The 72,089-nt window shown below is 36.0% G+C and overlaps 5 protein-coding genes across 8 annotated transcripts; 1 reads left to right on the top strand and 4 right to left on the bottom strand.

Annotated features, from left to right (window-relative positions):
• Positions 1-13,997: 13,997 nt before the first annotated feature.
• LOC131154837 (ubiquitin-ribosomal protein eS31 fusion protein) lies at positions 13,998-14,787 on the top strand. Its single transcript, XM_058107615.1, has one exon. It carries the CDS (start codon positions 14,144-14,146, stop codon positions 14,612-14,614), a length of 471 nt encoding a protein of 156 aa, XP_057963598.1. The 5' UTR covers positions 13,998-14,143; the 3' UTR covers positions 14,615-14,787.
• A 3,943-nt stretch (positions 14,788-18,730) lies between these two features.
• On the bottom strand, positions 18,731-19,899 carry LOC131156129 (uncharacterized). Its single transcript, XM_058109576.1, has 2 exons — positions 19,535-19,899; positions 18,731-19,013 (listed from the first exon to the last, which is right to left on the bottom strand). Exons 1-2 carry the CDS (start codon positions 19,897-19,899, stop codon positions 18,731-18,733), a joined length of 648 nt encoding a protein of 215 aa, XP_057965559.1.
• A 17,170-nt stretch (positions 19,900-37,069) lies between these two features.
• LOC131154835 (uncharacterized) lies at positions 37,070-38,702 on the bottom strand. Of its 4 annotated transcripts, none has more exons than XM_058107612.1 (3): positions 38,140-38,700; positions 37,781-38,002; positions 37,070-37,503 (listed from the first exon to the last, which is right to left on the bottom strand). In XM_058107612.1, the coding sequence occupies exons 1-3, from the start codon at positions 38,466-38,468 to the stop codon at positions 37,404-37,406; spliced, it is 651 nt and encodes a 216-aa protein (XP_057963595.1). In that variant the 5' UTR covers positions 38,469-38,700; the 3' UTR covers positions 37,070-37,403. The 4 variants fall into 4 exon arrangements, with proteins under 4 accessions (XP_057963595.1, XP_057963597.1, XP_057963594.1 ...); XM_058107614.1 differs by having other exon boundaries at positions 38,200-38,700; XM_058107611.1 differs by lacking the exon at positions 37,070-37,503 and having other exon boundaries at positions 37,557-38,002; positions 38,140-38,702.
• A 453-nt stretch (positions 38,703-39,155) lies between these two features.
• LOC131154834 (uncharacterized) lies at positions 39,156-52,752 on the bottom strand. The gene is made up of 8 exons (XM_058107610.1): positions 52,321-52,752; positions 48,528-48,561; positions 48,016-48,252; positions 47,690-47,779; positions 40,883-40,948; positions 39,794-39,885; positions 39,650-39,697; positions 39,156-39,419 (listed from the first exon to the last, which is right to left on the bottom strand). The coding sequence occupies exons 1-8, from the start codon at positions 52,611-52,613 to the stop codon at positions 39,305-39,307; spliced, it is 975 nt and encodes a 324-aa protein (XP_057963593.1). The 5' UTR covers positions 52,614-52,752; the 3' UTR covers positions 39,156-39,304.
• Positions 52,753-55,199: 2,447 nt separating this feature from the next.
• Positions 55,200-59,459, bottom strand: LOC131154833 (uncharacterized). Its single transcript, XM_058107609.1, has 8 exons — positions 58,909-59,459; positions 56,949-56,982; positions 56,545-56,769; positions 56,367-56,456; positions 56,059-56,124; positions 55,798-55,889; positions 55,600-55,647; positions 55,200-55,510 (listed from the first exon to the last, which is right to left on the bottom strand). Exons 1-8 carry the CDS (start codon positions 59,274-59,276, stop codon positions 55,396-55,398), a joined length of 1,038 nt encoding a protein of 345 aa, XP_057963592.1. The 5' UTR covers positions 59,277-59,459; the 3' UTR covers positions 55,200-55,395.
• Between the last annotated feature and the right edge of the window lie 12,630 nt (positions 59,460-72,089).

Raw genomic sequence — 72,089 nt, 5'->3', positions numbered from 1 at the left:
TTCATCATGATTCCAAAATAACTAAAACACGGTAAACTGTTCTAAAAATACTATAATATCTGAACTGTAATAGTTGTAATAACTGATCTATAATATCTGAACTGTATAAACTGTAATATCATAGTGTTATGGCTTTAAAATTTTGGGAATCATGGTAATCTGTAAATGCTATAAAATATCTGTTTGTATATACACTGTAATTCATAATTCTATAAAATCTGATAAAACACACTTCTGTATAAATACTGTAAATTATAGTAATCTAAAAACTGTAGAATTTATGTACTGATCTGATAATGTCTTATGTCACACAACTAAATAAATAAATATTCCATATTCTTAAAACTGTATCTTCTAATATACAAATAATTTACATACTGAATAATAATCTGGGAAAACATATAATTTACTGATAAACATTCCAAAATTCCTAGTATAACATATTTCTCTTACCTATCTGACTGAGAGGCTTGCCTTCAATTCAACCCTCACTCCTTCGGCGTACCAACCTTAAAATCCTGTAATTACATATACACAAATTCCCTAGTAAAATACTGAATTTCCCAGAAAATCATCATACTCACATTCCCTGAATCTTCCTATTCGTAATTTCCTAAACTATAATTTACCTAAGTTCCTAGAAAAATAACCGCTAAGGTCCTCAACTTATGCATGTAGGGTCCCAAAAACACCTTAATCGTGAAATCATAACACCTTAATTTTACTCCACAATACTAGTATATTATCATACAACACAAAATCTGGGCTCAGATAAACTTGGTAATACTGGAAATATCAAAATAATCTACTTACCCTAAAATTGGGATGGTGTCCAAACTTCTCAAATCAACATTCTGCTCTTGTTAGGTTGTAGAGAATTTCCCTAAGATCACTGTGGTAGCTTCTAATTGTTGAACCAGGGAGAAACGAAGTCGAAAATCTAGAGAGAAGTCAGAGCAGCCGTTTATAGAGAAAGAAAAAGAAGAAAAAACTGATTCTCTCGTTGAAATCCCGATTTTTGCGTATTTATAGGTGTCTTGACACATGGCTTCATCGACGAAGTGAAGAAGGTGGTTCGTTGATGAAGGAAAAGAATTCGTCGACAAATCTATGGGTCTGAAGAACCCCCTCTCGGTATCTTTCCATCAACGAACCCTGAACTTTGTCCATGAATCTTAGAGGGAGTTCGTCGATGAAGCCAAAACATTCGTCAATGAGCCCTGCTTTACCTCCTTTAAATTTATCATTCTTCTCTATTTTTTAATTATTAAAATTTTCAGGTCTTTACAATTACACCAAGAATTGAAAAATCTATTTCAAATTTGAAAGCACACTTGATCTTTCAAAGCTCTCTCTTGCTCATTCATTGCAAAATCTGATTTGTTAAGAATACTGAATTGTTGATCCATCCTACTCTGATTTCTACTACTAATTATCATCAAGAGAAGGATATTGGTGAAATCTTACTAGAGCTTCAATCTTATTTCAATTTGATATTTAAATATTGAAGTATCTAGTGTTTGAAATTGTACTAATCTGCTCTATGTGAGAGTGCTATTGTACGCAGAGATTGTCTCTTGTTTTCTTGTAGTGATTGACGATTCCAAGTTGTTGGATCATTGGACCAAGCATGGGGTATTGCTTGGAGAGGCGTTGCTCTAACCTATTAAAGGAGTGACCGAGCGTAAGCTATCGCTTGGAGAGGCGTTGCTCTAACCTATTAAAGGCGTGACTGAGCGTGGGGTATCGCTTGTAACGGTTTGTTCCACCCGAAAAAAGAATGGTATAGTGGAATCCTTAGGTAGTATAGGCCTAAGGCGAGGACGTAAGCTGGGAATAAGCCGAACCTCATAAAAAACATGGTGTCACTCTCTTTTCTTACTCTCTTTACTTTAGCATATTTTAACTTTGTGGTTGAATTTGATTTTTGATCATATACTCTATGTGGATTGGATATTAAATAAACTAAAGATTAATTTGATTTTGCGATTTGCGGAAATCGAAAGGAAGTACGTTGGTTGATCAATACAAATTACGAAAATCGTAAGGGAGTACGTTGATTGGTTAACACCTAGGACTCATTAACTAAAAGTTTATTTAAAGTTCAAGTTCTTAGAAGGAGTGTTGGATTTCATATTGTGCATCATATTGAGAAATCAAATCAAATCCATCAATACAGGGCTTACATATATTTATAGGGCTTGAAACTAATTCATATATTCACAGGGCTATAAAAGTTGAAACTTGTCAAGAAGCTGCATACCACATCTTAATTAGGTATTTTATGGTTGATTACTTTAATTGAAAATTGGTTGGATGAATGTTTAAGCTGTGTTTACTTGCGGTGTGTTAAGTATTGGTTTGTGGTTTGACTAAGTGATTAAAAAGCTTTTCTATGTGTTTGTTAAAGTAACAAGTGGTTAAGAATTCATAAAAGATTTAACAGAAAATTTTACATAACCCAATTCACCCCCCTCTTGAGACTACACCTCAACTTTCAATTGGTATCAGAGCGGGGTTGTAGAAAAGCCTAACTAGTAGCTACATAAAGATCTATATGGCACACCTAGGAGTGGCTCCCTTTGGAGAGGGTTAATCCTTAACTAGGCATCCCATCTCTTTTGGTATAAATGATATATTTTGGAAACAAAGAATGAAGATATATATTCAAACCATGGATTGGAAAGCATGGAAGGTCGTCACACATGGTGACTACATTCCTACTAAAATTATAGATGGCAAAGAAGTTGCTAAAGAAGAAAAAGAATTCACCGACAATGATTACAAAATGATGCAAGTAAACTCTAGTACCATGAATGCACTATATTATGCCTTAGATGTTAATGAGTGTAATAGGGTCATGGCATGTAAGTCAGCCAAAGAAATTTGGGACAAACTAGAAGAACCAATGAAAGAACTATAGATGTTAGAGATAGTAGAATCGACATGCACACAAGCGAGTATGAGGCTTTCAAGATGAATTTGGATGAAACCATAACAAATATGTATACTAGGCTTACACATATTATAAACTCCCTCAATGCCTTAGGGAAAAATTACTCAACTTATGAAACGATTCGAAAAATCCTTAGAAGACTTTCTTCAATATAGGAACCAAAAGCCATAACTCTAACAGAAGGAATAAATCTTAAAAACACCTCACTAGATGAATTTATAGGATCTCTTCTCACATAAGAGATGGCTATGAATGAAAGAAGTGGAAAAACTAAAGCTCAAGAATCCATTGCTTTTAAAGCATCAAACGAAAACTTTAGTGACGAAGATGAAGAAGAGATGGATGAAAATAAAATAGCCTTTGTTGGCCTTACAAGGCTTAATATCCTATTTTGATGCTAACAGACAAGTAGACCTTAACATGTTTTTTTTAAGTGATATATTTTAGGACTCAAGGATAAAGCGTTGAAGAATTGATGAAAACTTGTACTTCAAAGAATGAATTCAATATGAAGCTTAAAGCATGGATTCAAAAATGGATTTAAAGTTTAAAGCCTGAAGATCATGAAAGCATTGATATTAAAGAAAAATATTCAAGAACAAAAGCCAAAGTGATCAACATGGAAAGCTCAAAGAAAGATGAAGCAAGTATAAAGACCTCAAGGAATTCAAGGATTGAAAATTTGAAAGAGTCTAGGAAATTTTATGTAAGTACTTCAAATAATTTCAATATGGATACATGAAACTCTTAGGTTAATGTCTTGGACCTAGATACCTTTGAACATACTTGGAAAATATTTTTATAAGGTCAAAAAACTGTTTCAAAAAGGTTAGAATCATTTTTGGAATGAAAAGCACCAAAAAGAGGATTTTCAAAATGCTGTTAATTTTTCTACATCTGCTTTTAAGTGTATTTTTCTCTATCAAAAACTCTTTATTTTAAAAAGTGTTAAACATAAAAGTTGTATTATTTTCTCTTAGCTTTCATTTCACACCAAGATCATCAAATTCGAAGTTATACATAAAAAGTTATTATCGAAAAATATAAGGGTGCTCGAAATTGACGGCAACATGTGTGCATGTCAGGCGACTGCCTTAGTTCTGGAAGGTGACTGTCAGGCTACTGCACCTGCTATTCCTTTAAAAATAACATGGCAGGCGACTGCCACCCGACTGTTTTGATTTTTCTCATAACGGTCAAATTTTTAAATGGGGTTGTTTGTGGCTCAAAATTTATGGAAACTTGGGGGATATTTCAACACACTTGGGGACCAAGTTACTTACCTTTTAAAGTCTATAAATAAGCCTCAAAGATTATTGAATCATATACCAAGAATTCAAATTCAACAAAAATTCAAAATCTTTCTCAAATTGCTCTCAAATTCTCAAGGCTCTCTATTGCTCTCAACTTGCACGAAGCTTATTGATTTCTTTGTTGATTTTACTCACCAAGTTTGTGCTACAATTCTGAAATCTTTCATTCATTGAAAGAATTAAATTGGTGATATACTTCCTTGAGCTTCAATTTGAATATTCATATTGTTATTTACTTTGAAGTATATAGTTCTGAATTGTTGTACTAATCAGCTCTTTTAGGAGCAAATTCTTTGTACACAAATATTTGATTTGTAGATTGACGATTCCAAGGGTTGTTTGGATCGTTGGCTAAGCAAGGGGATATTTCTTAGAGAGGCGGGCTCTAACCTATGTCAGGAGTGACCGAACCAAGGGATATCGTTTGGAGAAGGCAAGCTCTAGCCTTAACCAAGGAGTGTTGTAAAGGTTTGTTCCACCCGTCAACGGAACAAGTTTAGTAAATCCTTTTGTGGTTTGCCAAAGGCGAGGACATAGGCTGAGTATAAGCCGAACCTCATAAAAATTCTCGTCTCACTCTCTCTTTCGTTACTATTTATTTTCAGCACATTGAAATTGCGTGGATGGTTTATTTGATAATCATATATATTACGTAATATAGAAATCAAGTCAACTTAAAGTTTAATTTTGATTTGGGTTACGGAAACCGAAATGGAGTACGTTGGTTATACCATATCTTGCGGAAATCATATGGGAGTACGTTACTTGGTTAACAACCCAAGGATAAATTAACTGAGAGTTTAGTTGAGTTCTGAATATTGAGAAGAGTGTGAATGTGTTGTTGAAAAGCATATTGAAGAAGCAAATCTATATCAGCAAATTATAAATTATAATTCAACTACAGGGCTTACAAATTCATATCCAGGGCTAACAACAAAAGATATATTGTGATTGAATGGTATAGAGCTTGAGATTGATTGGATAGTATTTGTATTCCAAAAGTGCTAAATCTTGAATTTTGCATCAATCTTATTGTGCTGAAGTGAATTTATATTTGGCAATCAAATTGGGTGTATTGGTTTGGAAATTGTGATTAATTGTTTGATTGTTTCTACTTTCAAAGTGTGGTTGAAGATTGAATGTTTGATTGTGTTTAATTGATTGGTTGTTTAATTGTTTTATTGATTGGATAAAAAAAATAAGTTCTTAATTGATTAAAGAATTAAACAAGTTAAGAATTGGTTAAAAGAAATAAAAGAAGTTTAAGGTAACTTAAAAGGAATTAAAAGAAATTTTTAGAATCCAAGGAACTTGCAAAATTTCATATCCAAGAAACTTGCAAAATTTCTAAGAAGGAAGAATAAATTTACAAGAAAATTTTGGAACTCAAAATCAGATGAAGAAGAAGAAAAGGAAATCAGTAAAAAGAAAACAAAAGCTGAACCCCCTACTTGTTACAAGTGTAAGAAAGTTGGACATATAAAATCAGATTGTCCACAACTTATGAAAGATTACAAAAAGAAAAGGAAAAAGGCAATGAAAGCAGCTACTTGAGATAATATGAGTACAAATAGTTTAGATAATGAATCAAGTGACCAAGAGGTTGCTTGCTATATGGCATGAGACGATGAGGAAAGCTCCTCATTCAAATCAATTAGTGATTCTTGCAATGATTCATTTGACGAATCTGATGATGAAAATATACCATCTTATGAAGAACTTCAAAATGAACTATTCAAGGTGCATAAGATTTTAGTTAATGTGATTAAAATATATACATCATTGAAAAATAAGAATGAAGGTGTAATGAAAGAGTTGGAATCTCTAAGACTTATTGAAAGAGAAAAAGATTTAAAAATCAATAAACTAGAAAACAAGAATGAGAAGGTAATAAAAGATCTAGAAGATCTAAAGTCCAAAACTTCTGTGAAAAATGAAAAAGATTTTTGAACTAGAAAATAGAATCAGCAAAATGTCTCGGTTGAACCTATAGGTCACGCCCGGTTTTGATTATGACAAATACTCATTGTATCTAATGAGTGTTTGAGGTTTTGTGCGGAAACTTAAATTGACAAATCATAACACACATAGAGAGAGTGAAGCCTAAAGATCAAATTCCTATAGAAGACCCACTTTCTTATATTGTAATATATTTCATACATGTAAAGGGTCTATAATAGTAAATTATGGTCTTTGGTTTGTAATAAGCACACACATCACATGCATGGTCTATTACGTAAGCTCAAACCAAGAACAACTAAAAATGACCTTAGAAAGACCTTAGGGTTTACCCTTCAGTCGACCGACATCGAATTTTTTTGGTATCGCCAAAAGGACCCCGAAATGACCCTAGGACACTCACACACTCACTTTTATATGTCATTCTTTTTTTTGGAGTGTTTGTTGCATGATAAAAGACCGAATTGCACAAATATGCAACTTCAATCAACCGACTTGTGCAGTTCATTCTACCCCCGGTCAATCGAACCTAGTCCGGGTCAACAAGTTGGCCACCGCTCAGTCGACCAAACTCTTGTAGTTCAAAATGGCTCGGTCGACCGAACCCTCCTGAAGTCAACAGTTTGACTTCCTGGTCAACCGAGACGAATTTGTATTACACCAACTTGGTCGACCGAGGGTCCTCAGGAGAAATCACAACAGTCTGGTTGACCGAGAGGCTCAGTTCATTTTCCTCTAGTTGACTGAACCACGCGAATTGAAAATTTTGCCTTCCCTTGGTCGATCGACTGAACAGTTCAAAAATGGCATGGTCGATCGAATCATATGAACTTCGGTCGACCAAAAAGGTTTCTAGTCGACCGGACCTCTCGGGTTGCCCTGATTTTTTACTGTTGTTAAAATATTTTAAATAGGGTTAAATTAGTTAAAACGCTGTTAAACTTTTCTAATAATACCAACTTTATCCCCAATGGTCATAATTCATGAGGTGTCTATATATACGCCTTCATTTGGGATTATTAGTGGGACATTAGCAGATTTGATTAGGGTAAATTCTCTAAAAATCCAAAAACCTATAATACTCATTTTCATACTAAAAACACTCATACTTACCTTCTCCTACTACTCATATTCTTTGTAAGTTGATTGAGTGATTATTCCCAAATGTTTGCTCTCCTTGTTTATTTAATTGAAACGATTTTCTTAAGAGCTAAACCTAAGTATTCTTAGGGGGCTTCATTCATAAGCCTATCATAAGAAGACTTGCTTAAGCTTCTGAGTGTTGCATTTGTGTTGCAATATCTTAGGAAGCTTGTACTTGTCTTTGGGTTGCAAAATCATTTTCAAAACATACTCAAATATTTTGTGTGATTTATATTTGATATACTTATGAGGAGATATTTGTATTTGTGATATTAATCTTTGTGCAATTCACTCATATATTACTTGCTGAATACAAAGATTACACATCTTTTGCAAACCAAGCATATACATTATCTAATATTCACATGATTGAGATATCCTGCTGATTGATATTCCTGAGACTTGCTTGACATCTTTGTGTGAACACGATTGATTGAATATCTTGTGAAACAAAGATTGCTTGTTGACACTCTCACACACTTATTACACTGATAGAAAATATTTTGAGAGTTGAAATATTAGACCACACTGAGCTTACATATTAAATCATTTTGTGGTGTATGTGACTGAGCGCATTCGGTTATATATCTGCTTTGCACGAAAGTACAATCACTGTACCGATATTATTTTATTGCAAATACTGTTGTATTTCCAGGCACGGGCTTGAAGAGAAAGACTAGCCCTTTGAAATAGTCCCGGATTGGCTTAAACCCAATTAGGAAAGTTAGGTGCGCCATCCTGGTAAGGCATATAGGTTGAGGTCAGTCCCGCTAATTGACCTAGTTAAGGTTGAGGTCAGCCCTGTGGTAATTGACCTGGTTGTAATCGGTGCCGCTCCATCCTTAAGTGAGCTATTAGTGGATTCCTTAGGCTTGTGAGCTAGAGGCGGGGACGTAGGCACAGTTGGCCAAACCTCGATGACATATCGTGTGTTTGTTTATATTTCCGCACTTTATATTTATCGCACGTGTATGTTATTATATAAATGATGCGTTTGATTTAAATTTCTGTATATTATGTTTATCGGCATATTTGGAACTGCATAGAAAGACCCTAGTTGTAATATTCTGCTAACATCTAGTTCAACCTAGGAGAAAAGTTTAAAATTCCAATTCACCCCCCCTCTTGGGAATACACCAATTCCAACAGTCTCAAAATCAAGAAAAAGATAAAAATATACAAAATTCAGAAATCTATGATCTTAAGAGAAAAATTGAGAATCAAAACAAAATCATCTACAACTTCACTAAAGGAAAAGAAAATCTTGATAAAATGATTGGTGCACAAAGAATGTCTTTGAGTCAAGAAGGCATAGGGTTCAGTGGAGTTGAAAATACAAGAAAAAAGAACCTCTATATGGGGTACTTTACAAAAGCCTCCAAAAACTATGCTAGCACCTCCTCTAATGTTTATACTCACACTACATGCTTCCTATGTAAGAAGAAGGGACATATAAAGTTTGAATATCCATTAAAGATGAAAGATGTAAAAATTAGACAAGTTTGGAAAGTATAAACATCTCTTGTTAAACCATCCGGACCCAAGAAAGTATGGGTACCAAGATAAAAGAATAGTTTATAAACCAATGACTCCGTAGATTTTAGGTATTCTCATTTAGAAATCAAGAAAGTCAATTAATTCAATTCAATACAAGGATAATGAACTTGTTGAAATAAAAGCTTATGAGATAATTGACAAATCACAAAATGTCATTAGTAGCTTCAAATCAAGAGAACCTACATGGCTTATCTTCAAAGAACAAGGAAGTTATATGTCTCAAAAGGCAATGTTAAAAAGATGCTTGAAGCCTATTAATTTAATAAAGCATAGTAGGGAAGTAATTTAGGAAGGTTTCAGGATAAGAATAGAAAGGTTTTTGAAAATTTACAGGCTTCATACTACAGAGCTTGTAAGCTTAGATGACTGAACACTATAGCACTGAAGGCGTAGATGACTGAGGAGCTACTGCATGTTCAGTTTTCTGATTTTGAAAATCTTCAGAAGACTGAACTAAATCTACAGTCTTCTGAGGTTGTGGGAACTATATATTTAAAACTTTAAAACCCTATCTTCGGAAATGGAAAATCTCAAAGAAGAGTTTAAGAACTTATTGACGACTATAACATTGAGACAAATAAAAACAAAAATGGCATTGTTGGAAAAAATTATAGGACAATTTGTACAGGGCTTAACTTAGAAAATATTAATGTAATAACCCCAAAAAGGGCTATACAAGATTAGTGAAGTGATTCCAAAAAAAAAAAATTGAAGTAATTAATTAGTTAATTAAATTTATAAAAAAAAGAAAAAAATAATAATTAAAATTTATTTTTAGTTTTATTAATAAAATATATTATTATTATTATTATTATTATTATTATTATTATTATTATTATTATTATATATAAACTTAACATCCTGAAGCTTCAGAATGCAACTAGAGAGCCCCCCCCCTTCTTCAATTTCTCCTCTATTCTGCGCAAGAGACCTGCGCACTCTCTCTCTCTCCTCTCATTCTCTCTCCTTCTCTCCTCAATTTCATGGCGGATTCTCACCCAATCAAGAATCAGAAGATACTGTTGAGCTCCATTCTCCGCTGCTGTCATTTTTACCGAAGCGGATCAGTGGTAGGAGCGGCGTAGATGTATCTCCTAGGTAAGCCAATTTCTCATTTTTCTTTAATTTCTTACAAATTATAAGTCTGATTGACGAATGGACACCACCACGAAAATCTAGGGATGATTCTCTACAAGTCTAGCAGGACGAAATTCTCGTGGGGTCGTCGTGGGCAAAACTCCAAATTCGGGATACGGAGGTTATTAAGGGGCTTATTTTTAATTAATTAGGATTAATTTAGAAATTTTAAAATGTTGAGCATCTGGAGTTGAAGTAGAATTTTTGGAATTTAGGACTCGGGTGAGCGCGGGTGTAATTTTGAGACCCGCAGGCAAAATTCAAAAAATTAAGTGGGGGTGTTAAATATTAGTTTAAATGTTAATTTGAGGTATATGGAGCCTAGGGAAGGTTAGATGGGTATTATTTTGAGGAAATAAGTTAATTAATCTAGGAAAAATGCAAATTGCAGGATTTGACTTTCGGCCGCCAAGGGCATAAGATTTAGGTCCTAACGAGACTCTCAGTAAGGCAGGTAAGTAGAATAAATTATAGCAGTATTTTTAGAATTACCATTTGAATTAATATATGAAAATGAGCATATTGTATTTTGCCTAAAAATTATTATGATATAAATATCAGATAAATTGTGTGGCATTTGAGTAATATTAATTTGTGATGCTTTGGAGTCTGAAATTAATATATTATGAATATTAGGTGAAAACTGTGTGGCACATGAGATGTGTTGAAAAATGTGAAATATAACGATGGGTATTTTCTCGAAACTACCCAAAAACATGAGTATTTATTATTCTAATAAATAATTGATGTGATAAGGGTTTACGTCATCGAAAACATGAGTATTATTTCATTCTCACATGATAAGGTTTAGGAGAGGCGTTGCTCTAGCCTATCGAAGGAGTGACCGAGCATGGGGTATCACTTGAAGAGGCATTGCTTTAGCCAATTAAAGGAGTGACTAAGCATGGGGTATCGTTTGTAATGGTTTGTTCCGCCCAGAAAGGAATGATATAGTGGAATCCTTAGGTGGTATTGGCCTAAAGTGAGGATGTAGGTTGGGGATAAACTGAACCTCGTAAAAAAACGCGGTGTCACTCTATTTTTGTACTCTCCTTACTTTTCAGCATATATTAACTGTGTGGTTGAATTTAATTTTGATCATATACATTGCGTGGATTGGATATTAAATAAACTAAAGATTAATTTGATTTTGAGATTTGCGGAAATCGCAAGGAAGTATGTTGGTTGATCAATACAAATTGCGGAAACCATAAGGGGAAACCATAAGGGAGTACATTGATTGGTTAACACCCAAGACTCATTAATTGAAAGTTTATTTAAAGTCCAAGTTCTTGGAAAGAGTATTTGATTTCATATTGTGCATCATATTGAGAAATCAAATCCATCAATACAGGGCTTACATATATTTACAGGGCTTGAAACTAACTCGTATATTCACAGGGTTATAAAAGTTGAAACTTGTCAAGAAGCTGCATACCATATCTTAATTGGGTATTTTATGGTTGATTACTTTAATTGAAAATTGGTTGGATGAATGTTTAGGTTGTTTTTACTTGTGTGTTAACTATTGGTTTGTGGTTTGATTAAGTGATTAAAAAGCTTTTCTGTGTGTTTGTTAAAGTAACAAGTGGTTTAAAAATCATAAAAGATTTAAAAGAAAATTTTAAATAACCCAATTCACCCCCCTCTTGGGATTACACCTCAACTTTCACTGGTTATATCAAGAAAGGTATATTGAGAAGGTGCTAGAAAGATTTAACATGAGTAAAACAAAACTAGTTAGTTGTCCACTTGCAGGACACTTCAAGCTTACTACGAAGCAATATCCTACAAGTGAAAACGATAAAGAAGAAATGAAGAAAGTGCCTTACTCTTTAGCTGTGGGTAGCTTAATGTACACCATGGTATGCACAAGACCCGATATTGCTCATGTAGTTGGAGTAGTCAGTCAATTCCTTTCTAATCCTGGCGAAGAATATTGGGAAGTTGTCAAGTGGATTCTCAGGTATCTAAGAGGTACTTCTCATTTATGTTTATGTTTTGGTCATGACAAACCTGTGTTGAAAGGTTATACAAATGCAGACATGATCAGTGACGTTATTTCTAGAAAGTCTACTTCGGGATACCTGATGACATTTTTTGGGGGAGCAGTGTCATGGCAATTAAAGTTACAAAAATGTGTTGCATTGTCCACTGCTGAGGCAAAGTACATCGCCATCACTGAAGCAAGCAAAGAGCTTCCATGGATGAAAAAGTTTTTGGAAGAACTTGGCCTCAAGCAAGAGAAGTATATTCTCTACTGTGATAGTCAAACTGCTATTCATCTTAGCAAGAATCTAAGTTTTCATTCAAAGTCAAAACATATTGATGTTCGATATCATTGGATTCATGAGGCGTTGGAGTCAAAGCAGCTAAGCATAGAGAAAATCTATACTGATGACAATGCATCAGACATGATGACTAAGATAACGTCCAAGTCAAAGCTCAAAACTTGTAGAACCACAACAGGTTTGGTAGAACTCTCCACATGAATCGGGCGGGGGAGATTTGTTGTGGCCCGCCTCATTTAATAAAAGGAGGAAGCCAGTTTCAAAATTGGTTGCAGGTGGTTAGCTGCAGCTGGGCATGCCTCGCATGGAAGAGGAGCCAATGTCAAAATTGACTGCAATTTTTGGTGGTTAGGATTCCACCCATCTTTTTGAAAAAGAAGGGAAATTGTTTTTTGGAGGAAATTGGGCTGCGGGGATCTCCTCCTATAAAAGGAGCATTTCCCCTCCGTTGTGTATATACAGAGAGAGTGAGAGTGGAGATATAATAATTGTGAGTGTACTGTGAGTGTACATTAAGGCGAGTAAGTTGAGTGTGTTGTAATTCTCTTTCTCCTTCACTGTATACCTTATATATATATATATAGTGAAGTTACTCCTCTCTTGTGGACGTAGGCTAAATTGGCCATACCACGTAAATCTTGTGTGTTATTTTTGTGCGTGTGCGGGATTTATATCCTAATAATTTTCATCCTAAAATGTGTAATTAAAGTTTAGAAAACTCATTAAGTAATCTAAGGGAGTCTAGTTCAAGTGCCGCAATTCGAGATAAGTTTTTGTTAGTAGATGATACATTTTTTTTAGTCATTGAATATTTTGACAAGCACGAAGACAAAATTATGAGCTATTTCTTAACGTCATTCTGTGACTTAAGAATTGAGTTGTTATAAGGGTAAATTTATATTAATAAAAAACATTTACAATTATCAAACGGTCTAAATATTATCAGACACCTTGAACTACTCGTATCCTATATATATATATATATAAATTGATGGATCCACTAATGTGATGTGAAATTTATATCATCAGAACTTACACAAAGTCATATATTTTACTTGTATGAGTTTAAATGCTAACATGATATCTTGTGATTAGAGGTTTGAAATCTAACGTGAAGGAACTATTTCTTACAAGATTTTTGCGATTATTAAATTAATTTAACTGTTTTTTTTTTTTTTTGTGTTTATTTCTCCTCTATTATAAAAAATGAGAAGTTGAAAGCAAAGAGGAAAGGGTGCGTGATAACCTTCACAATGATAAGCTTTGTGATGGGATTTCTTGTGAAAATAAATCTTTTTATTAAAATAATATTGACATTCTAAAAATATCACATACATTCTATATTTTATTATTTTAAATGATAAATTTATCTTTTGATTTTCTTTTGTAAGTCAAAAATTTAAATAGGATAAATTTATTATTTACTGAAAAAATAAAGAATAAGATTATAATTTAATGCGTAAAAAATAAATTTAGATTATTTTTAAAATGTCAATAACACTATTTTTATTAATAATTTATTAGTAGAGATTCCCGGCAAGGTTCCGTAGGGCGTCGTGGTGTGTATGGGCCGGGGCATGACCAACCGAGCCCAACCGTCGGCCCAACAAGAGAGAATGGAGATACAAATTAGTCCATCATGCAAGAGCCCACGGGTGTCCCCGTAATTTCACCACCCCAATCACACCCTCAAAACCCTAGTAGCCTCCGCTCTCTCATCAAAGCCCTAGCTAGCCGAGCGAGCGAACTCCACCCCTTCCCCCATTACCGTTCTGCATCGATTGAAGATGCAGATCTTCGTGAAAACCCTAACAGGGAAGACCATAACCCTTGAGGTCGAGTCCTCGGATACTATTGACAATGTCAAGGCTAAGATCCAGGACAAGGAAGGCATTCCCCCGGACCAGCAGCGCCTGATCTTCGCAGGGAAACAGCTCGAGGACGGCCGGACCCTCGCCGACTATAATATCCAGAAGGAGTCGACCCTCCACCTGGTGCTCCGCCTCCGTGGTGGCGCCAAGAAGAGGAAGAAGAAGACCTACACAAAGCCCAAGAAGATCAAGCACAAGAAGAAGAAGGTCAAGCTCGCTGTGCTCCAGTTCTACAAGGTCGATGACTCCGGCAAGGTCCAGAGGCTGAGGAAGGAGTGCCCGAACGCCGAGTGCGGAGCTGGAACCTTCATGGCCAACCACTTCGATAGGCACTATTGCGGTAAGTGTGGGCTTACTTATGTTTATCAGAAGGCTGGTGGTGACTGAGGGATGGATGGATGATACTAGTTTCGTCGAAAAATAGTTTCTTCTTTTAGTTTTATCAAATTAAAGGATATGTTTTCCTCTAAATAATGAGGTTTGGTACTTGACTAGTGGAGTTATTATGTGTTTTGATATGTGTTTGGATTATATTTAGTTAATTTGGACTGGTTTTTCAATTTTGGAGTTGAATTTCTATGTTGGGTATTGCATTTTGAGTTCGATTTGCAGTTAATTTCCTTCTTTTAGCTTTGTTGAATAAAAGGAAATAGTAGTTTCGTCTGAAAAATTAAAGGAAATGGAAATTTCAACCGACTAAATTATGTTTCTGTGAATTGGGTTTAGATGATTTTTAGTTAGTTTCGACTGAGTTCAAATTTTTGTAGCTAAGTTGCTGTCTTGGCTGCTGCAATTTTGTTTTGCTGATGTTTTAATTGTTTTTTTTAATTTGGTTTTTGATAATATTCTGTATGTTGTGCATGGGTATACAAGTTGGAGGCTGTGAATCTTAAACTGTGTGATGCAGTTTTTATCTCACTGCCTTGGATTCTTACTGCCATATGCTACCCTAGTTAACTTTGTCTGGATTTACAGTTTTGGATGTAGTTGTTAACTTGGTTATTGCAGTGATGGTTCATTGACACTTTGCTTTTTGTGGTGTGACTGGCTGGATCTGTTTTCACTGTAATAACTCTGGATTGATGTTACAATGTTACTTTGAGTATGTACCTATGAAGTTTTGGAATGGTTTTAGGCTTCTTTTGGAACTTGGAAAGCTTGTAGTAAAGGAAAGAAAAATGTGGAAAAAACATTTTCTCATATTATTATCAATTAAAATGGGAAAGGAAGTAGAGCATGTAGTGAATAAATAAGAAAGGTCTTGCTGATTTTTATTTTACACTTTATTAACCTTTAATATTTCTTGATTTCCAATTATGTTGAATGGTTTTGTTCTCAATAGTGTTTGAGATGAAGAAAATACAATGTAACATTATTTTCCTGCTTAATTTCTTTTCTTTTACTTCATTTCGCAAAATTTTAACAAATTAGGCTTAAGAAAAGTCTAATATTGCTTTGTTAAAAGAAATATCAACTCAGATTTGATTGTGCTGCATAAGTATATATGTCGTGGTGAGTAGTGAACATGGTACTGTGGGTTCCCGATGTTAGAGTTTTTGAAGTATTTGGCAGGAAATGAAAATTTAGGTTCTAATTATTAGGAGTATTGAATAGCATTAAGCTCTGGATCAGATTAGGAGTTGTTCGTTTGCATGATCCTAAACTGTGACGGTGTGAAATTGATGTTTTAAGTAGTTTAACCATATCATAAGAATGTAGTTTGAGGAGGTTGTTTTTTGAGGTGGTTTCTGAAGCTATAAACCCGAGCTGTTTTGCCATGCTCCTCCTGTATTAAGAGAAGTCCCTTTTTGGTTTCACCCCCTTGTCTCTTGCCAAATTTTAATCCAAATTTCTTTTAAATGCCCCTTGTATGGTTTTCAACAAAAACAAGGAGAAATGGTGGAAAAAAAAAGAGGAAAATCTGCATTTAACTACTTGAAGTACTTACAACTTGTATTTTTTAATTTTTCTAAAAAATTTTTTATTTGAGATGAATTGATGTGATTTGCTTGTTTGACGTTTGACCCTTTCATCCTTTCATGTAAATGATTGTACCTTTTTTTTTTTCCTTCCAATTTGACCTATTTGTGTCCGTCATTTCTAGATTCTATTTATTCAATGTTTTTCCTTGTAAAAGGGGTTGTAGACTTGGTGGCTCGTTCTACCATCCCCAGCATTTTCTTTGAATATGGTTTAGAATTTAGCTTGTCAATGTTATGTGTCACGGTTCGACTATTTTCATACCTTTGTGAAGGGTCGTGTGGCGCTAGCTAAAGCACTTTTGTTTAACTAGCCAGCTTATTGTTTACCAATATTCATCCACGAAGCACTTTCATTAACATTCATTCAGATAGCAGTGGAAACAGTAATCAATTCATGAAAGTCGTGGTAAGCAAGCATTAAACATTGAAGTAAACACAATTCATTAACAAATCCTCCGTTGACATGGTGTACTTAGCGAGGGAGGCAAGTATGCTAAGCACGTTGACAATTGGTAGTGAGTTTTATAATGATTGATGAACACTCACCCTTCCCTAAAGAGCTTTCTGGGCTATTCTCACTCTGGCATTAGGAAACATCAAAGTGACCGAGGAGTCATATTGCCTTATTTGACTTATAATGAAATAAATACTGGAAAATAACTCTACACTAGTATTTACATGATGAAAACTCATCTCAAACACATGAGGCAAGCGGTCATAGGCAAGCATAATACCCTGAACAAGTTTAGCTCGTGACATTCTCCCCCACTTATGTGGTCGACGTCCTTGTAGACTTTGACTCTAGGTACACTTCGACTTTGTCCACGAACGGTTGCATATCTTCCGTAGAAACCCGGCTAATTTCTTCGTCACAAGGCTTTTCCACTTCACTGAGAATTCTTGCCGCTTCTTCTTTGAAGATGTGAACTCTCTGTCTGCAAGGATATCTTCAACTTCACGTCTGTCAGGTTGCACTGTACTCACTTCTGCTCTGGCTGATTAATTTCTGCTCAGATTGTCGGTGTCGGCGTTGTACGGCTTGAGGCAGCTGACGTGAAACACATGATGCACTTTCATCCAAGTCGGAGGGTCGATTTTGTAGGAGACCTTCCCGACTTTGGCCAAGATGGGGACTGGTCCTTTATATTTGCAAAGTAGTCTCCTATCTCGTCCTCGTAGTGACCTGACCTGCTCAGGATTGAGCTTAACAAGCACCAAGTCACCTACGTTGAAGTGCTGCGGTCTTCTCCCCTGATCTGCCCACTTCTTCATCCGCTTAGTAGCTTTCTCTAGGTAGGCTCGGGCAATCTCAGCATTCTGTCTCCATTCTTTGGTAAAGATGTGCGCCCTGAGACTCTTTCCTCTGTATAGCTCATCTAGTATGTGAGGTAACAGCGGCTGTTGGCCTGTAACAAGCTCAAAAGGACTCTTGTTGGTTGTGGAACACTTGTGGGCATTGAAACAGAATTGAGCCACATCAAGTAGTTGCACCCAATTCTTTTAGTTGGCGTTGTCAAAGTGGCATAAGTACTTTTCAAGTAGCCCATTGAATCTCTCTGTTTGTCCATCTGTCTGTGGGTGATAACTCGAAGTGATTTCTAGTTGTGAACCGAGGATTCTGAAAAGTTCTGTCCATAAGTTGCCGGTGAATCTTGAGTCTCGGTCACTAACAATGTCGTGGGGAACACCCCAATATTTCACAATGTTCTTAAAAAACAACTGTGATGTCTCCTTTATCGAACAGTACTTCGGTGTGGCTATGAATGTACCGTACTTTGAAAACTTGTCTATAATAACAAGTATAGACCTTGCGTCTCTTACTCTGGGCAGGTTGGTGATGAAGTCTAATGAGACACTTTCCCACGGTTTGGACGGTACTCGTAGGGGCTCCAACAGCCCAGTAATTTTCCTCCGCTCCACCTTGTCTTGTTGGCAAGTGAGACAAGTTCGGGTATAAACAACCACATCATCATGCATGTGCGGCCAATAGTACCCCCGCTTCAGTAAGGCCAAAGTGCGCTGCTATCCTCGATGTCCGACACACTTGGTATCATGACATTCCTTCAACAACGTCTTCCTCAGATCACCTACTCGTGGCACAAAGAGCCGGTTACCATGGGTCATTAGTAATCCATCTTCCATCCAGACTGTCGTGCCTTCCCTTCTTCGGTAAGTTTCATTAAGTTCTGCGTACCTAGATCTTTGGCTAAGTTCTTCTTGATGTGCTCCCGCACGTTGTGGTAATTGTACTTGAAGTCAAATGTGTTACCATTTGTAAGGCCGTCAGTTCGGCCTTTCTACTCAGTGCATCCGCGACTTGGTTCAATCGCCCCGCCTTGTGCTCAAATGAGAAGTCAAATTCTGCTAAGAATTCTTGCCATTGGCCCTGGTTGGGTGTTAGCTTTGGCTGTGTGAAGAAATGACTAACACCTGAGTTATCTGTTTTCACCCCAAACCTTGACCCAAGTAAGTAATGCCTCCACACATGGAGACAATGTATCACCGCTAGCATCTCCTTCTCTTAAGATGTGTACTTTCGCTTTGCTTTACTAAGCTTACGACTTTCATACACAACAAGGTGCCCCTCCTGTACCAAGACTCTTCCAAGGGCGAAGTCTGATGCATCTGTCTGTACCTCGAAGGGTTTCATGACATCCGGAAGAGCCAGTACCGGATCTCTCATCATGGCATCCTTCAAGTCATCAAAGGCTCCCTGACACTCCTCTGTCCAGTTCCACCCATGACCCTTCTTTAGTAGTTCTGTCATAGGGGTTGTTCTCCGTGAATAACCCTCTACGAACTTCCTGTAGTAGTTGGCAAGGCCAAGAAAGGAACGCAACTCTTTCACTATCGTTGGGATCTTCCATTCTTGAATTGCCCTTACCTTCTCCGTATCCATTCTGATATGACCTTGTTCAATCACATAACCAAGGAATTTGATGATCTGTTGAGCAAAAGAGCACTTCTCTTTCTTCACATATAGACTGTTCCCCTTCAGCCTATCGAACACCTTCCGCAGATGCTCTTTATGTTCCTCTAGAGTGGAACTGTAGACAACAATATCATTAAGGTACACCATGACAAACTTGCAGGCGCATTCATAAACCCGAATGGCATCACCAAGAATTCAGATGCCCCATATCGTGTCACACAAGGAGTTTTCGACTCATCCCCATTAGCAATTCTCACCTGATAGTAGCCTGACCTCAAGTCAAGTTTAGTGAAGTACTTGACATGATTCAACCGATCTAATAAATCAGCAATCAACGGAATAGGATACTTGTTGCGCACTGTTACCTTGTTGAGCGCGCGGTAGTCTACACACATTCGTAGGCTCTCATCATGTTTCTTTTGAAACAGCACCGGTGTTCCCAATGGTGCTTTAGAAGGGCAAACATATCCCGCTTCCAATAATTCATCAAGTTGCTTCCTCAATTTTACTAACTCTGGAGGCGCCGTTCGATATGGCCCTTTTGCAGGTGGTTTCACTCTTAGAAACAACTCGATCTCATGCTTCACACCCCATAGTGGAGGTAATTCGTGAGGCAACTTATCTGGCATCACCTCCTTGTACTCATACAACACCGCTTGGATGGTTGTAGGTACCAACTCTTTGCCTACTTCTTTATCTACCACCACCGTGGCTAGATATGTCTGTTTTCCCTTCCTCAAACCTTTCTTGAGTTGCATGGCTGAAAGGAACTTCCCATCGTCTCCTTTCGTTGCAACAACTTGCACCATGCACGGGTAATCTCCCATTAGACATAGGGAACCAGCCGAAGGCATCAGCACTGCCTTTGTTCCCCTTAAGAACTCCATTTCCAAAATGACTGGAAAGTCATCCAATGGCATTGCTGTGAAATTCACATGACCTTCCCACTGCCCAAGCTTCACAGTAACTTGCTTGGCTATTCCCAGAGTAGGCTGGGCTACAAAATTAATTGCTTTCATGTGTCCTATATCCTTCTCTAAGGATAAGTTGAATCTCCAAGCTTCTGGTTTGGAAACAAAGTTATGGGTAGCCCCGGTATCCACCATAGTGCGGGTGCTCTTCCCATTGATTCTCAAGTCCACAAACATTAGCCCTCTGGCTCGTGTAACATTTGGGGCTTTCGCCTGCTTTTCCAATGTGCTCACCTTCCGCATTGCACCCATCCTCGGGGTCTCATCTTCTTCCCCATCATCTTCCAGTGCCTGTTCGGTAATGGAAGCCTGTAAAGCATTAAGTGATGCCTTGTGAGGGCACTCAAAAACTCTATGAGGATCTCGACACAAGAAACACTCAAGTTTACCCTTTCCCTTAAGTGTGTTGAACCCTCGAGACGACGAAGCTTCCTTTGAGGTTGATGCTTTATAGTTGGCTCCCCCACTCTTGGGTTTGCCTTTCTTCAAAGACTTTCCATTGTTTCCCTCTCCGCCAAATCCTTTGGACGAAGTGGTATTCTTCCCAGCATAGTCAGTCAAGCGTTCTGCAGCAGCTTGTGCGGTAGACAAGTCTTGAACTCTTTGTCTATGAAGTTCAGTCCTTGCCCATGGTTTCATCCCCTCTAGAAAATAGAACAACTTGTCCTTCTCCGACATATCCCGGATATCCAACATCAAAGTAGAAAATTGTTTCACATATTCCCTGATCGACCCAGTATGCTTGAGGTCTCTCAGCTTTTTCCTTGCATTATACTCAACATTTTTAGGAAAGAATTAAGCCTTGAACTCTCTCTTCAAGTCTGATCAACTATCAATTGCATAGTTTGCATTTTCAATGTCATTGTACTTAACACGCTACTACAGTTTGGCGTCACCCACCAAGTACATGGTTGCAGTATTCACTTTCACCTGTTTTGAGGCCATCCTCACAGCGCGAAAATACTGTTCCATATCAAACAAGAAGTTCTTTAACTCCTTAGCATCACGGGCACCCCTTTGCGTCCTGGGTTCAGGTACCTTGGTCTTACTAACTCCTAGAGTGTTGGAGTTCCCAATAGCAAGAACTATCAGATTCACCTTTGCATCCAGATCAGCCATCCGGGCCTGCAAAGTTTCCACAGTGTAGTCAAAGTCCTTTGACATTTCACTCGTCAAACTTGCTTGATGCTGCTGTGATCCCATCATTTCATCAACAAGTCCCCTCAGTTAGGCCATCTCGTTGGCCATATTGTTGGTTGTCTCTTCAACTTGTGCTTCCAGTGCACTAAGTCTTTCAGCATTGTTTGGTGCCATGGTCAATTACCAAAGCTTCCAAAATCCCACAACGAAGGTAACTAAATTCTCGTAGCAACTGAGCCTTGGCTCTGATACCAAATGTCACGGTCCGACTATTTTCACACCCTTGTGAAGGGCTGTGCGGTGCTAGCTAAAGCACTCTTGTTTAACTAGCCAGCCTATCGTTTACTAATATTCATCCACAAAGTACTTTCATTAACATTCATTCAGATAGCGGCGGAAACAGTAATCAATTCATGAAAACTGTGGTAAGCAAGCAGTAAACATTGAAGCAAACGTAATTTATTAACAAATCCTCCGTTGACATGGTGTACTTAGCGAGGGAGGCAAGTAGGCTAAGCACGTTGACAATTGCTAGTGAGTTTTACAATGATTGATAAACACTCACCCTCTCCAAAAGAGCTTTCTGGGCTATTCTCACTCTAGCACTAGGAAACATCAAAGTGACCGAGGAGTCATACTGCCTTATTTGACTTACAATGAAATACATACTGGAAAATAACCCTACACTAGTATTTACATGATGGAAACCCATCCCAAACACATGAGGCAAGCGGTCACAGGTAAGCATAATGCCCTGAACAAGCTTAGCTCGTGACACTATGCAATGGAGCATTTTGTTGAAAGTGTATATGCTTGCCCTTATTCCTTGTTCCCTTTGTTGTTGTTGTGCTGCTGCCGCTGCCTTCCATGGGTTCTTGGGTTTTGCTCTCAATGATTTGGGAAGTTCTTTCCAATATCCATCGCATTTATTAACTCTTTTAAGGTCATTATTATCCGTTTGACTCCTGTGTTTGAGAATCCATCAATTAGTATCCTCAACTTTTGCTGCGCATCAAATGGAATCTTCATCCAACTTCTGAAACTGTAAGAATGCAAGCGCACAATTTTAAACGTAGTCACACTTCACTATAGAGAGACATTTGGCCTCATTTTTTCCTTGCACTACCCATTTTATTCTTTCTTTCATCTTCTTCATTAGGTGAGAGTGGGAAATTGATTTTAAGAGGAAAGATAAAGGTTTTAATTTGTCTTTCTATAATAACCCAGGTCATGCTATTCTTTTGGATTAGTTTATGAGTTATTATAATTTAACAATATTGTTGGATGGATGGTCCTATTTGATATGTGAAATAAGTTTAAGGGCCTAATTGATTGGTATCAGAATTAAGTGGGAATAGTTATATATGTTGATCAATGCTCAAGGAGTGGATCAATAATTAAGAAACCTACGTTTTGTTACAAGAACATCTGTTGCCCAGCAAATTTGAGTGCTATCCCTGTTTGGCTTGTGCATTCGCAATGTCATGCTCATACCTTTGGCCTAGTTCATACAATCTCTTGCATATGCATTTTATGATGATTGTATATATATATATATATGGTGAAATGTGTATGTGAGTGGTTGTGTAAACTAGTTGTAGAGGTTTGTGTATGTGACATTTGGTTGCACAATTGCATAAACTAAGCATTAGATTGGAACTTTCATGATGGTGCAGTTGTGAATATGTTTTATTGCCTCTTCTCAGCGAGCAATTAGAGAGGAATATTTGGATTTGTTAGCGTGCACGTTGCTAATGAAAGCCCAAAAGAGAAGAGGGAAAAACGAAATTATGAGGAGAAGGGAGAGTGTGGGAGATAATTTTCCTCAGGTTTTAATGTATTTTTCCCCACATTTGAAGAAGTTAATTTTTGGTAGCAAAGATTATCTCTCTTAGAATTAGTGCTGTTTTTTTTTTTTTTTTTTTAATGTTTCCCCTTTTCTAAAAATAGGAAATTAATTAATTTTTTTTGTTTTTATTTCCCAAATTTTGTTTTGGAGAAAATAACGATTCCCTTCAATTTGGCTAAAGAAGTCAAAAAGATCAAAATATCTATATAATAATGAATTAAAATAGGATATTAATTTAGATTATAATCCATGTGAAGTCTAGGGTTTGTTCAGAAAAGAAATATGTTGCAAGAAGAATGTCCAATGAGGGTGAGAAAAAAATTTAGTTGTCTTAGATTGTCATGATTAATTCCAAGCTTGTGCTGCACTTAATGTCTAATTTTTTTTATTTTTATTTTTTTTCACTTAGAGTCAATTCCAAGTCCGGGTAAAGGAGAAGGGTTGTGTTAGGTAGCTGATAGTTAGCGTAAAATTTGTTGGATCACTATGATATAAATCTTTATTGAATATTTGCTGGGGCGTCTCCTAAGAACGACACGTTGCATTTGTACAACCCAGGTATAGCGAAAGTGGGCGAGGGTACGCGTTGTGTCGGTGCCCTTGTATGGTGTCAAATATATGAGGATTCCTACATCATTTTAGACGTGAGCAAATAAAGATGTTAGTTCAAGAAACTATGATTAAATTAGTAACTTGGAATATAGGGATACCTAGGGCTAAAAGCATGGAAATTGTGGATACAATGATCAAAAGAAGAATTAATATAATTTGCCTTCAAAAAACTAAGTGAATATTTTTTTTGGGAGGGGGGGGGGGGGGGAGACTAGAGACATTAATAAATCAATATTTAAACTTTGGTACACTGAAAAAGAAAAACATAAGAATGAAGTAGATATTATTATAGACAAAAACTTAAAAAATAGCATTGTTGATGTAAATAGAGTAAAAGATAAAATTATAAAAATTAAGATAGTATTAGAACAAGATATAATAAATATTATTAGTGTTTATCTTTCTCAAATTGGTTTAGTAAAAAATATTAAAGAGACAATTTTGGGAAAATATGGATAGTATTATACAAGGCATCACAGGGACTGAAAAAATATTTATAGGAAGGGATATGAATAGACACGTTTGAAGGGATAATAAAAATTATAAGAGGATATATAGAGGATATGAATATGAAGACAAAAATGAGTTTAGGGGATCTTAGACTTCGTTATGTCATATGATTTTAGTATAATAAATACTTGTTTTTAGAAGATTGAAGAACACTTAATAACTTTTAATATTCCAAGTGAAAGTCTAATCACACAACATATATACAAAAAATTCAGAAGAAGTCAGATGAATGGAGGAAAAATACTTTAATACCTATATACAAAAATAAAAGAGATATTTAAAATTGTAATAACTATCGTGGAATTAAACTTATGAGTCATACGATAAAACTATAGGAAATGGTAGTTAAATAAAGATTAAGTTTAGAAATGAAAGTCTCAAAAAATCAATTTGGTTTTATGCATGTGAGATCTACCACAGAAGTTACATATCTTTTAAGAAAATTAATAGAAAAGTTCAGGGAAAAGAAAAGGAACTTCCATATAATATTTATTGACCTTGAGAAAACATATGATAGGATACCTAGAAAAGTTCTATGGTGGGTTTTAGAAAAAAAAAAGTGTATGTAGTAGGTATACTGATGTCATTAAGGATATATACGATGGAGTAATGACTATAGATGGAGAAACTAGAGAATTTCCAATCACCATAGGTGTGCATCAAGGATTTGCTTTGAATTCTTATCTTTTTACTTTAGTGATGGACTAATTAACTAAAAGTATTCAAAAGAGGGTTCTATGGTGTATATTATATTAATTGATGAAACTAGGGATAGAGTAGAGGCTGAGTTAGAATTATGGAGAGAAGCTTTGGAATCTAGAGGCTTTAGGATAAGTAGAAATAAGACAGTTATAAGACCAGTTATGCTATATGGATCGGAATATTGGGCGATGAAGAAACATAATATTCAAAAAGTAAAAGTTGTCGAGATGAGAATGCTTAGATAGATGAGTGATATAACATTAAAAGATAAATTAAGGAATGAATATATTCGCGGTAAGTTAGGTGTAGCTCCTATAGAAGATAAGATAAGGAAGGAACGACTTAGATGATATGGACACTTGCAACGTAGACCACATAGTGTACCAGTGAGGAAGAGTGAGTTAGTTATTGTTGAGGGCAGTAGAAGGGGTAGGGGTAGACTTAAAATAACTTGGGAGGAAATAGTGAGTAAGGATTTAATATCCCTGAATCCATCAAAAGAAATGGTCCATGATTGCATAAATTGACGGAAAATGATTCATATAGGCGACCCCACTTAGTGGGACTTAAGGTTTGATTTTGTTGTTATTGTTGTTGTTTGTAAAGGATTGTCATGGTTCTCTAATTAGACCTTGTCGCCAAATGAAAATATTTTAAATTATGGGTATCATGTGGGTCTTATCTAGCTAGTAGAATTTACATGCAGACTTGTAAGATTCGTTATTTGAAGTGATTTCATTAGATAGGAGGATAATGCTTAACTTTTGAGAGGGCTTAATTTTTGTGTGCTGGGATAGGATGTTACAATCATATCCAAAGCACCTCCATAGAAGACACAATTATGAATGATGAGAACATTTTTCTCTGGCCAAACATCTCAAATGGTAGCAAAAATGACACTTCCATTGTAATGACCTGCTTAATAAATTGTTTTTTTTTTTTTTGTTTATATACTATGATAATCTACATGCTCTGATACCCTTACTGAGATAAACTCATCCATAAACCTAAGCAGCGAGAAGCATAAATTACACAGACATAATCATATGAAAATATGTACATGATTCAAAAAACAATACCACTCAATACCAAAGTACTACCATGTTCCCCAAAATATACACATATCACCGAATCCCCAAATTACCCTCAACTAGCTAGGGTATACAAAAATCCTCCCAAAACATACTCACTTCGCTGACAGGGCACTATAGATGCCCCTCTATTTGCGAGCTTGGTCTGCTCGCCTACCTGGATCACCTGAAAAATGTTTCAATACTGGGATGAGCCAACGCTCAGTAAGAAGAAATATGCTATTACTAGTGTGTGGTAATGAGCTACTATATATCATGAAATCTGTTTTCATATAAACATGAATATCTGAATACAAAAGTACAATATAAATAATAAAATACACCACCCCTTTCCATGTTGCTTAACATAGTAGTATTTTAGGTTATAATTCAAAATACTTCTAGTGTACATAAGTAGGATCCCTGTTTCTGTAAATTCGTACGTATGTAATAGTAACTGAAACTGTTCTCTGTGGCTATCTGTGTCATGACATGCCCCCTCATGACAAAGTTGTGCGGCCCGTAGGCTGGATTTACCCTGGCTGGCCAATCAGGAATAAATCACTGAACTTCGTCAGTCGACCTGCCCACCTCAACCCATATCTGGATGGGGAGTCTAACCTCTTCAAGGGCCTAGGTGGTCGACCTTACCACATATTATCTGAATAGGTGGTTGCACTCATAAAGTAACATAATGTTCGTAGTAACGGTACCGTGCTCTGTAGCTGCAAGTCCAATAGGGTCTGATATCATATAATATATTTCTATACATATCTTTCTGATTTACCATGATTCTGAAGTAATCGTAATAACCATGATGTTGCATAATTGTACTGAAATTCATAAGTCGTAATACTGAGAACTGAATAATCATAACACTGAAACTACATAATCATAATACTGAGATTCGTATAATCATGGTACTAAAATCCATAAAATCATAGTACTGAAATTCACATAATCATGGTACTGAAATTCGTAAAATCATAAAACTAGCATTCGTAAAATATATACCCGTACCATATTCATATTCACAAGCCACACCATACGTAAATACATAATTTTTATAATTAAATAAGCTGTATAGTATTTTAAGAAATACCTAGCATAACATATTTTCCTTACCTTAACTTTGAAAAGCCCCTAGGGAATACAAGTCTAACACTCGCAGAGTCTCCTACAAAACACCCTGAAACCAACATATGCCAGAACATAATATCAGTATTTCTCTGCCGACATTATTTCTTATAACTATCATAAGGCCAAAAAAGGACTAAAAGGTCTTACCCTGAATTTGGGATGAAATTCAACTCTATTTTCCTGACGATTTGCTCTGACAGATTTGTAGAGAACTCCACCAGGAGCGTCGTGGTGGCTTCAGATCGTCGATCCGGTGACTAGTGGGGCCGGAATCGAAGAGAGAAGGGAGAGAGTGGCGTAGAGAGAGAGAGAGAGAGAGAGAGAGAGAGAGAGAGAGAGAGAAAGGAGAGAGAGAGCTCGATGAAAAATGATAAAATATCTTGGTTTCCCTCCATTCATACTACCAGATTCGTTGACAAGACAAGTCATCTCGTCGACGAGTTTTTCAGTAAATTCGTCGACGAGTCCCTGTATTCGTCGACAAAATTCAGAGCAACTCGGATTTGTCTCTCGATATTTTCTCGTCGACGAAGCCCTGTATTCGTCGACGAAATCCTTAAGGCCTTTGTCGATGAAACCTTGTGTTCATCGACGCAGTTTGGCAATTTTCTGAAATTATGATTATTTAATATTATCTCCAAAATGCAATGTCGTCGACAAACACTCCACAGCCTCCTTTCGTTTCTGTATCTATTTTCTCTCCCTCTTATTATTAAAATACTATTATTCTTCGGGTCACTACATTCTCCCTTCATAAAATTTCGTCCTTGAAATTTACTATCTCAATCTCTATCTATACTTCCATCTTTTTATAAAGAAAAGGGTCTACTTATTTTATTACTTGCCTTCATTTATGGCGGAGGAATACTGTGGTTACGTACTATGTTCTCGGAAATTACATATATAAAATAAAAACTATCTACTAACCAAAATCAATACCTGTACCTACAAAAGAAACTCATCTAACTATTATACTTTACCTGGATATCTCTATTCCTCTTGGAACAATTGTGGGTATCTCTGTCTGATTTGCTCCTCGAGTTCCCAAGAAGCTTCCTTTATGGCATGATTCCTCCACAAAAATTTAACTAACTGTATTTCTTTAGTACGTAAGGTTTGAACCTTTCTGTCCAAATTCTGTATTGGTACTTCTTTATATGCTAAAGCCTCACTGACTTCTAATTCTGCATGGCTAATGATATGGGAAGGATCTGGGGACGTATTTCCTCAACATAGAAACATGAAATACGTCATGAACTCGGAATAGGGATGGCGATAAAGCTAGCCGATAGGCTACTGACCCAATCTTCTTAAGTATCTCAAAAGGGCCAATAAACCTAAGGTTCAACTTACCCTTCTTCCCAAATCTCAAGGTCCCCTTCAGTGGTGCTATTCTTAGAAAAACATGATCACCTACTCCAAATTCAAGTTCTCAGTAGCGAGTACCTGCATAACTTTTCTGTTGACTCTGTGCTACACTGATCCTATCACGAATAAGTCGGACTTTATCACATGCTTGCTGAATTATCTCTGGACCCAAAACTTGCCTTTCGCCAACTTCATCCCAGAAAAGAGGAGATCTACATCTCCTATCATATAATGCCTCATAGGGTGTCATGCCGATGCTAGCTTGATAACTATTATTATAAGCAAATTCAACTAGCGGCAAAAACTGAATCCAGCTCCCACCAAAGTCTAGCACACAAGCACAAAGCATATATTCTAATACTTGGATGGTTCTCTTAGTCTAACCATCGGTCTGAGGGCGAAAAACTGTGTTGAATGCTAGCTGAGTCCCTAGTGCCTCCTGTAAACTCCTCTAGAACCGCGATGTAAAACGTGGATCACGGTCCGAGACTATAGATACTGGCACTCTATGGGATCGAACAATCTCCTGTATATAAATCTCTGCTAACCTGTTCATAAGATAGCTGACCTTAATAGGCAGAAAATGCGTTGTCTTCGCCATTCTATCAACTATCACCCAGATGGCATTCTGTCCATGCAATGCCGACGGCAGTCTAGTAACAAAATCCATGGACACGTGGTCTCACTTCTACTCAAGAATGAAAAGTGGCTGCAACTGACCAGCCAGCCTCTAGTGCTCAGCCTTAACCTGCTGGCACGTCAAACACTACTGTACAAACTCTGCTATCTCCCTCTTCATGCCACTCCACCAGAAAGAATCTCGCAAATCCCTATACATTTTCGTACTGTCAGGATGAACAGTGTATAGAGATCTATGTATCTCCTCTAGGATCGTCCTCCTGATGCTATCATCTGTAGGCACACACAATCTGGTGCGAAATCTCAGAGTTCCATCATCAGAAATACTAAACTCTGCCCCCTGACCATCCTGTGCTCTAGCTATCACCTCCACTAACTCTGGATCATCTCTCTGAGTAGTTTTAATCTTTTCATATAACGTGGGCTGTACAACCAAACTGGCCATAAGCGCCTGAGAATCATCCTCCACCAACACCGCACCAAGTCTTTCTAAGTCTATCTGAATTGGATGCTGAACTACCGCTGCTAACTGTGCTGTGTCTCCTGATTTACGGCTTAATGCATCAGCTACCACATTTGCTTTGGGTGATAATTGATGGTGCATTCGTAATCCTTAATGAGTTCCAACCACCTCCTCTACCGCATGTTTAGCTCTTTCTGTGTAAAGATGTATTTTAGGCTCTTATGATTAGAAAATATTTCACACCTCTCACCATAAAGGTAATGCCTCCAGATTTTCAGTGCATGTACCACCGCAGCCAATTCTAGATCTTGAGTAGGGTAGTTTTTCTTATATTCTTTCAGCTGTCTGGATGCATACACCACCACCCTACCCTGCTGCATTAGCACACAACCGAGCCCTTTCAAGGATGCGTCATTGTAGATAACATAACCATCGCCACCCGATGGAATCATCAGAACTGGTGTAGTGATGAGCCGTTGCTTTAATTCCTGGAAGCTCTGCTCACATTCCTTATCCCACATAAATCTAACATTTTTCCTAGTCAACCGCATAAGAGGACCTGACAAGGCTGGAAAACTCTCAACAAAACGTCGGTAATAACCTGACAGTCTTAAGAAACTCCTGACTTCCTGCACATTCCTCGGCCTAGCCCAATTTACCACTGCATCAATCTTGCTAGGATCCACTGCAATACCGTCCCCTAAGATCACGTGGCCTAAAAATGCCACCTTCTCAAGCCAGAACTCACATTTGCTAAAATTAGTACAAGGCTTCTCCTTCTTGAGAGTCTGCAACACCGGCCTCAAATGCACTTCATGCTCCTCAAAACTCCTCGAGTACACTAGTATATTATCGATGAAAACTACTACAAACTGATCTAGATACTGGTGAAAAACTCTGTTCATCAAGTCCATGAACACGGTCGGGGTATTCGTCAGGCCAAACGGCATAACAAGAAATTCATAGTGCCCGTACCTGGTCCTGAAGGCTGTCTTCGCGACGTCCTCCGCTTTTACTCTCATTTGATGATACCCGGATCTGAGGTCAATCTTGGAATATATCCGCATACCCTAGAACTGATCAAACAAATTGTCTATATGGGGTAGAGGATATTTATTCTTAATAGTAACTTTGTTTATCTCCCTGTAGTCAATGCACATCCTCATAGACCCGTCTTTCTTCTTTACGAACAACACTGGAGCTCCCCATGGCGATACACTAGGTCGTATAAACCCCTTATTCAACAAATCTTGCAACTGCCCCTTCAATTTTCCCAGTTCTGTTGGAGCCATACGGTAGGGAACTTTAGAGATCGACGCAGTCCCTGGAGGTAAATCTATCAGAAAATCTACCTTGCGCACAGGAGGCAACCCTGGTAGCTCTTCTGGAAAAATATTTAGAAATTCTTGTACCACTGGAGTGTTATCAATCTTCAATTCATTTTCAGATGCTTCTTTCACAAAAGCTATAAACCCCTGACCTCCATCCAAGAGTAATCTGCCTGCCTGCACGGCGGACACCAGCTGTGTTGGAGCACGTACCCGTGAACCAACGAATTTGAATTCCTGCTCTCCAGGAGGTCTGAAAATTACTTCTTTCTAGAAACAATCAATGCTGGCGTGATTGGCAGCCAACCAGTCTATGCCCAGTATTATATCGAACCCGCATATATCAAACACAATAAGATCTGCCGATAGTACTTTCCCTTGAATTTTTATTGGATAACCTCTAAGTACCCTCTGACATTTGATCATTGATCTTGATGGCGTAGCTACCGACAGTGCTATATCTAATGACTGGGTTTCACTCTCACATAATTTAACATAAGATGTAGAAATAAAAGAATGAGTAGCACCCGAGTCAAAGAGAACAATAACTGGATATGATGAAACAGTAAATGTATTTGTCACCACATCCGTAGCAGCCTATCTAATGACTGGGTTTCACTCTCACATAATTTAACATAAGATGCAGAAATAAAAGAATGAGTAGCACCCGAGTCAAAGAGAACAATAACTGGATATAATGAAACAATAAATGTATCTGTCACCACATCCGTAGTAGCCTCTGCATCTCCTGGCGTCAGAGCGTATACTCGTACTGGGGCCACATTCCTCTGTTGGCCACCACGAGGTTCCTGGTATCCTCCCTGTGTTGCTTGATGTCCCCCCTGATAGGGTCTGGGACCTGATCCTGCTGACCTGGGCACTCACGCATCATGTGACCGAGTCTCCCACAACGATAACATACACCCTTTCCTACCCGGCGCTCTCCCAAATGATGTCTCCCACAGTTCTGACAAATCGGGTATGTCTGTGCACCCTGGTTCCCACGAGGTCCTGTCATCTGCCTCTGGTCACCCCTATCACGACCTCCTCTCCATGGACCCCTACTGGAGCCAGCCTGAAAACCCTGAGGCGTAGGCCTCTTCCTCTGACTCTGAGCTGCTACACCCCTCTGAATGCCACTCTCGATAATCGCAGCTCTATCTACAACCTCCATGAATGTCTGAGCCCTGAAACCAATCACCTGCTCAAACAAATTCTGCCTCAGTCCCTCTTCAAACTTTTTCGCATTTTTCTCTTCATTAGGTGCTAGATGTGGAGCAAAACGTGACAATTCAACAAACCAAGCCGCGTATTGGGATACTGTCATCTGCCCCTATACCAAATGTAATAATTCTACTGCCTTCGCACTCCGAATGATAGCAGAGAAATATCGCTCGAAGAACATATCCTTGAATCGGTCCCACGTCACTGGAACTAGAACCGACCTCTGCTCCTCTATCAAACGCGCTGCTCTCCACCAGCGCTTTGCTTCCCCTGTCAACTTAAATGTGGCAAATGCTACCTTCTGCTCGTCCATACATGGAAGCACTGCCAATGTCTCCTCAATATCCTGAACCCAATTCTCAACTACATTCGGGTCATCTCCTCTAGCAAAGGATGGGGGCTTCATACGCGTAAACTGCTCAATCAAACAGTCACACTCCCCAGAACTTCTGGCCATCTCAGCTATCACCTGCTGAGTGACACTGCGCAGTACAACATCTGTATCTCCTCCACCTACACTGGAAGGTCCTGGCCTGTCCTCCCCAGCGTTCGTGTCACTACTTCCTGGGTTCATCCTAAAAACAAGAAACACACTTAAGCACTTATTCCCTATACAAACCTATCCTATACCAATTCCAAATTAATTACCTTCCCTGACCTTACCCAATATTCAGTTCTGTCACCTAGACACACGATCCGACAATAGTTTACTATGGTTTTCCTAAAATTGTCACCTCAGGAAAAGAACAGAAACTACTACGGTAATCCTATACCCAGACATAGAACAAACCCCAAATCCTTTTCCTATACTCTGGTATTACTTCTGCTACACTCTAAAGTCTACAGAACCTAACAAACCTAGGCTCTGATACCAAATTGTAACGACTTGCTTAATAAACTATTTTTATTTTTTATTTTTTTTATATACTATGATAATCTACATGCTCTGATACCCTTACTGAGATAAACTCATCCATAAACCTAAGCAGCAAGAAGCATAAATCACATAGACATAATCATATGAAAATATGTATATGATACAAAAACCAATATCATTCAATACCAGAGTACTACCATGTTCCCCAAAATATACACATATCACTGAATCCCCAAATTACCCTCAACTAGTTAGGGTATACAAAAATCCTCCCAAAACATACTCACTTCGCTGACAGGGCACTATAGACACCCTTTTATCTGCGAGCCTGGTCTGCTCACCTACCTGGATCACTTGAAAAATATTTCAATACTAGGATGAGTCAACGCTCAGTAAGAAGAAATATGCTATTACTAGTGTGTGGCAAATGAGCTACTATATATCATGAAATTTGTTTTCATATAAATATAAAAATCTGAATACAAAAGTACAGTATAAATAATAAAATACACCACCCCTTTCCATGTTGCTTAACATAACAGTATTTTAGGTTATAATTCAAAATACTTCTAGTGTACATAAGTAAGGTCCCTGTTTCTGTAAATCCGTACGTATGTAATAGTAACTGAAACTGTTTCCTGTGGCTATCTGTATCATGACATGCCCCCTCATGACAAGGTTGTGCGGCCCGTAGGCTGGATTTACCCTAGTTGGCCAACCAGGAATAAATCACTGAACTCCGTCAGTCGACCTGCCCACCTCAACCCATATCTGGATGGGAAGCCTAACCTCTTCAAGGGCCTAGGTGGTCGACCTTACCACATATTATCTGAATAGATGGTTGCACTCATAAAGTAACATAATGTCCGTAGCAACGGTATCGTGCTCTGTAGCTGCAAGTCCAACAGAGTCTGATATCATATAATATATTTCTATACATATCTATCTGATTTACCATGATTCTGAAGTAATCGTAATAACCATGATGCTGCATAACTGTACTGAAATTCATATGTCGTAATACTGAGAACTGAATAATCATAACACTGAAACTGTATAATCATAATACTGAGATTCGTATAATCATGGTACTAAAATCTATAAAATCATAGTACTGAAATTCACATAATCATGGTACTGAAATTCGTAAAATCATGAAACCAGCATTCATAAAATATATACCCGTACCATATTCATATTCACAAGCCACACCATAAATAAATACATAATTTTCATAATTAAATAAGTTGTATAGTATTTTAAGAAATACCTAGCATAGCATATTTTCGTTACCTTAACTTTGAAAAGCCCATAAGGAATACAAGTCTAACACCCGCAGGGCCTCCTACAAAACACCCTGAAACCAACATATGCCAGAACATAATATCAGTATTTCTATGCCTATATTATTTCTTATAACTATCATAAGACCAAAAAAGGACTAAAAGGTCTTACCCTGAATTTGGGATGAAATCCAATTCTATTTTCCTGACGATCTGCTCCGGCAGATTTGCAGAGAACTCCGTCAGGAGCGTTATGGTGGCTTCGGATCGTCGATCCGGCGACTGATGGGTCCGGAATCGAAGAGAGAAGGGAGAGAGTGGCGTAGAGAGAGAGGAGAGAGAGAGCTCGGTGAAAAATGATAAAATATCCTGGTTTCCCTCCGTTTATACTGCCAGATTCGTCGACGAGACACGTCACCTCGTCGACAAGTCTTTCAGTAAATTCGTCGACGAAATTCAGAGTAGCTTAGATCCGTCTCTCGATATTTTCTCATCGACGAAGCCCTGTATTCGTCGACGAAATCCTTAAGGCCTTCGTTGGACGAAATCCTGTGTTCGTTGACAAAGTTTGGCAATTTTATGAAATTATGATTATTTAATATTATCTCCAAAATGCAATGTCGTCTACGACCTCCTTCTGTTTCTGTATCTATTTTCTCTCCCTCTTATTATTAAAATGTTATTATTCTTCGAGTCACTACATCCATAGCATGAAGATGACTAGAGATGAGAAAAGAAGAGTTAGGTAGAATGGAAAGAGAGATGAAGCATCGCTGATTATCAGTACACAAGACCATTAAACAAGAGTTAGATCTAATGAACATAAAAGTAGTAGGATGTAGAGTAACACTAGTGATCTCAATGCTTGTAGAAATTTTGTAAATACCTTAGAACACATTAATGAAACTACGCTTTGTATCCTCATAGAAACGCAATAAGAATTTAAGGATTAAAAGAACAATTTTATTCAAGCACAGGTAAAAATAATGAAAAAAAAGTTTTGATCACTTTTCAAAAAAATAAAAGAAATTTAAGAATAATATTAATATCCATAATTTTACGTCTAAATTGTGTATTTATTATAATTTGTGTGAGATCGAAGCAAGGGGAGGGATATCCTTAATAAGAGATGTTGATTTTTTGAGTCTGATCCCTGTTTTGATTATGACAAATCACAACATCTCATTTGTACGTTTAGTATTTGAATATATTTATGATGTAGTAGGCACAGATGATAGTGCAATATGAAAGCCGTGAAAGTACCTAATAGATCATACCTCGGCGTATTGCATGGGATTGCAAAGGAGTAAAACAGGAAGATTTTATTTATTTTTCAATTGTAATAGTAATTAGGGTTGAATGTGCATGCATTTCATATGATTTAATTTGAAACTCACAATGACCTTAAATTGACCTTAGGTATCTCCAAGTTTCATAAAAACCTTTTTATTTAAAATGTCAAACTTATACAAAAAGTTTAAATGGGTTTGAACTTAAATGAAGGTAAAAAGGCAATTTTATTAAGGGTCCAGTCGACCGGCCTTATTGGCCCAGTCAATTGGCGTGTGCAAATGGGCAATTCTATAAAGGCCCATTCGATCGACCATTCAAAGCCTTTAATGCTAGTCGATCGGAGCATGCGTAATGGCTAGATTTCAAAGGCCCAGCTGATCGGTGCTTTTAAAGCCTTTGAAGCCCAGTTAATCGGTCTTCAAAGCCCAGTACTAGACCTCTCGAGATTTTGAATTTCTAGGCATATAATAGCTATAAAATTCAAAATAAAATATTTTAATAATGCCTAAGGGTCATATAATGGTCAAAAATTATTTTTGCCTATAAATAAGAACCCAAATCACTTGGAGATGGTGAGGAAAAATATTGGGGGCATACTTGCGCATATATTTTGGATTTCCATTTATTTTTCAAAACTCTTTTTGTGCATCAATTCTTATTTTCTCCTCTACTCTTCTTTTAAAAATTCTTCTTGAAGAAAATAAATTTTTAAGGATCTATTAGATAGCTTGAGCTTATATTCATTTTCACATACATAGTTTGAAAGCCTCCTCATTCTTTTGAAGATCGAAGTTATATTTTCCCATACTCTTCTTAAAAATCATTTTTGGAAAAAATCTTTATGAGATTTTATTTGAAAGGGCTTGGACATATATTTAATCTCATATATATGTTGCTTGAAGGCCTTATTAAGTTTGATTTTATCAAAGGTCAATCATTTGAAAAAAAAACCCTAATTTTTCCTTCTCTTTTATTTTGAAAATATTTTTTTTAAAAAATACTTGGATTATTCAAGGTTGCTTTGAGCATATATTCATAAATATATATTAACTTGAAAAGCTCCTTAAGAAAGGTTAGAACATTGATTTACACTCATATACTTTGTTTGGAAGTCTTATTGAATTTGAATTTTAAAAAGTCATTTTTGAACAAAATCATTGTTCCTACTCTCATTATTTTACTTGAAAAATATTTTGAAAACTAAATCCAATACTCTATTGAACTTTATTTTACAAATTATAAGAGTGCATTTAGATTTTAATGTGTGCAAATCAACTTTTTAAGAAACAATTTCTTTGTACAAAAAATGTTTTTCAAAATAACTCTTTATGATTTGAGTTGTGAACTGTGAGCAAGTGAGGGTATATCACTTTGAGAAGGGTGGGCGCGCCCTATTGAAGCAGTTGTCATCACCTAGAAGTAGTCATGTTGGTGCCGCTCTTTTAGACTAACAAACTAAGAAATGCCGCCTCACCAATAAAGAGTCTTCATAGTGACACCAGAACGGAAAAAACAAAGAAAAAAGTGCAGCCATGCCCAGAAGTAGTCGTGTTGGTGTCACAACTTCAAAACCACTTCTCGGTGGCGGGCGGGTGAACATGGTGAGTAAGAAGGCCAGGAGATCTGTGAAAAGCCAAGAGCAATAAGGGCTGAGACAACGAAGATGATGAATGCAGGGCGGTACTCATGAGCTACTGCGGCGTCAGTGTCTTGCTTGAACCCTCCTGGTATTGTTGCAAAAGCAATTGTCGCGATGAGTGCAACAACGACAGAGCTTATGTTGGAGTTGCTGTTTATCCATTCATTAGCTTCTTTTGCCAGCTCTTTGTGTGTCTCTGAATATGTTTATCAGCTTTCCTCAATTCGTCTGCCAGCTTTCCTCTACCCTCCACGCTGATTGACAAATACAGTTCAATAACAATCCAAAACTGAAACTCAAAGGGAAATTGGGAGTAACAAACAGCGACATTTGAACGCATATACAAAAGTTCAATCATCCATAAATACATAAAAATTGCAATGCAAAATTGAACAAAACAGGCTTCAAGGATTGACACAAGCAACAGACTGAAATTGAACTGAATAGTGGCGTAAATAGGGAAAAGTAACAATCAAGAACCCGGTCCAATACTCAGATAAAAATAACATTGACACGCGCACACAGAGATACCTAGAGGAGGTGTCGATGATGGTGACGGGCACCCGATCAGGGTACAAATCTTCTAGCAACTTCGTAGGAGGCAGCAACGGAAAGACATTGGGAGGGAAGGTTTCAGCGGCGGCAGTGACAATCAAGCTCGATTTGCCCGTACCGCGGTCACCGGCAACGACGATACGAACGCCGGTCCGGCCGCCAGCCTGCGCCGCCGCAGCTGAACCACCCGCCATGGAACTGCAACAAAATCCACAAAGAAACCACGCCCAACACGCGTCATACATATGAAATGAAAAAACCCTAGCTTTCGGATTCGTCCGAGCTCTGAAACTTCCGAAACCCTAGAAGGGAGGCTGGGAGAAGCTCTTACTCACCAAACGTTAGACACACAAAGAGCAAAAGAAGCTAATGAATGGATAAACAACAACACTAACGTAAGCTCCGTCGTTGCAGCACTCATCGCGACAGTTGCTTTTGCAACAATACCAGGAGGGTTCAAGCAAGACACTGACGCCGCAGTAGCGCATGAGTACCGCCCTGCATTCATTATCTTCGTTGTCTCAGCACTTATTGCTCTGGGCTTTTCACAGATCTCCCTGGCGTTCTTACTCACCATGTTCACCCGCCCACAGTGGTTTTGAGGGGGTGGCACCAAGACGACTACTTCTGGGTATGGCCACACTTTTCTTTCCGTTCCGGCCATGCTTCTTAAATCGTGTTTTTTGGCTCGAGCCTCTCTGGTGTCACTTCTTGATGAAGACTCTTAATTGGTTAGGAAGCATTTCCTAGTTTTTTAGGACATAATATGATTGTCAAGTTCTTTTTCATTTTGACTATTGCTTTCAAATTGCGTTTGAAAATATGAATTTAAGTGCTAAATTTAAATTTGTAAGAATTTAAATAAAATTTATTATGATTTTATGTACTATGCTATTTCAATTCATTCAATTCATATAAATTCAAATTCAAAATTTAAATTTTGTTAAAATTAAAGACATCCATTGAGAAGATAATAGTGGTAAAAATGTTGAGGCATATTCATTTTAATGCTTTCTGAGAGATTGAATTTGAATTTATATTAGATTTTAATGAGATATAATATAAAATTATACTAAAATTTATCCAAATCCCTCAAAATTTAAATTTAAGGCTTGAAATTCATACGCTCAAAAGCTGCATAAAGTTTATTAAGAGCATGCCCCTCAAAGATACTAAGAATGAACAAGAAACGCACATGGTGCACCACGAAATCACAAATGGGTCACTTGAAGAGAGAGTCATCCTTCCAGCTTCTACATGGGCTACTAAGAAGGGCTGACAGGCGCACCAAAGAAGATAAAAAACACACGCACAGAATGATGCTGAAAAAAATAAAGCAAATCAAACAGCCTGACTGGAAAAGCTGGGACATTATTGTGATATGTTCAATATTCAACATCAGTTTGCAATCAGTCATTTTACAAACAAGCACATAATCTTAATCAACATCAGTTTCCCAATTTCAACTCAATATAATTTAACAACCCCAAAACGTGAAAACTAATGCTTCACAAATGCATGGGGGAACAATCTGGGGAAAATTGAGATTTTTGCTTTTACAAGCAGTGCATATATTCCATAACAGGGGATGTGAACCAGAGCTAAGCAAAAATACCTGGAGAACAGAACACCCACATAAGATTCACCATTAGTACCACCATTCGAGAAATACTTGCAGGGTCCATTCATGTCATTTTAGGGACCGTCCAATCCTATGCTGCCACGTCAGCTTCTTGTGCGCGAGCATAGGTGCTCGGCCGGTCTCAAACATGATGTGGAGAGATTGTCCCTTACAAGTCGTTCTCATATGATTTTAGAGGTAGATAAAAATCAGTAAATATTTACCATAAAGGTGCCCATGGCGTCGAAAGCTCGAGGAAAGGATATGGCCACCTGGAAATGATCCAATGTTATTGATGGAGGAACTAAGATTTCAGATAAGTTGCCCTAGAGGCATGGACAGGTGAGGGGAAACAAACAGATGCTTACCATGTAAATCCGCAAGCATGCAAAGTCCATTGGAAGATAATATAACTACAGCTCCAGAGCACAAAATACACAATCCCAAACAAAGAAAATGGCTGAAAAGGCAAGTTAGGAGACTGCATCATGGATCTACTGCAAGAAGTGGAAGTCTAGAGAACTAGTTCAATGCCAAAAAGCCTGTTGGGTTTAATCCTCACCATCTAACTTGGTAACTGTTCTACCAATTAAGGTAAATAACCCCGGCTAGGGTGCATTGTTTCGTACACTAATAAGCTTTTGTAGGAATGGATTTTTTTTTTTTTTGGTTTTTATGCCCACAAATGCTTCAATCTGAGCTATCTGTTGTGGGTAGGGGCCGGGGGAATTGGCTAGATCTAACCTATGTCCATGAGCCAAGGAAATTAAGGGCTCCCCTCAACATGTCCTATTCTTTAGTTTTGTTGCATTATGGGCTAAGAGTGACTTAAGCAGCCTAGCTACTCATAGCTCATGAAACAAATGCACCCTTAGCTCTGATTTGATTAAGGCTACTGTGAAAGTAAAAAAAAAAAAAAAGAAAGAGAAAGAAATATAATGAAATTAATTTTCTGTTGCATTCTCTCTATATCTCAAATATGGTTAAGAATGAAAATTTATTCAAAATGATTGGAGGTTCAGAAAAATAAAAAGTTGATCGACTGTAATTTCACCTTTTACTTGGTTGCATTATGGGCTAAAGAGTGGTTTAGGCCTAACTACTCATGGCCCATGAAACAAATGCACCCTTAGGCTCTGTTTGGAACTTTGGATTAAGATTTTTTGAAAGAAAATGAAAGAGAAAGAAAATTAGATAAAAATTTTAATTTCCACAGTGTTTTCTCTCATCCCCAATATGATTAAGAATGAAAATTTATTCAAATATGATTAGAAGTTACGAATGATCAAAGGTTAATGGCATGTAAAGTAAAATTTATTCATTGATTTGCTATATTGTTTTATTTTTTAAAAATATTTCCATTGATAATCAAACAAGAAAAAAGTGGATTACTTCGTATTTTTATTTCCCCCATGCTTACCAAGTTCCAAATAGACAATTAATGATGTAATACTTACAAGGCTATTAATACTGGTATCAAGGAGGAGGAAAAAGGCATTGAGTACATGCATGCACCCCATTAGCTGCCAAAAACACACATCAAATACAAAATCATGTCAGTGCAATAAGCTATTGGAATTGAGGGCAGGCCTTGAATTAACAGTAAGGTTGCTCCTTTGTGACCGGTTGGTCATGGGTTCGAATCCAAGGACACAGCCTTTCTACATAAAAGTAGGGATAAGGCTGCATACACGGTGATAACCCTCCCCTTACCCTCGCGAAGCAGGGAGCCCTGCAATAAGCTATTGGAATCACAAATAGAAGCAGTATTTTTTTCCTCCCCAGGTTTTGTATAACATGTTCATAACACAGAACATACAGCATCCAAAAAACGTGCGTAAGTGAAAACAAAACTAGAAAAACATTCAGGTCAGAAACATGGAAAACTAGTTACTAACATTCAATAAAAAAGATACGGCCATGGAGGCACGTTTATACAGCTAACCATACACTTTAGAGCATGTGAATGGAAGCAGCAAAATAGACCTAAAACATACAATTGAAAACATATTTGTGATGTTATCATACTAACAACTAATTGGAATTAGTACTCACAAAATCTTAGTAAATTTAGATTACTCTGTGTTGGCCTAGCTTACAATTCTTATTTTGATGATAACAAATCAATGATGTGTTTAATATGGTTCAAGTGTAAGTTTTTCAGGAAAGTGACAAAGCTCAAGTGCATAAGGAGGCCTATGGATCACAAAGAATTCTTGAAGAACATAGTAAAGCTTATGGATTACAATGAGCATGAGGAATAAAGTTATACTGGTGAAAAACTCAAAGAAAAGATTGAAACCACAAAGATTATGGAAGAACAAGATTGAAGATCAAAGAATTATATTTTTAAGGATGATCTAAATGTAAGTACTTCAAAGTTAATTTCAAGTATAAATTGGTTTGAAACTCTTAGAAATTCAAAAATATATTTTTATACATATACTCTAAAGAATATTTTTATAAACAATGAAAAGAAAAGTTTTTGAAAAAGGAAAATTTTCAAATATTGAAGGGCCAGGCGACTGCCATGAAATGGAAGGCGATTGTTACATTAAGAAAGAGGTTTTTTAAAAAGTCAGTAGCTAGACAGGCGGCTGCCTAAACCTGTCAGACGCCTGCGTGAACAAGCCAGACGACTACCTTGGTTTTGGCAGGTGACTGCTAGCATTCTGTGTTGAGAATTTGTTCTGTGACAAGCGACTGCCATTTGAACGTTGGCATTAAATCTCTTAACGAGAAGATTTTTTAAACCACGTTTTTGGACATAATTAATTTAAAATAATTGGAAACGATTTTTGGGAATCTTTGGGAGTAATGAATGGCTTCTAAACATCTATAAATAGCTCAAATCTTCAAAGGTTTTTTTAAGAAGAACGATTTAGCAATACTCAAAGGTTTTTGAAATTAAGCAATCTTTAAGGGTTTTCAGATCCAGCAATCTTCAAAAGGTTTTTAGATCAAGCAATCTTCAAAATTTTTTGATCAAGCAATCTTCAAGCATTCAAAATTCTCAAAGGATCTAAAACTCTCTTGTGTTCAAATTGCTGATTTACTACTAATTTATACTTTGAGGAAGTTATCAAAAGTCAGAATCTCTCATCTTTTGAAAATTATATTGGTGATTCATACTAAGTATTAAGCTTCAAATTCTCTTATATTTGAATTACCTTGAAGTATCATTGTGCTGATTATTGTACTAATCTACTCTGCTGTGAGAGTTTTATTTTGTACACAAAATTTCTTTATCTTCATTCTTAGACGATTCAGAGTTGTTGAATCTGGACCAAACGAGAGATTGTTGTTTGGAGAGGCAGGCTCTAGCGTAACAGGAGTGGTTGTAAACAGGTGTTCTTCCACACAGTATCGGAACTGATATAGTGGAACCCTTTGGTGTTTTGCCAAGGGTGAGGACGTAGGCTGTGTTGAAGCCGAACCTCGTAAAAATCTTGTGTCTTTCTCTCTACTTTACTTTATATTCTTTACTTGCTATTATTGTATGATTTAAAAGTGCAGGTTGCAGGTTTTTTAAGTGAGAAAGAAACAAAGACACTTGATATTTAGAAAGTACGTTTTGATTAACCGTTTGCGGAAACCCAAAAGGGAGTACATTGGTTGATCTGCGGAAATCTTGATCAAGTGAAGTGCATACTAAAAGCTTATAGGGAAATTAACAAAAGCTCTAATATTCTTGGTTGAGTGATTGAATTACTTTGATTTCATTTGTGAATTTAAATTTCAGTATTTTTTTAAGTGTGATTATCATTTATATATTTTGTTTTCTGGGTATTAAAATCAAAAGTTTAAAAATCATTAAAATTTAAAAGAATCCAATTCACCACCCCTCTTGGAAAGCTATTCCTTATTTCACTCTGAAAAAAAAAAAAAAAAATGGTACACATTGGGGTGGGGTGGGGGCAGGGAAAAGTTTCTACAAACTGCCAATTTTCAAGATGAAAAATTGAGCGGTTTTTGAGTTACCTCAGGGCTGGAATATCAGTTTATGATCTATGACTACAATAATTTCCAAGTGCAGTTGCAGACTGACCAACTTGCCATGGCATAGAGGGAAACATATTGGTGGACAAAGACCTAAAAGATAGTGTTGTAGATGTTAAAAGAGTAAGGGATAGAATCATAAAAATTAAGGTGGCCTTAGGTTAAGAGATAATAAATGTCATTAGTGCTTATGCTTCTCAAATAGGCTTAGTGTAACGGTTCGGCTTGCACGTGAAGTATTGTCTGCTTTGGTTCATGGACCTCACTGTTTTGTCCTATGAAAAGCGCCTCACATAATTGGAACCCAAACCATCCTTGCAAGTCCAAGATTCTCTAGTTATACATCTATTGGGGAGACTGACATTCTCTCCGTCTAATCTCTTACATCCTCGTTAGAGTGCCTTGTGTAGGGTCTCACATGATAGTACCCTTAGGGTAGCTCTAATAGCAAATGCCACAGTGTTGGGCCGAACTCCGGTGAGGTATTGTTTGCTTCAGTCCACTAGTCTCATGGATTTGTCCTATAAATGGCGTCTCACATAGTTGCGTTCAAACCATGCTTAGCCTAAAATTTCCCTAGTATACATCCAATGTGGGACCGTAACATTTATTAGAAAACCTTAAAAGAAAACTTTGGAAAGATATGAATAGTATTATAGAAGGGGTATTGGGGAATGAGAAAATATTCATAAGAGCTTATCTGGATGGATACGTTAGAAAGGAGAATAAAGATTATGAGAGGATACATGGAGGAAATGGATATGGAGATAAAAGTGATTCTCCACTTCAACATCTCATATGATATTATTACAACGAATACATGCTTTATGAAGAGAGGACACTTAATAACCTTCAAGAAAGGACAAAATAAAAGTCCTGATTTTTTCTTAACTAGGGGTAGACCATTTAGCATGTAATGATTGTAAAGTTATTACAAGTGAAAGTTTAGAGTCATAGTGTTAGATTAATATATTAGAAAATGGAAAGGAAAGGGCAAAATAAATCAATGTACGAGAATTAAGTGGTGGGACCTAAAGGGAGAAAATATACTAAAATTTAAAGACAAAATTATCAATGAGGATGATTGGACAATAGGGGATAGTGTAAAGGCAAGCACTCTTTGGAGTAGGATTGCTAGCTCTATTAAAAAGAAAGCAAAAGAGATTTTAGGTGAATCTAGGGGAAGTGTCTCGGCTAGTAAAGAAAGTTGGTGATGGGATCAAGATGTGCAAAAAGCCGTGAATGGTACAAAACATGGCAAAAATATAGAAACATGAAAAATTTTGAGAAGTATAAAGACATAAGAAATGATGCCAAAAAGGCAGCTAGAGAAATAAAGTACTTTATTGTCGGATGAACCTTTGTTGCTGGAGCAGAAGATAAAAATTTACATCCTTCATTAAAGCTGGCCACTGTGTGGTTATTGCCAGAGCAATTTCCATGGGGATCTTCACAAACCCACAGACTTGCTGGAGTAAAACTCTACATCATCGCCGGAGTAAATCAAGCAGATTGTTGAGTTCATTCTTGCATAAAGCTTCCTTCATCAGTTGTTCACCTCCCCACAGATCACCATTAAGTTGTTGCCACCTGTTGATGCAGCCACACTCTCTACTTGTTGAAACCTTAGCCTCTGTTAGCCCAAATCCTATTTCTGTCTGTGGAAGATGAAAGGAACACAAACTCTACCTCTTCTGTTGGAGGAAGACCAATTTATCACTACGCCTCACTCTTGCTTAAAAAAAGAAACATGTACAGAGAAAAGTGATTCAAGAAAAAAAATTTCAGGCTATCCATTCACTGCTATTGAACTGAACTGCTCAAACCAGATTGAACAGAACCAGAATCAAACCAGACTCTACTAGTCAGACACTTGGACAAGAAATTAAAAAAAAAACGGTTACCTTCACCTCTGCATTGGACAACATTGATCCTAAGATGAGCAAGCTTGATTCTATGCTTCACACCTTTGTCTCATTCTTTGATCCTAAACCTTGTGAGTAGGAAGAGAAAGACATCTTCTTTTTTTATCATTATAGAAGTAGTAGTAGTACCCAAGCAAGAAGATTTAGTTGAGGAAGCAACTACTGAAATTGTAAATCTGCACTATTGGGAGCCCGAGCCCAAGCCCAAACCCTAATCTCTTGAGGTCATTATGGAAACTAGAATTGAGATTAAAGAACCACTGCATTGAGAGCCCAATTCTTGATCAGTAATTCATCATTACAAGTAAATTTACCAGCTACACCTCCATGGGCTTTTCCAACATACACTTTTGGGCTGTTTTGAAGCCAACAAATTGCCTTGGTCTCCTTCAAGCTTACTTGCGGTGTTTATTCTTTAACCTTCAGATTTTTAAAATTCGAGGACGAATTCTTTCCAACTGGTTGAGAACGATGCAACACACAAGCAAATGTTACTTTTACTTTCCTAATTTAATTGTAGTCTCATTTGTTTTATTTAGTGTATTTTTATTAGGGTCATATCTTCAAGATTCTAGGATATTATAGTTTAGGAAGCCCAATTTTAGGGCGTTTTTATTTTAGGAAACTAGTATTTTAGTTTCTCTAGGTTTCTTAGATTAGTTTGCTTATCTTCCAAGCATTGTAAGCCTATAAAATAGGCCCTTATGTATTAGTTTTGGAGGACAGGAACTGAGAAATAACGTTGTTGGATGTTGATCCTGCATCAGTGTGGTCCTCACTTAAGGTTCAATCTACCTAGAGCAGCTTTGGGGATCATATTCATGCTATTATCCCCATAACCAACTTTGAAGACCTATCCCAGCATCTGCTGAAAGTGAAAAATAAGTTCCATTTCAAGTTCTCACTATCCACAGTAGGGGACAAGACACACCTCAGTGCCTCACCACACTAACATGATTATTATCCTCCTGTAAACCATCTATTAGGTCACCCTCATCTCCCAAGAACTCAACAGCATCTACAACCTCACAAATTTGAGCATGAGAATTTGAGCATGTCATCAGTCTCATGCTGCAAATCTAACATTGGCATGCTGAATTTATTCGCCAAAATATGAACCAAACTTGATAAATCAGTTTTCCATTGGACAACTTCAAATCTCAGAAAAAAAAATTAAAATCTTGTGGTTAAAACCAAATTTCTTGCAACTCGCATTTCATGGCTCATGCACTGCCGGCAAGGGTCCTCTGGCAATGGCCGTTAGGTTGCTGGTAGATTGAGAGGTAGTGAGTCAATTGGTGGGGGTGGTGTGTTAAGAAAACTCCAGCAAAATGGGGTTTGAAGGGGCAATGGATGAAAAAAGTTTGGCTGGCACAAGCCAGATTTCTGTTGATTAGACGGTGATGAAATCTCTAGGGAGGGCCTTGGAGGTGTCAAAAAATGATGCAGAGAAAGTGGTGCTTGAAATTGAGGGGCACAACTGCAATTTTCTGGAAACTCGCAGTGCTGTATTTCTTGGTTTTGCAATGTTCCTTGAATGTGCTGAGTAACTTGATGAATTTATTTGATTGCAACAATTTTGACAGAAATTGGATGTGACTACGATTTGCTCTGATATGTGATTGATGGCAGCAAGATATATGGTTTGATGGAGATGACTATAGCATGGTATTTATGGTTTGGCTCTGAACCAAATCAAAGCAGAAAACAGAAACAAAGAGACAGAATTGAGGACATGAAACAAAGAGAAGAAGAGTGGGTGCAAAACAAGAAAACAGTTTTGAAATCAAATGTGATATCACCAATAATCAAAGTATTTATACCCTACATCTAGCTAAAACACATAATTACATATTAATGTCAATGTAACAGAAGTTTATACAACACAAACAAAAATTTTAATACATGTGTAGTTTCCTAAATCTACACTGAAAAAAAGTATGCCAAATAGGCAGCCTAAATTATGTAAGTGTTCCTCCATCATTTCCCCTACAGATAACAAAATTTTCCCCCAGCTGCCTTTTACTCTTATTATGGATCTCAAAATTATGACTTAGTAAACTAGGGCAGGATACTTCACATTTCCTTGCCCGACACAACAAACCTCAAAAGTAGCATTGAAACTGCAGATGAAAGAACTATATCCAATATTAATAGTAGATAATTCTCCAGTTCTTCCTTCCAAGATGTATTTTTCATATATCACTCATCATTCCAACAGAAATAGTACATATAATTCAAATTATATTTTAAGGCAAGGGAAAAATTAAAAAAATGTTTGAAACTAAACCATTTCATTCATTCTAAAAGAGGAAGATTTTATAGGAATAAGGCCCTCACCAGGTCCAGTTTAAATGTTTTATTTGACAGAAGCGGTACTAGAACACACCAAAATACAATATCCGTTAATATTGATGCACCTGCACAAGTCTGTTCAAAGTAAATCAATCAGCGTTAATCACTATTTGGATAAGTATATCTCAAGGCATCACAGTAATAACCCATTGCTTAAGCATATGAGGTGCACTTCGATGTGTTAACCTCTGCTAAAGAAACCTTTCTATTTTGTTTAGATATTTACCAAAACATAAAAAACCAGTCTAGAGGACAGCTTGTGGATCATTAATTTAGTAAAATAGGAATGACTAAATTAATGGAGGACTAACATGGTATATGGTTCTCATAAGATATCCCCAATATCCTGATTTTTGCAGAGCCTCCTGCTGACTGTAGTAGCTCTGCAACTTGGCGTTACCCGTGTCAGCTTTGCTCTTAGAAGTTGCAGCATTGGTTAATCTATCCTCTTGCAAATCCCTTTTCAAAAGCTCATCCCTTTCCTTGTTTTTGGAAGTAGGCTTCTTTGAACAAATCCAACAACCATAAGCAGATATAATGGTCCCAAGCTACATGTCAAAATGGCACATGTGAAGTGGCTGTATGTAAATGAATTGGACCTCAATACTTCAAAAATATAACCAATATTTAGTTTTATCTTCTGTTTGCTGCACATAAATTTGAACATACACCTAGTTCACGTAGCTATGATAAGTCTTTACTCTTACCATCATGGGGGTGAAGAGAATGTGGTTATGGGTGAAAAGAATGTGGTTATAGTGTTTGACATACCATAAGTCCCCACACTCTTATGGGAGTAAAAAATCTAAGTGTTTTGACATACCGCAAAATAGATCATAACTAATGCAAAAGTCCACCTGCACAAACAGGAGATTAGGTAGGAATTACTAGTTTATAAAACATACATCACATGATATTCTTTGCGAAAAAGAAACAATGTCACCTATCAGAAACAGTATTTTCAAAAAGTAAGTCTACTTTTGAACCCGTGGTAGTGTTTTTACTCATGCACTTCGTTTAAAAAACTGGCATTTAAGTATATATCAGCTGTAACAGCTCTGATACCATTACAGGACGTTATCATAGAGGTCTTCCAAAACATGTGAATCCATATGTTTTAAACATGTTTGCTAATGAAAAAAATGAATTCACGGAGATGGTATCCATTACGTTACATAGCATCCAAATTTTACACTCACTGCCACCATTTTTTTAAACCATACTTGTGGAGGAAGTGGTGAGCTTTTGAATCACATCACCAATTTATAAGGATCATTCCAGCTTGAAGACAATGCCACCTATAAGATGTGTAATCTGATCTTAAAACATTGACGTGTCAAATTTTACCACCATTGTTTTTTCACAATTGCAAGACCTATTATTCACAAGAATGGTAACTACTCTAGTAAAAAAATTCCACTTGCCTAGATACCATGCCCACAGTATGATGGAGGATCACCTGCCAATAATTCTATATGATAATATTTCATTTGAAGATTTAAAAATTACAAATTTTTTTTTTTAAATTAGAAAAATTAAATCTTTTAGAAGTTTGGTTAATTTAGGGTTATTTTGCTTATTTTAAGCACTTTGGGGTTATTTTCTCATTATTTGTTTTAATTGTAATGATTGGTGTATAAGTAATTTGTTTGTAATGTATTAGAGAGTAATCATTTAATCAATTTGAATATATATCACCAGTTACGTTTCCCTCTCTCTCTCTCTCCTCATCTTCCTCCTTCCTTCTCTTTCTGCTCTGTTCTAATTTGCTGCTCTTCCCAATTTCTCTATGTTCTATTTCTATTATCTGCTCTCTCTCTCTAATTCCTACTTCTTTTTTTTAAGATACGCCGGGTTTCCTGGGCTTAAGCGCCAGACTAATCCCACGCCTACGGCAGCCGTGCCCACAGCCAACACGTAGGAGGTAAATCCGGATGTGCGGTGCAAGCAACAAGGTTCGAACCCCAGATCCACCGTTGCAAGCGGCCTTTTGGGACAAGTCCTTACCACTTGACCATGTGCCCGGGGGCATTTCCTACTCCTATTCTATAACTCTGTCTTCTTGTGTCTCTTTTCTTCTTTCTCCTTCTTCTCCTCTTCCCTCCTCCTCTCTGTTTCTCTCACTTAATTTTCGCTATGTTTCTATTGTTCTACATCGGTGCCTCAATAATTGTAACAATTGCAATGGTTTTGTCGATTGTAATTATTGCTAGGTCCTTAGTTCCCAATGATCCACCTCATAATCTAACCAACAAACTTCATTCTTTATATTGGCTTTAAGATATTTGGCAATAATTCTTTATAAACAATGGAATGAGTTGCTAATATAAGTATTATAAACCAAAACAGGTTTCATTCCATTATATGTGGCCACCTCAAATTGAACTTGATTCAACCAAGGCTTTGTACTCACAGTCCGTTAGCTAGTCCAGCTTGATATGCCCCATGAAATATGCCTAGACAAAGAATATTGCCATAATTTCAACATTTCTTTGTCAATAGTTGAAGTGTTGAAAAATTCAAAACAAAAAGAACCATACAAGATTGGAGGAGAGGAATGGTTCAAATCAATCATTATATGTCTGAAGCATTGAGGTCAACAAGCAGTGAATTGAATGATTGAGACATGAATGATATCAACCTCTTAATGATCAATTTGAACATCACCCTTCTTTGCCTCCAATCTTGTCTGTGAACTCCATTTTTGAATTGTTCAAACACTTCAAACTCTATTGGTAGAGAAATATTGAAATAATTGACAAATGCAATGCCCCCACCTATTTCAAGGAGCAATTTTGGTAGGACAATCCAACCAACTCCTGAGTACAAACTCTAGGTTGAAGATTGTGACCAATTCAAGGTAGTCACGTGTAACAAAAACCCTGTTCCAATTTATAATACTTATATTAGCAAATCATTCTGTCATTAATATCAAGTAGTTATACTGATAAAAATAAATAAATAAATAAATAACAACAAGTAATGCTAAAAATCTTAAAGAGAGGCATTAGTAAAAAAAGAAAAGGTTTAGCAATGAGATTCTAAGGTGGGTATTGAAAAATGTGAGAATCTTGGCAATAATTACAGTTAACAAAACTAATGAAATTGTTACAATTAATAAGGTGTCATAGGCATGGTAGTTGGACCAGCTCCGTTTTGCACTAATGTACCAAACATACTTGCAAGTGAAGTAAAGGTTCTTGTTGTCGCGACAACAATGACAGTAGAATGTGATGCTTAAATGTTTTAAAATCAGTCATTCAATTCTAGAATGGTAAGTAGACCACCACATTACAAAGTGTCGTGTAGTTTATGTCTGACCTCATTGATATCAGATTTTGTCAATCATTTTGATGGCTCATTCACCTTATCATGCTCATGGTCTAGCTACAAAGAGACCTTAAGTTTGTGGCCCTCTGTGTATTTTGACCAATTTCATTAAATCGCGTTCCAATAATGATTAAGGTGTTAAAAAAAATTGGTTAAGGATGGGAGAGATCAATAACCCATGAGATTGAAATTACTTTGAATGGCATGGAGATGGCCAGAGATGAGGAAAAGAAGTATTCTGCTGGAATAGAATGAGAGAAGAAGTTACACAAAACCATGAAATGAGAGTTGGATCAAATGAACATGAAAATATTGGGTTATAGAGTAATACTTGAATGAGCTCAATGCTTGTATGAGCTCAATGCTTGTAGAAATCTATGTAGAAAACCTAAAATTCTTTAGAAGACATTAACCGACAGGACCTAGGCGTAGAGCAGTGGGAGCAAGTGGAGTTTTGAAAAAAAGGGAGAGAGAGAAAGAGAGAGAGAATAATGAGTAAATTTATAGAGTTTTTCTCAATGAAAGAAGCGTTATATCCTGACATTTGAGACAATAAGACTGAAAATTTGAAAAAAAAAAATGTATTTTATATAAATACATATAAAAATAATAACAAAAAGTTTTGATCTCTTTTAAAAAAATTAAAAGAATTTTAGAAATAAAATCTAATATCCATAATTTTACTTTTAAATTGTATCGAATATAATTTGTTTGTGACCAAAGCAGGAGGAGTGATTAGAGACGAAACGTACAGATGACTTGCATATACTGATATAATATCAAGAGTTGCCTACCACAATTTGTTAAAACCATCAAATATCAATTCCAAATGACTTGCACACACTGATATAAATGCAACAAACGAAATGGTTCAGTTTTTTCTTCTTTCAGTAATTTGTCTTGACTCCATCCCTTAATTATGTTGTTTAAAGAAAGCATTATCCAGTTCTCTCGATTACTCTGACAATCATCTACACCAGTCCTCATCCCTTCCGTATATATTAAAAAAGGAGGCTAGCGGGGCTTTAATCTTCCTATGTTGTTCTGCACTTACTTTATAGTGTTCAATTCAATTGAGTGATATAGAGGAAGAAAGTGACTCTCTCATATCATCCAATCCACAAAAGACTGAACCATGAGAAAAGGAAACAAAAGAAAATCTACTCTCTCTCTCTCTCTCTCTCTCTCACACACACACACACACACACGAGCGAGAAAGAGACGGACAAAAAGAAAATCAATCAAATGTCTCAACTTGGAAAGAGTTCGGACATGGTCGTACTCACTGCGTGTAAAAGTAGAAAACGAAAGCACCGGAACGGGCGACCACTCGGAAGAGCAAGAAAGCCATGAAGAGGAAAGCAAAAGCTCTGTAGAAGAGAAGCCAAAGGGGATTGAGGTTCCTCCAGCAGGATCGCCACAGATCGTCAGCGGAACTCATAGTCGGAGGCTCTGATTTAATCCTTCTGATGACGAGAATCAAAGCCACAGCAGCCGGGACGACAAAGATCAGCGCGCAGACCGGTACCTGCCATCGGAGCCAATACCCCAATCCCACCTCATCAACCGGATTCGCCATTTCCTATCACGAAATCCAAACCCTAATTGGTTTGCGGAGAGAGGGAAGAAAGTTTTGGATTACAAAGGCAACACCAAAGGCAAAGTGTTGCAGAGTGGGCGAGCAGTTGAGCAGTTGACATAAGACAATTCGACAGTCCAACTGCCAGCTGTATCATTATTTATTTATTTATTAGATGAATATCCAACTACCACCTTTTATCATTTTTTAAAAAATAAAATTTGCATCTTTTCATCGAAATTTCATATATATATTTGTGATATTTTTCAAACAAACCTCAAAGGAGATTTTTGAAAATTTTAAAACATCAACATTACCTTTTTACTAAATTTTATAAGAGATTAGTGTCTTTTCACCTTTTTTATTATTTACTAGCTCGACATGTTAAGTACCGAATACGCATGCTCCACAACTCTTAAGTAATTGTTATAATAATAACAATTATTTGGACTGTGACTAAGAAACAATAAATTGCTAATCTTGCATTGTTTAGTTGTTGGAAACCAATCCTGAATCTCTTTTTGTTTTCCAACTAAAGGTTGTTCTTTAATTAGGTAATATTTTTCAATTGTTGTGATTCTCAATGAATCTATTTTCTATAGTTGTTTCTTGTCAGTGTGAATTTTTGTAATATCGCAATTTTAGTATGCTTAATTTTGATAATTTTTCATCTATTCTCATAGTTTCTTTTCCTTATAGGTTTTTTAAGGGTCCGTTTGGATTAAAAATTTTGTTTAAGGAAAGAAAAGTAAGGAGAAAATTTATTTTCCCTTATATTCTTTTTATATATAAAATACTATAAAAAATAAAAACTTGTTTAACTATGACTAAAAATTAGGAAAAATTAAATATCAATAATATGTAAAATCAATTTATTTGTTCGTAGATTTGGTGTATTTTTTATTTTCTTTTTTACTTTTCTTGATAACCAAACAAGAAAACGTGAATTCTTTTATATTTTTCTTTCCTTTCCCTAATATATTTTGAGTTCCAAATAGAACCATTTAAAAAAAAAAACAACCTAACGTGTACGCACACAACTTAATATTTTCAAGTGTTTAATAGTTCAATCATATTCGAAATTTGATTCACTAGTTCAAAACTTGAATATTTAGGCTTCGTTTGGAATTTAGAAAATAATAGGAAAAGGAAAGGAAAATATCAAGAAATCCACACTTTCATATTTGGTTATCAAGAAAAGTGAAAAAGAAAAAAAAAAAAATATATATATATATATATATATATATATATATATATATAATTTAAGAACAAAGAATTGATTTTGCACATTAATAATATTCAATTTTTCCTAATTTTTAGTTTTAGTAAAATAAACTTTCAATTTTGAAGGTATTTGATATAAAAGGAAAACACAAGGGAAAACAATTTTCTCCTTTTTTTCATTTTTTCAAAAAAAATTCTTAATTCAAACGGGGAAAGGAAAATAAGGAAAAAAAAAATTTTCTATTATATTTTTCTTTTACATTAGTTTCTATTAAAAATGAAAGTTTGTTTTTATACGATTAAAAATTAAGAAAAACTTTCCTGCAAACATAATAGGGAAGTTAATTGTAATTTTCTTTGATTTATATTTTCTTTTCTTTTTCTAGAAAAGAAATTCTTTCTTTTGTATTCGTTCTCTTTCAATGCATGTAGGCCGGTTTGGAATTCGGTAAATATTAAGAAAATGAAAGGAAAATATTAAAACATCTATATTTTAATGTTTGGTTATCTAAAAAAGTAAGAAAGAAAATAAAAAATATATCAAATTTATGAACAAAATTTTGACTTTACACATAATTAATATTTGATTTTTAAAACTCTAATCATATTAAAATAAACTTTTATTTTTAGTAATATGCAGTATAGAAGAAAAATATAATAAAAAATGAGTTCACTCCTTTTTGCTTTTTTCTTTCCTTTTCTCAAACAAAATTTTTAATCCAGAGAGTGAAATAGATCAGTAGAGATGCAACTCACAAAACATTTATGGCCCATTTAAAACTTGAAAAATTTTAAGAAAATGAAAGAAAAATATGAAAGAAATCACTTTCATGTTTAGTTATTAAGAAAAATGAAAAGGAAAATAAAAATTAACACCAAATCAATAAATAAAAATTTGGTATTGCATATAATTAATATTTGATTTTTCTTAATTTTTAAAATTATATTAGAATTTTTTATTTTATTTTTAAAAGTATTTAATATAAAGAGAATTAAATGGGTGGATGACTTTCACCCTCGGGTATGGTGCTGTGCCATAGTGTCCAAAGTAGCGCAATGGTAGCTGGAATCCCCGAGAGAGAGAGAGAGAGAGAGAGAGAGAGAGAGAGAGAGAGAGAGAGAAATATAAGAAAAAATAAATTTCTTCCTATTTCCCTTTCTTTTTCTTTTCTCCAAACAAAATCCTGGATCTAAGATTTTGATTTTACATATCATTGATATTTATTTTTCTTGATTCTTAATCATACAAAAACAAACTTTCATTTTTAATAGAATTCAATATACAAGGAAAATATAAAAGAAAATGATGTTTCTTTTCTTTGCTCTTCCCAAATAAAATTTTTCATCCAAACAAGGTAAAAATTAAGAAAGACCCATTCTAGTGGTAAAACTATGGTCACCAATCCAAATTGTCGGTGTTGATATGAGGTTTGGGGAGGGAATGTGTCTAGGTATATAATTTCTCCCCTTGTCTACAAAAGCGTACCATCAAACATCAAAACCCATTTCCTTTTTATAATAGTTTTCTTTTCTTTTCTTGTCCTCCAAACAGAAGAAGCTAGTACTTCACAAATGCATGGGGAAAAAATCTAGAAAAAAAAGAAATTTTTGCTCTTGTGATGAGTGCATAAATTCCATAGCAGGGGATGTGAAGCACAGCCAAGCAAAAGTACCTGCAGCATGATCATATATATATATAACTGTCAATACCATTCAAGGTGAAGAAACAAGTACAACCAGAGGGTGGCTAATTATTGATTACCATAAAGGTGCCCATGGTGATGATAGCACAAGAAAAGGATATGGCCACCTAAGAAGACAATCCCCAAATAAGTCACTCAATACCACTCAATTGGAAAATGGAAGAAAAGGAAAATATGATGGAATCTATTTTTTCTTGTTTGGTACTCAAGAAAATTAAAAAAAATAAAAATAAGATGTGTATAAGGAATATGCTTACCATGTTAAACCACAAGCATGGATAACCCATTGGAAAATAACATAAGCACAGCTCCAAATCACAAAATAAGCGAGCCGAAACCAACTAAACGGCTGAAAATTAGACATGATAATTAGGTCTGCTCAACCAAAGAAGTGGTTAAAAAAAAAAAGGAAGTGCAGATTTTCTAGCTCTATGCAAGAACAGACACATGCTTGTTACATGAACAATATGTATATGACTATACAGAGACTTTAAGCTTTTGAGCAGTGTGATGCTTACAAGGCTGTCGATGCTGGTTTCAAGCAGAAGGAAAAAAGCATTCAGAGTATGCATGCATCCCATCAGCTGCCAAACACAAATCAATACCATATGAGTATAAGAATGAAAACAGAAGTAAATTGAACTTCGGTAGCCGACTGGGGCATGGAAGGAAAGTGCTCTACCAATGACAAACAGTATTTAAAATAAACTCACCACACCAGCCTGAATGAAAGTAGTGAAGGGCAGACTATAGTGTAGCAAACTAAATTCATTCCTTCATTAAAAATAAACAGTAAGATAGTTTTTTTAGGGAGAAAGGGTCTCACCATGTTCAGGCCAAGATGAGTATTTGACAGAAAAGGTACTATGACACACCAAAACACAATGTCTGTTAGTATGACAGCACCTGCACAAGTCTGTCAAGACCAACAACAAATGAACTTCAGCCACGTATTTACAACAGGCAAGGAAAGTTTTAAATTCTTGTTAGAGTAAGAAATTAACCTGATATAGAATTTGCATGAGGTATCCCAAAAACCCTGCTCTTCGCTGAAGCTCCTCTTCGTCCTGGTGGCTTTGCAACTTGATGTTATTCCCACAACCTTTTGCCTTAAACACTAGAGAGTTTGTCGATATAGTACTGTCTTCCGTAGCCCTCTCCTCATTTTGTGAATCAGAGGGCCTGTTTGAGTATTCCCAACACCCATAAGCAGATATGATGGTCGCAATCTACATGTAGAAACGGTACACGTGAAACCCAATTCTTATGAGTTTTGTGTATTGCATATGCATAGAGGGTTTTCTTGCCCGCACCATTGAAAAAGCTATGAGTCTAAGTCCTCGCTGATCTAAAGTGAAGGGAAAATTAAACAAAGGGTGTGAATAGGGTTTAGAGCAGCTTGACATACCACAAAATAGACCATGACTAATGAAAAAGTCCACCTGCACATGAAGAGAATATGTATTATCTCAAAAGGAAAACTGTAACCCCCAAGACTCAAACCCTGACCATTTAACTAGGAGAGCCTTGAGCCTTCGATGATTCCATTTTTTCAAACGGGATACAGAAGAAGAGTTAGTGTAAATATAGATCCAAAAGAAAAAAGGGGAAGTGGCCAACAGATAAAACATCCACAAGATACAGAAATGGCCTTCAATTGGGTTCTCCCTGTGCATTACTTTGCTGGGTCATCTATTGGGTTTCTTATATTAATTAAGTTGTAAATTACGAAGAAATTCTGCTGCAATTTGCAAATGTAAAAACAATCTACCAATGTAAATTACTACAAATGCTTTTGGAGTAGAGGCCATGTTTCTATCTAGGGATACAACAGAAGTGACCTCTATTGGTAAAACTCTGTTTACCATTTCGCTCACTTGCTCAATTGCCTTGCTTTCTTCTTTGTTTTGTACAATTGCATCGCTTTAGGGTCTCAAGAGTTTCAAGGCCTCATAGTTAGATCATAATCCATGTTAGCTTCTGCTCTTAGTTGGGACATCAATGTTTTCTCACAATCCAAGTCATTCTTGATTCTAGCAGGCCCAATGAAGTATTAGGCCTTGATCCTTTAATGTGATTGCATCCCTCCTTCACAATATAATCTCTTAATACTACATGGCTAATATAATTAGTAAAGCACAAATAAAATAACATTGCTTCAAATTCAAACCCCCAAAACTATATTGGATGCCATAGGCTTAATTCTTTCAAGAGGACATTTGTTTTGTACAAATAAAGCATCTCAGTAGTGCAACCTAGCTAAGTTGCCTAGGCCACACGATATCAATCTCTACCTCATCTTCTGCATACAAGTGATGATCATCAAAGTGAGCAAACCAGCTTGTAAATCATGGTTGAAGGGTCATTTGGAGCCACTTATATAAAAACTTTTCTAGAAAAAGTACTTATTTGAAAAAAGCACTTATCTAAAAGTAGTACGAGATTAGTTCTTATAAGTACCTTTTTAGATAAGTATTTATTTTTTTTCTAAAAAAAATACTTAAAAAAAAGCACTTATTTTTCTGTAGTTTGCAAAAGTATTTTTTAAAATAAGTTATTATTTAAGTAAACCAAATACTACTTATTGACACAAGTACTTACAATAAGTACTTTATTGAAAAAGTACTAATTTTTAAAATATTCCAAACTAGAGCTAGCCTTTTATTAGCTCGAAGCCTACATAGGTTGAACGAATTTGTATTTTTTTTAAGCTATAATTTTGCATGTAAAGAGATATCCCGATAGAACCTGCCATTGATTTCTCTCTCAATGACATAAAATTTTAGATTATGCGATTTGATAGCATTGTAATTTCGTTTTTATTTTATCTTGCAACCACAGTATTCTTCTGTTAAAAGTGAGGGTATATTAATAAATAAATGGAGGTGTCGCCCTCTTTTCTTTAAAAAAAAAAAAAAAACTTAACTTATTAACTTATATATTGGAATGAACGTAAACCTCATTTGCAGAATCATATCATATTCAATAAAAATTTTAAAATATATTTTGACGCATTAATTCCATTCAAGGAATTTTACCATATGTTTGATGAGAAATTATTAAGTTAATTAGACCACTTAGTTACATTTTACATTTTATAAATGCGATTATTTTTTTAAGTTTATGCATGTTCTTATTGGTGGTGAAGGAATTTCTATTTACACCATTTATAAAAAAAGGTGGGCTTTAGGTTTTAGTATGAAGTACGCCTTGTTATTTAATAATTTTATTTATACTTTGTTTGTAAAATTATATGTCTTACATAACACTAGATCTATATATGCATATGTTCGAGTCTCTGCTTGTACATATATAGAAATAAATTTTTAAATAGTTGCATTCTAAGTAAGAAGAACAATTAAACTTACTCAGTGTAGTAAACGAAGATGTAAGCATCCCAGTCATGGACGTCCCAAGCCAGGAATCCGGCCATGACCCCCGCCGCCGCCGCCCGCAGCAGCAGCAGCCACCCCGGGTGCATCCCCCGCCAGCAAGGCATCCACAGCCGCGACGAGTCCACGTGCCCCGTCTTCGTCGCCGCGCCCACGTACCCATTTTCACAACCGCCGCTGCCACCACCGCCAGTCTCGGCAATGAGGAGGCTCTCGTACTGGGTTCCATCCCCGCACCTCCTGCCGCCGCCCTCGTTCAGCCATATCACCCACAGGGCGCCGCCCAGCGCGGCGGCCACGATGCCGAAGCATATGAAGTCGTACCAGTAGATCAGCAGAGCCATGTGTGGGTGCCGCCGATGTCGGTGAATACGTGGTGGAGGAGAGAGACGGAAGGATGGATGGATGAAGGGTGGAGTTTTAATTTAGAAAACTCTGATTTGCAGGAAGAAAAATATGGAAGGGGGGAATGGTAGTTTTGACTGGCTGGTTGGGAGCTGTAGGGAGTCACGGTAAGCAAAAGGTATAAGGGAAGGGAGAAAGAGATGGCATACATGGTTTGGTCATGTTTGACAATTTGTTGACACAAAAAGAAAGTGTACAACACTTCATCTAGTTGGCTCTTTTCCGATAATTATAATTATTAATTGTGGGGTTTTTCTTTTCTTTTCTTTTCTTTTTTAACTATATAAATGTTGGGAATGTGGCTCATATTTAAAGTGGATCACATGTATAGGAGAAAATTACATGATACGAGAGACAAAAGGAGAGAAGTAAGGTGCAACCATGGAGAACAAACCATCGATGATTTCTGTCGGCGCAGATTTTGTATTTTCAAATCGGGGACTTATAGATTGGGCTTATCTGGAGGATTTTCCTACGAGAGAGCTATAGAAGTTGTTTAGGTTTATTAGAACTCTTCTGAACACATAGGATTGTTATATAAACAATATTTGTAACCTAAAAGTTGTAACTTTGAAATTGATCATAGTGAAAACCAAAGTGCTGCTTCTGTGAACTTAGGCTATTACCGAACCACATAAATCAGATTTTGTGTGTTCTAGTTGTGTCTTTGATTCTTCTTATTATTGTTTGATTGCTTCTTGAGTATATTTTATCATTGAGTGATTGCATTAGTGGTTGTTGATTGTTTCCTGATTGATTGTGTGCTTTCGCTGCGTTTGTTCAAGTTAAACGAACATCAACAAGTGGTATCAGAGCTATTGGTTCAACAATGGCTGGGGTCTTTTCGATTAAGTTCGATGTGAACAAGTTTAATGGAACTGGTAATTTCGGGTTTTAGCAACAAAGGGTGAAAGCTTTACTAGTGTAGCAAGAGATGGCAAAGGCTTTGTATGGAAAGAAGACAGACGACATGAACGACGCAGGTTGGAAGGAGCTTGAAGTAAAGGCGGTTTCCACAATTAGGTTATGTTTGGCCGATGATGTGTTGCATCATGTCATGGATGAGCACTCGCTGGCAACGGCTTGGGTGAAACTGGAGCGCTGGTACATGTCCAATTGGATTACGAACAAGTTGTATCTTAAGTAAAAGCTTTATTGGCTTAAGATGACGGAGGGTTCAGACTTGATTTAGCACATCAATACATTTAATCATATCTTTAGTGATATGGGGCGAGTTGATGTGAAGTTCAAGAAGGAGGACAAAGCATTAATGTTGCTGAATTCCCTACCTACGTCACCTATGTACGTATGAGAATCTAGTTACGACGCTGACTTGGGAAAAAGAAACCCTAGAGTTGGAGGATATCACGAGTGCAATGTTTGGGTTCCATTAAAGGAAGAAGGCCAGTGATGAGGGTTCACATGGTGAAAGGCTCGTGGCGAAGGGTAATCAAAATCGTGGGAGAGACAAGTCCTAAAGTGGACTGAGTGGTAATAAAACTTAGTCTAGAAGGAAGAAGGATGTTCACTATTTTAAGTGCGTCAAACTAGGGTACATAGAATTGGAATGTCCGGAGTGGGAGAATGGAATGGAAAAAGCTTAAAGGGGTTCGTCAAAATCTATCACTGTAGTTGAAGAAGGGGACTCGAGAAGTAGTGATGGTGAGATGTTTACTGTTTCATTAGGTTCAAAATGCCTCACAGGGTGTTGGATCATAATCTCGGGATGTTTTTTTCACATGACGCCCAACAAAGCCTAGTTCACCACCTACAGATTAGTGAGTCCTGGTTCCATTCTGATAGGAAACGGTGTGGTTTGTAAGTTTATCGAAGTGGAGAATATCATGATCAAGATGTATGACGGTGTAGTAAGGACGTTATGTGGGGTAAGGCACATACCCGATCTACAAAAGAACGTGATATCATTGGGTGCTTTGGATTGTGATGAGTATAGCTACAAGTCCAAAGGTGGGACGATGATGGTGTGTGATGGCATATTGATGGTGATGAAGGGATATAGGATAGCAGGGAATCTTTATGCACTGTAGGGTAACACAGTTGTAGGTGGAGCTACAATTGAGAGTTTTGAGTCAGGAAATACTGTTTTGTGTAATGCAACCACACACAAAATGGTGGGCATTATTAACTATATTGGTATGGATGTTTAAGGACCAAAGAGGGCAGCATCACGAGTTGGACATAGGTATTTCTTGAGGTTATCACGAAAGGTCTGGGGGTATCTCATGTGGCACAGGTTGAAGTTGTTTTCCAGGTGTAACTTGTGGCTGAATTGGTGTACCATATCGGGAGAGAGTTCCTTAGGTAAGATATTAGTGTTGAGTACGCTAGTATTCAAGAAGTTTTGTGAGCAGGGCATGGTGTTTAGGGCTTGTAAGGGACTTCTTGATGAAGTCAGTGAGTATGGCGTGTTTCTCGGTTAATCGATCACTAAAGGAATCACTAGATGGGAGAGTTGTAGGAAAGACTTGGACTGGTTATGCGATAGACTTTGGAGGTCCAATCATGCAAGTTTTAAGTGAGGTGGGATCTAGGCTTTGGTGTGATGTGTAGATAGGTGCCATGGTGGAGGATATGTAGGTACTGTATAAGAATCAAACGTGGGGGTTGGTGGTGCTCCCAGAGAGGGAGATAGGTTGCGAGTGGGCAATTATTCTGTTGTTTTATGTGAGTGACATGCTGATTGTTAGAATGGTTCTGACTGAGGTAAATTAGTCGCAGAGTCTATTGAGAAAGGAAGTTAACATGAAGGTGTTAGGTGATGCCAAAAGTGTTCTTGGATTTTAGATTCTCAAGAGTAAAGTTACAAGGAGATTAGGATTATCTCAAAGGGACTTTGTAGCTGCTAGAAGATTGGTGTTATCTTAGGGCGGTTGTGTGGACAAAACTACATGGAGATTGTGGTTATCTTAGGGTGGTTTTGGTGATTAGGTATTGGTGAGGTTTAGCACAATTGATGTTAAATTGGTCACTGGTACACCGTTGGAGAATCTAAGTAAACAGTCTACTACTTAGTATTCAAGGACGGACGGCGATGTTCGGGTCATGTCAAAGGTTTCCTACGCCAGTGCAGTTGGGCACTTTGGTGAGCAACAGAGGGTTCTGTCAATTGTTGATGTAGGATGCGAATGATCAACCTAATCCTACGGTTCAACCCTCAATCAAGCACAAACACTCAAAACAATTTGGATTAAAAACTCAATTAACTAAACATAAACACCATAATTCATGCTTCATTTCATATATTGTTGAATTTTTAAACAGTGTATGATTTCATCCAGAAATAAGTCCCAAGTGTTTATTGATCAAGGATTCTAGTTTTATGCAAAAGATGTTACTTTCAAATCAAGATTTCAAGTTCTAAGCTACCAAGCTAGCATTCATACAATTGATTTTAGTTAGCAAGTATCAATATTAAAATCTATAGATTCAAATGGTTTATTCAACTATGAAATTTTAGGCTACTAGCAATGGTTCACAAAATACAGCAAGGATTCAAGTAAGGGCTGAATTTACCAAAAGATTTTTGTTGGATGACTTGATGTAGTTCAACACGAGTTAGACCATGCCGTAAGTCCCTCGTACAAGCTTTGAGTCACCAAAATAAACGCAGCAATGAAGAGCAAGGATGATGACTGTGTAGGTGAGAGGGAGGAGCTGGAGATGGAATAACTGGATAGATAGTGGTCTCTCACCACTTGATCTCCGGAGAGAACATCGTAACCTCACACTACATAATCGATAGATTGGACAAGCTTTCAAGCTCAATAATGAAATTTTATTCAATATTCAAACTTAGCAAAACTTTGAGTTCTTATAATGAAGGGATATATATAGCTAACATGGGGGGAACAAAGCATTAACAAGCCTAACTTATACTTCCCACACAAGCATGAGAGACATAGATAATTAATTAATAGTCACTAACTACTAACATATTAAATACACTCACAACTTACTAAGCACACACATGCAAGCTTAATTATCTTACAATATTACAAATTAAATATGGAACTTAAGCATGTGCCATAAGGGAGGCCCAAATTCGTGTGGGGCCCACATGGGTCTTGAAGTGAAACTTGCTTCAACACTTCACTTGGGTCTTCAAGCAAAATAACATACAATAGCTGCATCATATCCAAGCAAAATAATAATAAATTCTTCCATCATAAGTCTTCAAATAATCCATGTGTACCTACAAAATGGATTTTATGATAGTGGACATCTGGAGGTTGTCCACGTGTCATCATATCAGCAAAGAAGTGAACATCAGAAGGTCGTTCACATGTGACCATAGCTGCAAAGGAAATGGGTAAGGCATGTTGATCCTCATCAGTTGTGAGGTTCGTAGATGGAGACTACACAAGGGGCTTGGAAAACATGAGGCCTACAATGGGGTATGTTGTGGGAAGACCTAATTATTAGAAGTCCTAGGTATAGTCTCAGGGTGTGTTGGTTACAACTGAAGTGGAGTTCTTGGCAAAGGTTGAGGCTGCCAAGGTAGTATTGTGGTTCGAAGCATCGTTCAAGGAGCTGGATGTTCAGTTAGGTGGAGTTCCTGTTACCACAGCCAAGTTCAAGCGTGGCTTGGACTTGGTTTACCTCCCCAAGTGTTGAAGGGGAGACGGATCCCGATTTACAGGCCCAGGTGGAGCAGCAATTATGCTTTCAGATTTCCAAAGTGGTGAATATTCACAATGGTGGAGATTGTTGGGGATGTGGCTCATTGTTAGCTTTTTGAGTCCGATCTCTGTTTTGATGCTGACAGACACAAGCAGTTCTTATGTGTTCTTTTAAGTGCATGAACATGTATAATTCAGGTCACGCATAAGATTAAGAGGACATGGAAGCCATGACAGGACTCAAAGCTTATATTTGGCGTATTCCATAAAGTTAAAGAGCAAAGAAAAAAGAAGAAGACATTTGTGTTTTATTTGTATTGCATTTATTTTCATATCTCTGGTCTATAATAATGCATGCATCGGCATGATATGGATTATATACTCAGATGGTCGTAATTTGACCATAGGGAACCGAATGACCTTAGGTCGGTCGACCGATGACGGATTTCTAGGGTTATTTCTCAAAGGCCTTAGACTGACCTTAGGTCCCTGAATATTTCATAAAAATATGCCTTATAGGCTTAACATTAATCATCATATGAATAGGGTAAATTTTATAAAAGAAAAAGGACTAAAAATGCCCAAATTGGCATGTTCGGTCGACCAAACTCAGTTATACTGAGTTCGTCGGTCGACCGAACTCAGTTATACTGAGTTCCTCGGTTGACCGAACTCCCACCAAGTCAATAGGTTGTTGACCTCTCAGTCGATCGACTAGATATATATATAGTCAGACCTGGTCGATCAAACGTCCTCCGATCAACAAGTTGACCTCCCGATCGACCGACCAAATTTATACGGGCAACGCCTTGGTCGATCGAATCCACATGTGGGAATTGCTAACCGTCTAGTCGACTGAACCTCGTAGTTCAAATTGACCCGATCGACCAAACCGTGCGGGTTTGGAAATCGCCTTAAGTCTGGTCGACCGAACCACAAAAGTGGTCGACTAGTGTTCTCGGGTTGGAATATTTTAAAAGTGTTAAATTGTCATTAAAATTTAATTAATCTTTTCCAAAGTACCGAGAGTGTCCCCAACAATCAAAATTTTCAAAAAATCTATAAATACCCCCTCATAACTCCATATTCGGAATTTTGATTAACTCTAAATTTCTCTCTAATCCTTTGTTAATCAAAGTTCCCCCAACTCATTTTTATTGTAAAAATTTCTTCTTTGGGGCAAAATTTTTCAAACTAAATTCTCTAACTCTCTTTTCATCCATTCATTTCAAAATCATTTTATAAAGAGAATATATTTATTTGGGGCATTTATTTTTGTATTCCCATGTTATACCCTCATATACTAGTTATTTTTGAAAATTATTTTTGAGAATATAGTTTGGTTTTCTCTAGGATTATTTCTTTGATAAATATTTTTTAAGAGAAAATTATTTATTGCACAAATACTTGCTTGAACATAAACTCCAGATTCTCCAAACACTCTTATTTGCAAAAATCTTTGTTGGAGAACATATTTCTTATATATATATATATATATATATATATATATATATATATATATATATATATTCATTTATATTATTTGTGCAAAAATTATTGAAAGAGCAAAACCCTAGGTTCTCCTATATTATTATTGAAATATCTTTTTAGAGAAAATTTTTTATTTGGGTTTAAATATAGTTAAGCACCTTTACCTTACTAAGCATTATTGCATATCATATTAGAGTGTATTTATTTGAGTTTAAACGTATACATCTCAACTTGTATTTTCAGAAGTATTTGCATATACAAAAAAATTTTTTATGTACTGGTTGGGTTCAACCCGTCAATTGAATTGGGGAGTCTCAGCCTTGTAAGTGAGACTAGTTCGGCTCAGCATAATAATTGAGCTGAGGTTTTTATACCTCATAAGGAGAGGATATAAACAACTTCTGCTTCGCCTGGTTAAGTGAGCGGGTTTAGTGGAATCCTTGAGAGGTATGCTCAAGGCGGGGACGTAGGCAGTATTGGCTGAACTTCATTAACAAATCTGTGTGTCATTCTCACTCTATCTTATTTAAATTCCTGCACTTAAATTTCAATATACGTATGTTTGTACATGTTTTGTTATAACCATTTTGCATGCACACAAAACTAGTTTAAATGAGATATGCTGCACATACGTATGTATGCACACATTGATAACTTAATCATTGTACGTACACGTTTTCAATATTGAATAGGATATGAACTGTGGTGAATTGGCGTAATTGTTTAACTTAGCAAAAAATATTTTAAAACCCAATTCACCCTCCTCTTGGGATCACACCAATTCCAACACTCATATTCAAAGCGGATCACATGTACCAGAGAAATTTACGTGACACGAGGGACAAAGGGAGAGAAGCAAGGTGTAGCCATAGAGGGCAAACTGTCGACATTTTGGTGTGTAACTGTCGACGATTTCAAGAAGTAGCTACAAGGTGATTTTCTCAGCATCAAACCGTCGACGGTTGTAGATTGGGCTCATCTGGAGGATTTTTCTCCAAGAGATTGCTACATAAATTGTTTAGGTTTACTAGAACTCTTCTTTACACATATGATTGTTATATAAACAATATTTTTAACCCAAAAAGTTATAGCTTTGAAATTGTGAAAACCAAAGTGCTGCTCCCGTGGACGTATGCTATTGCCGAACCATGTAAATCTTGTGTGTTCTAGTTGTGTCTTTGATTCTTCTTATTATTGTTTGATTGCTTCTTAAGTATATTTCATCATTGAGTGATTGCATTAGTGGTTGTTGATTATTTCGTGATTGATCATCATTGAGTGATTGCATTAGTGGTTGTTGATTATTTCGTGATTGATTGTGTGCTTTCGATGTGCGTGTTCAAGTTGAACGAGAATCAACAATATAGTTACCTCTTGTTTTTTTGAATGACCAGATGACTTCGGCCACTATCACGCCACATTGGACACTATGATGCGGCATAAAGCCCAAGGGTGAAATATTTGTCGTCCGCCCATTGACGCACCCCTAGAAATTCACCGGCGTAATGTCTCAAGAGAGAATCAAACCCGTGACATTAGGGTCTCCAAAGTCATAAGTTCGCTCTTACCACTTGAACTGGCTTGGCTAGATTATAGTTACCTCTTGTTATTTTTTTACAATTTGGGTGAGTATTGGTAACAATCTTAATATTTTCTATCTTCTTATGGGCTCTTCATATCCTTCCTATATGAATCCTTTTCCCTACCTCTTTTCTTTCTATTCTCACTCTCAACTCACATGTACTTGTAATGCTCACAAGGGTTCTTTCTCAATTCTCTAATTTTCCAATCCCTCTTTTCTTACTACTCAAGTGGCTTTCCTAGTCTATAGTGTTTTTTTTTTTTTCTATTCTCACTCTCAAATCACATGGACTTGTAATACTCACAAGGGTTCTTTCTCAGTTCTCTAATTTTCTACTCCCACGTTTCTTACTACTCGAGTGGCTTTCCTAGTATATAGTGTAGAGTGTCTCTTTCTCTACTTATAGGTCAAGGAAGACACTAATTTAGAGTATAGGTTAGTGAGGAGGAGGGTAGTGGAATAATGTTCATTCTAAGTTTAATGTTGTTATTATTGATAATATATATTATTGGTATTTATTTTTAGTGTAAGTGCTTAAAGCAACTGTTATTGCCAAAGTGCTGGGCAGCTTTGCCTTTAGGCAATTGAGGCGCCCGCCTAGGGCCTCTAAATTTTTTCTTAATATAATAATATAGTTTTTGGGTCCTAAAATTTTTTTTAATTAAATAATAGTAACATTATTTATTATGCTCTATTCCCATAATTAGTGATTTTACATCTCAAAAAGTTAGAAAAATTAGTTTTAAATAAAAATAAAAATTAAACAAAATATTAAGAGTCCTTAATTAAATCATTCGTTTAGGACCCCATATTGTGAAGAGCCGGCCCTGCCAAAGTAGATAATGGAGAAGTAAACCATTTACTCTAAGTACTATTTAAAATGGATCATGCCTTAGGCACTTTGCATTGCTTGACCTCCCCTGTGGAAGCTCAAGGTTCAATACTTCTTATGATCTAGTTGAAGATTGGAAAAGAAAATTTTTAGGTAAGGATATGCATACTCAACAATATACAAATACAACTTCAAGAACACAATAAATAAAAAAAGAAAATAATTGTTGAACAAAATTTTAATTTCATTTTCATTATTTTTTAAACTTTTAATTATGTTAGAATAGATTTTGTTCTTAATAATATTTTATGTGGAAGAAATTTAATGGAAAATACGTTTCTTCTCATGTTTTCTATCTTGATCCAAAAATAGAGCTCGACCAAGGACTCATTTGAAAATTAGAAAAATTTAAAGAAAGAAAAGAAATATATGATTACTTTTTCATGTTTATTTATGATGAAAAGTGAGAAAGAAAATAAATATATAGTAAATCCATGATTTTGAATTTCTACTTTTTAATTTTCTTTATTTTTAATATTAAGGTAATTTTATTTTTGGTATATAGAGAAATAAATGAATGGAGAATGAATTTCGTTCTTATTTTTTTTTCTTTTCTTTCCTCAAAGAAAATCCTAGAGCCAAAGAAAATATGAAGGTTAATTATGAAGGAAAGTGAAAAAGAAACAAAAAAAAAATCAATTAATGAAAAAAAATATATTTTACACATTATTAACATATATATATTTTTTAATTTTTATTCATAATAAAACAACATTTGTTATTAATAGCATTGTATGAAAAGAGAAAATACAGTAAAAATAAATTTCTTATTATTTTCCTCTCCTAGCCTTTTCTTGCTTTTTCTTCTAATTCTATTCCATGTTTTAAAGTAGAATAACATAGTTTTTTGCATTTTTAGTTATTTTAATTATTATTTAATTTCTTAAATGTTTTCATCGACTCTCATTTTATCTTATTTTTTTCAGATGAAATAAATATATTGCAAACTAAATTATTCACTTAATATACAAGAATGGAAAGAAATCAAATACAATGGATCTAATTTTTCATTTGATTTTTTCATGTATTCCATTTAAACTTTTATTTAACATTTTTTTTACCCTATTCCATTGTACAAATTTAAACACATGATAAATGTTGCATTAGTGTGAATGGATCAACTTAGAATTTGGATTAAAAATAAAGTTGATAGCGAATGTTTCATATGGTAATTGGACGTCCCGAAATGGGTCATATGTTTAATGGGGCATGGGTCATTTTATTTTTGCCCATTTGTAATTGGATTGTGGCTTAATTAGGTTAGGAACATCAACAAGTAATTATTGAAAAAATTACTTAAATGGATATCTTGTTAAGTACTTAAGTGGTTTTTTAAATTATTATTGTAAACATTAATTCTTTTAATTTTTTGATTTTTTCAAAGTAAAGTTTGTGATATAATAAGAGGAAAAATACACCAATATAGTAACTAAGAATAAGACTAAGAGAAACTAAGTGTGTACCATTTTTATCCAAAAAAAAGAAAAGGAATGTGTACAAAAAATTCTTCTAATCATTAACCAATAAGTTAATTACCCAAAAATTTATCTAAAAAGAAATAAAAAATGTATTGTCAAATCATACATTTCAAAATTTTTATCATTTAAAAATATCTAGATATACTTAATACTTTCTTGCTTCTATTTAACATATTGCAAATGATGTTATTAAATGTTTTATTTGTCTCATTAATAAGTATCAGCGTTCCGAAATTCAAATATTATTTACCATTGACAAATACTTACTATTTAAGAATTTTAATTAAAAATTAATAATTTTGATACCTTTACAAGACTTAGGTAAATTTAGTAAGTATTTTGATGTGAATCTTCTTTCGTGTGAGAAAAATATATTGCACTAAAGTTTTTGCCACTACAACTATCTAAGAGACTAAAATGGAAAGATTTGTGAAATAGACAAAGTGAAAAAAAATAAGGAAATACCTAGTTATAGAAAAGAATTAATACAAATTTTAAATATTACAACCACTCCAAGTCTATATAAACTCATTTATCTAATTCATTTTATTTGTGTGAAAGAGAAAAAATTGATCTCATCAAATTCATTTTTTTTGTGTGAAAGAGAGACAATGAGTTTCAGTGCAACATTGAAGTTTTTTGTTTCGATGGTCGATGGCTCTCTTCTTCTGAAGTATTTTAACTGGAAGGATTTCTGCTTAGCAGCGAAGAAAGACAAACTGATGCAAACAATAATGAGAGGGCGATCCCTGTTCTTGGCAAATTGATGAAAGGACACTAGTCAAATAATAAAAATCTCGATTTCATCAAAATAAACATGAAACTGACTACATGTCAGTTCTTTTTTTTTTTTTTTTTGTGTATTTTATTTTTATTATTGTTATATGATATGAGAATGTAATTGGGTTTTTTCTTCTTCTTGTTTATTTGTTTATTTGTTTTTGGTTTACTTTTTGTTAGTATATGTTTTGAATTCAAATTTTTCTAGATCCGAAATTCATACTCCCAAACCTAGCATTCATGTTTTTTTGGTGATCTAAAAATTTAAGTCACCATAACCACTGAATTATGGTCTACTTGCAGATTTTGATGAATTTTTTTTATTGATCTATGAACTTGAAACTTAGAAAAAGGGTAGGCTTACTTGGCCACAAATACATTTTTATTAGGTGGTAATTTTTCCGGTTTTTCTAGTTTGGCAACAGCTATGTGGGCCGGGCCACTTCGTAAAATTTTTTGGGCTTTCCCACTATCAGGCTAGAGAAGCCCAACAATTTTTTTTTTTTTCAAAAAAGCTTTGTGTTGGCTTCCCAGGCCCATTATGCTATTTGATGGGCCTTCTATAATGTTCCAAAAACTCACTCAAGAGGCCTAGTGAAATTGAAACTAGCCATCCATAAAGCACAAGAAGAATGAGAAAATTATATAGGAAGAAAACCAAATTTCCCGGCAACCAAACAGCTTGTTAGTTATTACTTTGTGGAAAAAGCAACCATATGTTTGGGGAGTTCTTTGATTTAGAATTATATTGAATTTGAATAAGTTGTAATATAAAATTATATTAAAATTTATCAAAATTCATCTAAAATCCTAGAATTCTCCGTCAGTCTTTTTCCCAGGGATCCAAATGAACTTTCCCAGCAACCAAACAGCTTCTCAGTAATTACTTTGTGGAAAAAGTTGCCATTTGTGGAACCCTTGATTTAGAATTGTATTAAATTTGAATAAGACGTAATATAAAATTATCTTAAAATTTGATAAAATTCATCCTAAATAAAATTCAAAGTTCAAAATCTATGCTCCTAAATACAACACTTAAGTCTTATAAATCACCTTGATCATTAAATTTCAAATATAGAATTCTAAAAATTTGAATTATGATTTTGTTGAAAATTTTAAATCTTGATGTGAATTATTATCTCGATTAAAAATTCTACATCTACCATTGTCCAAATTTATTGTTTATAGATTTAAATACCGTATCATATGGCACTAATAAAAATCAATATGAATTTGTTTCATGATCTTTAATTAGGCAATTAATTTAAGGTGTCACATATTTAGAATAAAGTGTTATTTTGCAAGAATTCAATTTACCAAACATATAGATGTGAAACAAATATAGAAGCAAGTTTGAATGTCACATAAATGTATAAAGGACAAAAAAAAAAAAGGTATATATACTTTAAAATTAATTTGAAGTAATTGCCGTATTTTTATTTTAATCGTTGAATTTATTTTCAATGTTAATATCTAAAAGAAAATTTCAAAAAATTCAAACATGAGACCCTTAAATTAGATTTTAAAATAAAGATTGATTTTTTCTTTAATGAAAAATTCTATATATATTAAAATACCTCTTCTCATGGCTATATATGGAAAAAAAATAGGGGTAAAAAATTAAAAAATATATATATGTACAAAAACATACATGTGTTCTTTGTGTCACATCAAATGATTATAATGATTTTTCACATTTTTAGAGTAATTTAAAGAGGAAATGAAAAAAAAAATTAATGAATGGTGTGTTGTGTAAAGTAGCAACATGAAATTTGAAGAGGAAATATGATTTTCTTTTCACCAATATTTATCCCTAATATGGAAATATTTTGTTTGGACGAAATGATTTTAAACAAAAAATTCTCTATCTTTATATCCGGGTTACCAAA

The sequence above is a fragment of the Malania oleifera genome, chromosome 5 (genome assembly GCF_029873635.1).
Source record: "Malania oleifera isolate guangnan ecotype guangnan chromosome 5, ASM2987363v1, whole genome shotgun sequence".
NCBI classification, from domain to species: Eukaryota; Viridiplantae; Streptophyta; class Magnoliopsida; order Santalales; family Ximeniaceae; genus Malania; species Malania oleifera.
The sequence above is the reverse complement of the archived record's forward strand: the minus strand, read 5'-3'. Positions and strand labels throughout refer to the sequence as shown.

Excerpts from the sequence above, each read along its gene's own strand:
- LOC131154837 (XM_058107615.1), top strand. The coding sequence starts at position 14,144 with ATGCAGATCTTCGTGAAAACCCTAACAGGGAAGACCATAACCCTTGAG.
- LOC131154835 (XM_058107611.1), bottom strand. The coding sequence starts at position 38,468 with ATGGCCGGAACGGAAAGAAAAGTGTGGCCATACCCAGAAGTAGTCGTC. Across the intron at positions 38,003-38,139 it reads CTTTGTGTGTCTAACGTTTG|TTCCATGGCGGGTGGTTCAG; the intron begins GTGAGTAAGAGC and ends ATTTTGTTGCAG.
- LOC131156129 (XM_058109576.1), bottom strand. The coding sequence starts at position 19,899 with ATGCAACTCAAGAAAGGTTTGAGGAAGGGAAAACAGACATATCTAGCC. Across the intron at positions 19,014-19,534 it reads CATGATGAGAGCCTACGAAT|GAAGTTCGTAGAGGGTTATT; the intron begins GTGTGTAGACTA and ends CAACTACTACAG.
- LOC131154833 (XM_058107609.1), bottom strand. The coding sequence starts at position 59,276 with ATGGCTCTGCTGATCTACTGGTACGACTTCATATGCTTCGGCATCGTG. Across the intron at positions 56,457-56,544 it reads TCATGCAAATTCTATATCAG|ACTTGTGCAGGTGCTGTCAT; the intron begins GTTAATTTCTTA and ends TGGTCTTGACAG. Across the intron at positions 56,125-56,366 it reads CTCATCTTGGCCTGAACATG|CTGATGGGATGCATGCATAC; the intron begins GTGAGACCCTTT and ends TGTGTTTGGCAG.
- LOC131154834 (XM_058107610.1), bottom strand. The coding sequence starts at position 52,613 with ATGGCGAATCCGGTTGATGAGGTGGGATTGGGGTATTGGCTCCGATGG. Across the intron at positions 48,562-52,320 it reads GTTTTCTACTTTTACACGCA|GTGGACTTTTGCATTAGTTA; the intron begins GTGAGTACGACC and ends CTGTTTGTGCAG. Across the intron at positions 39,420-39,649 it reads ACGCCATGGGCACCTTTATG|GTATTTTTGCTTAGCTCTGG; the intron begins GTAAATATTTAC and ends TCTGTTCTCCAG.